The 62,787-nt window shown below is 31.7% G+C and overlaps 6 protein-coding genes and 1 pseudogene across 7 annotated transcripts; 5 read left to right on the top strand and 2 right to left on the bottom strand.

The window, feature by feature from the left end:
- Nucleotides 1-7,336: 7,336 nt before the first annotated feature.
- LOC114422498 (phosphatidyl-N-methylethanolamine N-methyltransferase) lies at nucleotides 7,337-9,427 on the top strand. Its single transcript, XM_028388884.1, has 2 exons — nucleotides 7,337-7,641; nucleotides 8,864-9,427. The coding sequence occupies exons 1-2, from the start codon at nucleotides 7,388-7,390 to the stop codon at nucleotides 9,111-9,113; spliced, it is 504 nt and encodes a 167-aa protein (XP_028244685.1). The 5' UTR covers nucleotides 7,337-7,387; the 3' UTR covers nucleotides 9,114-9,427.
- Nucleotides 9,428-9,485: 58 nt separating this feature from the next.
- LOC114422496 (photosynthetic NDH subunit of subcomplex B 1, chloroplastic-like) lies at nucleotides 9,486-12,911 on the bottom strand. The gene is made up of 6 exons (XM_028388882.1): nucleotides 12,246-12,911; nucleotides 11,260-11,450; nucleotides 10,775-11,032; nucleotides 10,405-10,510; nucleotides 9,923-10,008; nucleotides 9,486-9,759 (listed from the first exon to the last, which is right to left on the bottom strand). The coding sequence occupies exons 1-6, from the start codon at nucleotides 12,852-12,854 to the stop codon at nucleotides 9,594-9,596; spliced, it is 1,416 nt and encodes a 471-aa protein (XP_028244683.1). The 5' UTR covers nucleotides 12,855-12,911; the 3' UTR covers nucleotides 9,486-9,593.
- Nucleotides 12,912-13,085: 174 nt separating this feature from the next.
- On the top strand, nucleotides 13,086-18,651 carry LOC114422497 (probable GMP synthase [glutamine-hydrolyzing]). Its single transcript, XM_028388883.1, has 5 exons — nucleotides 13,086-14,171; nucleotides 16,670-16,727; nucleotides 16,822-16,905; nucleotides 17,141-17,282; nucleotides 17,645-18,651. The coding sequence occupies exons 1-5, from the start codon at nucleotides 13,694-13,696 to the stop codon at nucleotides 18,014-18,016; spliced, it is 1,134 nt and encodes a 377-aa protein (XP_028244684.1). The 5' UTR covers nucleotides 13,086-13,693; the 3' UTR covers nucleotides 18,017-18,651.
- A 539-nt stretch (nucleotides 18,652-19,190) lies between these two features.
- On the bottom strand, nucleotides 19,191-21,507 carry LOC114422495 (probable WRKY transcription factor 40). Of its 2 annotated transcripts, none has more exons than XM_028388880.1 (5): nucleotides 21,298-21,507; nucleotides 21,087-21,146; nucleotides 20,422-20,757; nucleotides 20,204-20,320; nucleotides 19,191-20,100 (listed from the first exon to the last, which is right to left on the bottom strand). In XM_028388880.1, the coding sequence occupies exons 1-5, from the start codon at nucleotides 21,373-21,375 to the stop codon at nucleotides 19,750-19,752; spliced, it is 942 nt and encodes a 313-aa protein (XP_028244681.1). In that variant the 5' UTR covers nucleotides 21,376-21,507; the 3' UTR covers nucleotides 19,191-19,749. The 2 variants fall into 2 exon arrangements, with proteins under 2 accessions (XP_028244681.1, XP_028244682.1); XM_028388881.1 differs by having other exon boundaries at nucleotides 21,087-21,143.
- Nucleotides 21,508-34,991: 13,484 nt separating this feature from the next.
- LOC114422494 (V-type proton ATPase subunit D-like) lies at nucleotides 34,992-36,308 on the top strand. The gene is made up of 2 exons (XM_028388878.1): nucleotides 34,992-35,121; nucleotides 35,237-36,308. Exon 2 carries the CDS (start codon nucleotides 35,272-35,274, stop codon nucleotides 36,046-36,048), a length of 777 nt encoding a protein of 258 aa, XP_028244679.1. The 5' UTR covers nucleotides 34,992-35,121; nucleotides 35,237-35,271; the 3' UTR covers nucleotides 36,049-36,308.
- Nucleotides 36,309-50,198: 13,890 nt separating this feature from the next.
- Nucleotides 50,199-52,105, top strand: LOC114422493 (CBL-interacting serine/threonine-protein kinase 5-like). The gene has a single exon (XM_028388877.1). The coding sequence runs from the start codon at nucleotides 50,581-50,583 to the stop codon at nucleotides 51,871-51,873; it is 1,293 nt and encodes a 430-aa protein (XP_028244678.1). The 5' UTR covers nucleotides 50,199-50,580; the 3' UTR covers nucleotides 51,874-52,105.
- Nucleotides 52,106-57,694: 5,589 nt separating this feature from the next.
- On the top strand, nucleotides 57,695-60,674 carry LOC114424632 (annotated as a pseudogene).
- The last annotated feature ends 2,113 nt before the right edge of the window (nucleotides 60,675-62,787 follow it).

The following is a 62,787-nucleotide window of genomic DNA, read 5'->3' as shown; positions in this document are numbered from 1 at the left end:
ATCTGATTTGGTGCTTGTTAAATAGACAAGTCTTTCGATGAGACGTCTATAATGAAGAGGATCATCAAGGAATCCAGAAGAGTCAGTGTTCCGCACTCTCCTAATTGCGATACTAATCTACAAGTGTACTGAGTCGCACAAGTAATATAAAATAGTAAGAACCGAGTATCGAATCACAGAGAACTTGTTTCATTCAGAGAGTATTCATTCAGTATGTAAACATTTGTATAAAGCCAGTAAATATAAAAAGAAGTTGTGTCTACAGTTCTAATTTAACTACAAAATTAACTATCTAAAGGTGAGAGATAAACAAATGATTAAAAATGTTGGGTCTTTCTACTGAACCTACTTGATATTATTGAGTATTTTTCTCTATTTAAGGTTGTGTTTCGTGTTCTATACCGAAAACAACTACCCAAACCAGGATCCCTTGAGTGAATGGGTCTAACTCTATCTAAACTTCATTCTAGATCACTCATCGAACTTAGTCTAAACGAGTTGCATTAAGATTACGACATAATATAAACTAAATCTCTGCACTCCGTGTCCAGACATACAGTTCTCTAGCCCGCTCTATCCAGTTCTAAGGATTTAAATCACTTTCCAATGCTAAAAATCCTAACTTTACACACAAATGGGTGATCAAGCCACAAGCATGTAAGAATTAGTTGCAGATAAAAACAATGAACACATAAAAACAACTTTAAATAGATAGTAAAGGATTTTACATCAAAGTTCAACAAAAATCCCCAACAAGAGACTTAGTCTTCCATTGCAAGTTAGCACCTTTCAGCCTAAGAACAAGTTTTTGAAGGAAAATTAAGATTACAAAGGGGTGGGAATGTCTCTTCCACCTCTAAAAACCTAATAATCACTTCTAAACACAGAATCTCTTAAAGGCTGAGGCTTTTCGTCCAAGCTCTTCTCTCTTGCTCCATTTTTCGGCTCTGTTACGTCTCTCCAGAAGAATCCTCTCTTTTTCGCCAACTTCAGTCTTTTAAGGGCTTTCTGATCCTAAAGGCTCGCTTAGCGTCACTTTCTCGCTAAGCGCGAGTTAGTGAATTTTCGCTTAGCGAGTTGGGCGCCCTGAGCGCGAGAAGAGACAAATCCTCGTTGAGCGAGCTGATGGCGTGCTGGGCACATGTATGAATGGCAGATACTCTTCCAGATTCTTCCAACTCGCTAAGCGAGTTGAGTGCCTCGCTTAGCAAATGTTACTCGTTAAGCGCATATGCCTCGCTTAGCGAGACACCAGCTGCTTCAACCTTCTTCTTCTTCATCCTTTAGCCTGAAACTGAAGTTGAACCACATTAATTCATAATATTAGGAATATCTATTGAGTGAAATTAAACTAAACATAAAAATATGTACAAACCTACAAAAAGAACTATAAATTGGGGAAAAGATATAAATTTCATGAACTTTTCAATACAAAAGTTAGTCGTAAATGACGACTAACAATCAGCATGAAGGCGAAGGGAACTATCCATTGGTGTAGAGGATGGTTTGCAGCCAAGCATGCAGTATCCTTTAAGAGATCAAGGCAGTATTTTCTTTGACATAAAGAGATACCTTTTGTGGAATGAGCAACCTCAATTCCTAGGAAATATTTAAGTTGTCCCAAGTCTTTAATATGGAAATTGGAATGAAGAATGCACTGAATATCGTCTATTTCTTGAACAGAATTTCCAGGTAGCACTATATCATCCACATAAATGATTAATGCAGTAAAATCAGACCCATGAGATTTAATAAACAGACGATGATCAGCATGAGCATGTTTGTAACCACAAGACAGTAATAATTGAGAGTTTCTCATACCATTTTCTGCTTGCTTGCTTCAGACCATAGAGCGATTTGCGTGGTTTGCAACTCTGATAGGAAGAGTAGCTAGGCAAGCCAGGTGGGATGTCCATGTATACATCTTCTGAAAGATCACTATGTAAAAAAACGTTACTGGCGTCTAATTGTTGAAGGTGCCACTAATTGATTGAGGCAAAAGCGAGAACAGTACGAACTGTGGTCATCTTAACTACCAGAGAGAAAGTCTCAAAGTAGTCTATTCCTTCAACCCAAGAATACCCTTTTGCAACGAGACAGACTTTGTATTATTCGACACTACCGTCAGGTAACCGCTTGATTTTATAGACCCACTTGCAACCAATTAGATGAACATATGGGGGAGTGGGAACAACATCCCAAGTATGATTTGACTGCAAGGCCTCAATTTCGCATTGCATTGCATCCCGCCAGCACTGATGCTTACTGGCTTCGTGGAAGCTGGTTGGTTCTTCATCAGATGAGAGAGCCATGAGGTAGTGATGATGAGATAGAGAAATTCGAGCATAAGAGAGACAAGCTTGGATAGGATATGAGCAAGTGGAAGAGAGTTGAGCTGACTTGATTGAAGGAAGTTTGTATTGATAATCGGAAAGATAGGAAGGAGGATGGGTCTCGTGAGTTGACCGGCGAGGAGAAGGAGGTTGATGGGAGATTGGTGATTCATTTGAGGAAGGAGGAGACGTGGTTGATGGTGAGTGAAGGAAAGGCTCGTTGAATGGAGGATTAGAAACATGGCTACTGAGTGAATTTGGTAAAGGTGATGAAAGGAATGTGGTCTCAAAGGGAACATAAGGTGTGTTGGCTGGTATGGAAGGTGAGGGTGGTTTATTTAGTAAGTCAGTGATGGAATTATTAGGAAGAGGAGGTGAATGTTGGTTTGGATTGATAGGAGTGGTGTGAAAAGGTAAAATTAGTTCATGAAATATGACATCTCTAGAAATGACAATCTCTTTTGCATTAACATCCAAAATCACATAATCCTTTGTGCCATTAAAAAAACCCAAGAAAGCTCATTTTTTGGAACGTGCTTCAAATTTGTGATGTGGAATGTTTGTTGAAGCAAAACATAGACAACCAAAAATCTTAAGTGAAGAAAAATTAGGTTGTTCTTTGTATAAAAGATCAAAAGGGGTTTTATTTGAAATGACGGGTGAGGGAATGGGATTTATAAGAAAAACGACATGTTTAATAGCATAACACCAAAGGTTTGTTGGAATTTTGGATTGAAACATGAGGGCTCTAGCAACATTAAGAATATATTGGTGTTGGGCTCCACTCTTCCATTTTGTTGAGGGGTATAAACAAAGCTAGTTTGGTGAATAATTCCCTTTGAAGAAAAGAAATCCTTTTGCAAAAATTCAGGACCATTGTTAAATTGAATACACTTGACTGTTGTTTCAAATTGGTTTTCAACTAGAGCAACAAAGTTTTGCACTTGAATTTTAACTTCGCTTTTAGATTTTAGCAAAACGATCCAAGTGTATCGACTATAATCATCAAGTATAGTTAAGAAATACTTATGGCCATGAATGGATGCTTTAGAAAATGGTCCCCAAATATCCATGTGAATTAATTAAAATTTTTTAGAACTTTTGCTTGTACTAAGAGAATAAGGTAATTTATTTTGTTTTGCTAAGTGACAAACATCACACATTTCATTAGAATCCTTTGAAATAAAATGGTATTGTTGATGTAAAACATTGAGACGATTTCTAGATAAATGTCCTAATCTAAAATGCCAAAGCTTTGAATCATTGATGGTGTTGGTAGTAATGTTGTTTGTGGATGGTGACCTATCTTTTCCGATTAGCAAATGGAATAGTCCTTCCTTCAATCTAGCCAAACCAATCGTCTTCAACGTGTTTAGATCCTGTATTTGACAAGAAAAACTATCAAAAATAACTCGACAAGGAAGAGAAAAAATTAATTTAGAAATGGATAATAGATTAAAGTTAAAACCAAGAACATATAAGACATCATGAATGGGGAAATTAGAAGAAAAATAAATAGTTCTTGAAATTTGGGCTTTGCATTGGGTAAATTAATAATTACTGGCTTAATTTTGGAATAAGTATGAAAATAATCTAAGGAAGATGTGATCTGTGGCTCCGGAGTCAATTATCCAGAAGATGGTGTGTGAAGTAGCAATGTTGAGTGTGTGAGTGGTGGAAATGGAAAAACCAAATGAGCTACCAAAAGAAGAGTTAGGAAAAGAGACTGGGCTAGAGTAAGAGAGATTGGCCCAAATGGGAGTCTCATCTGAATTCACACCACCAAATCCAGTGGCTTGTTGAAGAAGAGTCATCAAGTGTTGGTATTAGGTTGGTGTGATGTTGGGCCCATTCTCATGAGATGAAACCTGCTTGTCATCTCCAATGTGAGGTAGTGTGTGAGCCTCATTCCCAAGTGTGGCGACGACATCGTTGACGGCTCTACCACCAGAAGCTCCGCCACCAGAAGAAGATTTGTAGGGAAGACGAGGTTGCCCTAGGTATTTGGGAAGCCCTGGAGGGTAACAAATTTGGTATAGCAAACATCCTCTGTGTGACCAACGCGTTTGCAATGAGCACATTTCAGTGGCGAAGTGCCAGTTCGCTGAAAGCAGGAGTCCGTTGTGTGGCCAAGATGTCCACAATGATCACATTTCTTGGAAGTTTTATTCCCCCCTTGCTACTGAGGACCACAGCGAGAACCAGAAGCAGAATTGACAAAGGGGTTTCCGTCAAGCGAAGACGAAGGAAGAGCGAAATGTTGGCATTCGTGTTGAATAATCATGGAGAACACACAAGTAGCGGAAGGTAAGGGATCGAGAAGCAAAATCTAGGAGCGAGCCATGGCAAAGCATTCATCGAGGCCCTTGAGAAAATGAATGACGAAATCCCGTTGATGATACAGCTTTGCAGAGCAGGGGTAAGGAATCAAGGGGCGAAAGTTATCAAGCTCTTCGCAGAGAGACTTAAGTTTGGTATAGTAGTCAATAACAGAAAGGTTACCTTGCTGGAGGGAATAAAGTTCTTCCTGGAGCTCAATAACTCGAAGGAGCTCAATAATTATTTAAAACGTCTAAAATATAAATGTTATTACTATTCCATCTCTCTTATTATAATTGTCATTCTAGGTTATTTTGTACAAACAAAAAAAATACATAAAGGATAAATAATCAAATTTGTTCTTAAAAGTGTGATGACACTGACAAATTAGTCTTTGAAAGATAAAAAATCCAAAATTATTCATTAAATGTGTAAAAAATGTGATAAAATAGTCATGTAAACAATTTAATGATAAATTGATTCTTAAACTTCACAACTTAATGTCAAATTTGTCTTCGAAAAATATAATTTATTATCAAATTAATTTTTGTATATTACAACTTAATAACAAAATAGTCTTATAAATTTAACAATAAAATTAAGTTGTTGTACTTGTTTGTACATAGGGACTAAATTTGTATTTTTTGTTTTTCAATGATCAATTTGTCACTGTAACATACTTGCGGGAATGAATTTAACAATTTATCCATAGATAAAAAAATAATAATTTTATAAAATTAATATTATCATCATTAATTCATTTTTTTATTTTTGTAGCTCATATTATTAATATTATAATAGGTATAAGTAGAAAAAATAATTAATACTACATTAAAAAAATTAAAATGATAATAATTTTGGGATAATTTTTTTCTTGTTATAGGACGATGATCCTGAGAAGAGAGGATATGTGATTCTAAAGCTATAGCATATGAAAAATTATTGTTTAACATTATTGATTTTTTTTATTATTTTAAGGTTTACTGATTGCATTAAATCTATTTTGTTCAGTCTTACTTCAATTAATGTGCCCTGCCTTTATTCTCTTCTTTCCAAGACTTATTTGACTGCTCGTAAATATCCATTAATCATACACAGAAATATATTTGCCGAAAGCCATTGATGCACACCTCTCGAAAGCTACATTCCAAAATATAAGAGATAGGTATCTATTTCCTTTGTTTGGTCACATTAGTATAAAACGCAAGAATTGCTTACATTGTTATTAATGAAAGGTTGGGTTTACTAGCTTTTCTTGCAGCGCATGGCATCACATAGCAACTAGCAAGGTGGTCCATCACCTAAAAATTAATACAAAACAGTGCTAAATCATTACTCTAAGCATAGATCAATACGGATAAAACTGTAGTGGTCGTCTCATGTCTTGGGTATTTTTACCCATAATTATCTCTAGTGTCATTCCTTTCTTTCCCTTCCTCAAAATCAGATAATAACTAACTTAATGGTCAATATTATGTTGCGCTTTATAAGCAGATTATAAACAAAATAATAATTTTATACTGATTAAGGGTAGGTTTATTTTAATTTTATAAATAATTACGGAAAAGTATCATATTATTTCCATCGTTTCTTTAAATATTTAATTAAATGAAACCAAAAATAAGAATAAGATGAGTTTTTTTTTTTTTTTACTTATTTATGAAAATATGAAATAAAAAAATCGAAATAGGACTTAAGTTTCATGGTTTATCTAAAGATTATTTTTTTGAATTAGAATAGTTAGAACTTAGTACTTTATCACATGATTTGGTTGGAAAGATTACTTTCTCCCTGTATGTTTTTTTTATATAAATATGGGAATTATTCAAGTAAAAACTTTCCATGTTCTCCATAAAAAAAAATCTTCTTCATAAAAAATATTCTTCTAAATATATATTTTAACTATATATATATATATATATATATATATATATATATATATATATATACTTTCTTTTCTTTCACTTTTTATACAATTAAATGAGAGGAAAGAAAATTAGTTTAATTACTCATTAACAAAAGCTTCTTTTTTTTTTATCTTTATACTTAAATTCCTTTTAGCCTTTATCATATTATTTTTAATTTGTTTTAGTCCTCATGCTAAGACCTAAAAGGATTAAAATAAATGTGTAGAGATTAATGTATAAGAATTAAAAATAAATATTTTCAAGAATAATAACTAAAAATGAAAATTTGTTATAATTATAACAATCAAATAAATAATTAACAATTCTTTTTTTTAATTTTAATTATTTTTATTTTCTTTCTTGTCACACAGCTTAACAAATTATCTCATTTTTTCTTATTTTCTTTTCAACCACTTATTCTCTTTTACTCTATTCTTCAAACCAAACAAGCCACTAATATGTGTAATGTTTCATTGGCAAAGAGAAGGACTATTAAAAAAACTAAAAATTATGTTGGATCAAATTTGACAAAAATTACTCATAGAAAACAAAAACAAAACGATCTAGTACTAAAAACTAGAAAGTTAACTAACCCATCAATTCTGTCAAAAAAAAAAAACCCAACCCATTAATTAGCTATAAAATTAAAAAACGATCTTTCCTTAATAAATATTTAGATTTTAAAAAAATTATACTCTTTGGAGTTTTGGACGTAAGTAAAAAACAGAGACAGTGTGCCCGGTTGGTGAGAAGCAAGAAAAATATATATATCTGAAGCCTTTATTTTTTCTTATTATTCACCGAAAAAGAGGATCTGCAGAGTGAGTGATGGGGATTGCGGCGGCTATTGGATTGTTGTCACCGTTTCCGTTCTATTACTGCCTCTGGATTTGGCCACAGTGGTGGGTGGACTTGTGTGGCAGAGGCCGAGAGGCCCGAGATCCATCTAAGGTTATGGCTTACGTTTCTTACTTCTTGAAGCTCGTTCAGTTCATCTCCCTCTTCTATGTTTCTTCTTTCCACTGGCCTCCTCCTTTCTACTTCTGGCCCCTCATTGCCTTTGGCCAATTCCTAAATTTCAGGTCTTCTCTCTCTCTCTCTCTCTCTCTCTCAAACTCATTCCTTGCTTGTTTTCTTTTCTGGGTATGCTGGATCTTATACTTGCCTCTGTCAAGTTGGTTCCTTTACTTTCTTAAACTATTGGATGCTGAAAAGGAACACTTTTTTTTAACTGTGTTGTCTATTGAATAATATAAGGAAAGTTTTACTTTTGTGATCTTTGTTGGCTATTATTAGGAAAAAGGATTTTGTTATGTACTTTGAATTAAAGTTGGAAAAATACTTTTGGGAATTTCAATGCATGTTTACAAATTCCAAGACATCTAATGAAGAAAGAAAAAAATTGTTGTTTTGGTAGTCTGATCCCACTTTGCAGTGGCTAGTTTACTTTGTTTGGTGGTGAACTGGTGATATAAATACACGAGCTTGCGTGTTGTTGTGATTGTTGTGAGGGAAGCATTTGGAACTGATTCGGCGATGGTAAATGTTTGGTTAGTGTAGGGCATGAGGGATGTTGTGTACTTAATTGTAACCCTGTGTCTCTATATTCAATGATTGTTTGGTCGGTTACTTGAACTTAATAGTGTGAGACATCATTTATATTATTGCTGCGTCTACCGAAACTGAAATGTGCAAACCAGATCTTACTGGTGTTGTATTAAGCTACAGTCATTACGATTGCTTATGATATAAATGCCTCAAGTTTGCTAAGCTAATGGTATAATGGATTAAGCTCTTAATGTAAGAGGCGGAATAAAAATGTTTTGAAGAATATATCATGTCGTATGGAGTTGTGATGTGTATTGGGGTTGAGTGTAGCTTTCATGCAACAGGAATTAAACAGATTCTGTGGATGAGCATATCATAATTGCAGAAGGCATGTTTTCATTGCCAAACCTCACCAAGGACACTGGAAAACACAAAATTGTGTGTGATTAACTGATTATTAATTAAAATAAAAGGTTATGTTTGTGTATCCCAATAGTTGACATGACAATTTTTTGCGTATAATGGTCACATTGAGGTTAAAACCTATGACCTCACGCAATAATAGTGAGAGGAATGCCATCTTTCTGATGAAACACTTTCTGAATTTTCCAGCCTGTTTCCTCCGTCAATTTTATTTAAGAAGCTTTGAATGTGGCCAAATATTCTCATGTGCCTTGCTTTTAATTAGGGTACTATTACTTGACTGTGTTGCTTTGATGTTTGTCAATGCATAATGGTAATATTGTCAAATAACAGGGTTTATCAGCTACTTGGTGAGACTGGCACATACTATGGTGTACGCTTTGGAAAAACAATTCCCTGGGTAACTGAATTCCCTTTTGGTGTCATCACAGATCCTCAGTACGTTGGCAGCATCATGAGCATTCTTGCATGCTTTTCGTGGGTTCCTTTTCAATACATTCTCCTTTGGGTTTTAGGATATGTGTTTATGATGCATGTGGAATCAAAGGAAGATCCATCTACTCGTGCCAAGCCACTCCATTGATTGAGTGAATTTCAGTAGATTAGAAGGAATTTGGAGGATTTAGCAGCACCTGAGGTGCCAAATTCTTTGTATCTTGCTGTTTCTTTCCTTTGCTCTGGAATGAACATCTCTATTTTATATGTTCTGATTCCAGCAAATTATTTCTAATGAATTGCGAACTTATTTTTGTTTCTCATGACGTGTGTATTTCAAACATGTCAAAGCATTAGCCGATTAATTTAATGAATGCAACGTCCCACCTTTGATAAGGATTCATCTTTTTTTTTTTCTTTTCTTTTTTGTATGTGGATCAAAGAATAAGAGGATTTACCTTTTCTTTGTGTCTTCCACTGTTTTCACTTTTATTCCTGTTTTCTGATTCAGAACATGAACTGAGCCATAAATTTGTAGATATACATTTGTCTTTATTAATTAAAAAAAAGACAGTTAATATAATCACTTAACCAGAAGTTCAGAACACTTTCCCTTTTCCCTCTTCCACTATACTAAAGCTGGAGACAAATTGAATGTTTGAACTGCGTTTTTTACAGCCTCAACATCAATATCTATTAACTTTCCTGTCTTGGATGATATTATAATACATTTCTTCTCTTCAGCCCGCGGAACAAACTTGTTTCCCTTCTCTTCAGAGCAAAATAGTGCAATACTGCACGATAAGAGGAACAGTTTTATTATTGAACTGGTGATAGTATGTTGCATGATTCTTTAAAGAAACGTTTCATGCTCATCTTTAGACATTTTTTCCCCTTAAAAGCTAAATAAAGGCACCCTTAGGAAATCATTATAATTTATTTGAATGATAAAATTACCAAGGTTTCTCGCGTGCATTTGCAAGCTGAACAGCAGTTGTATTTGTAGCTATCACTCCAGCTGAGTCATTAATAAGAGCAGCTAGCTGAAGCATACAACCAAAGAATGAAATCCAATTAGTTATGCCCTTTCTCTTTCTGTTTCCCTTTTTTTTATAGCATCTTAGTTGATGACGAGGAATCTAGGAACTCACTTTTTAACTCAATCTTTTTAACATACTTTATTGTTGGTTAAAATTTTTAAAAAATAATAACATGACTCATTAAGAAATAAGATCTATCGTCATTGATGTGAAAATCGTTCATGTGGATGATTTATTAAATTATAGTCAATGATATCGTGTGTTAAAAAAAGTGTTACTAGCATTTTTCTTTGATGATTTATTCATTCAATATTTCACAGTTTAATGTTGACATTTTTTCCATCTATTTTTTCTTTATATGTTTGGTGCTTGCAAAATAACTAGAAGATACTTGAGTACCTGTCCAGGGGTGGTGATGAAGACAATAGATGCATCTTCTGAAAATATTTCCTCCACATTTTCCCTTTCTTTTTCATGCGGAATGACAAAAAGTGGCGTAACATCCCTGCACTCAAAATATTGTCCGTAACATTCATTCATACCAGGCAATGATAGAGGACAAGGAAAAAAAATGATATATAGAAGAGAACTTACTTATTGAACATTATTAAGAATGATATGATACGACTTTGCTAGATGTCATTAAGTCTTATACGTTAAGAAACAATAAGTAAAACAAGTTCAAAAGATGGTTCCACGAGGTAGACTCTTTGTGACATTAAGAATGCTTTTTAGTTCAATACGAGATTCATTGAGCAACATTGCATACCTTATAACGTCAGCAATTTCAGCCCACACTTCAATGGGTAGCAAGCTATCAGGATCACCCCTAGACTGCATGGAGGCCTTTGAATCTGATTTTATACCGTGAATGACAACATATTTTCCTTTTTTTGCACCTGCTTTTTCGTATTTTGCCTCAACAACCTCCTTCAACTTCTTTGAGATTGATACCCTAAGTGGTGGCACTGGTTGTCTTGGAACTTCTCGAAATGGTTTTCCTAGCCAGTCAACCATCTGATGGTACCTAGTCCAGCAAGATCATTGCAAAATTTTCTCAGTTACATGCCCGAAAAAGTGCATGAAAATCTACCTAAGTTTAAGATATCGCTGTAGTACTATAAGGTGGATTGGATAATTAAGGGAGAAGGGAAAAAGGAAAAGATTGCAGGTTTGATTTCTTCTGCTAACAAAAAAACCAACATTCTAACAAAAATTAAGATTTGCCGACAAAAAAAAACTAAATAAACTCACATATTATATCCTCCGTCTGAGAGATTTTGACTATCTGGGACGAATGTTTCAGATAGAAGTAATCCTGCTCCTGCGGCATTCACATTTGGGTAGATATAGCTAACTCTATCTCGGGCAGTTGTCATAAACAAAAATGCTGCATGGCCAAGGCCTGCCAATTTGGTGCTTAAGACCATGTCATAGTACCTATTCTGTAAGCACAATGCATCAGTATTTATACCCATGCCAGAGAACTTCAAATATCTGTGTAAGTAACTTATGTTAGTTCTTAAAGTTAAGCAACTTAACAATACTATTGCAAAAATGAGTTCCTATAGAAGTTGTTTATACAGCAACTACAACCAAAGTTACTTATTAAAATACACTTTTTCAAATTAAAATAGGAGTTTTTGTGTAAACATAGAGATTAAATGAGACTCACTAAGAATAAGTTAAGAATTCAAGGCTGGTTTTATCATTGGAGTGAAAAATAGTGAATGTTGTTAAATTGTATGTGGTAACAAGAGATTCACTGAAAAAGAGTCCAAACTCAAATTAAATTCTTGCATTAGAGATGCTCTTAGGAAGTAGCAAGCAAAGTGCAGGAGAATTGTTAGATTTGGTTGCAATATTGTATAGCCAAGCCTTAGCAGGTGCAAATTTCATTAGAATTCCATCAAGATAGTAGTATGTCACGTCAGGGAAGCCCCTCTAGAGTCTAAATCCTGTAAAATGTCCATAAAATTTTCACAATTGCGTGACAGAAATCAGTAATCACAGCTTCTGCTGTCAGTATGATCAAGTGATGTGTAATTTTATTTACAGAAAATAGTGTTTCAATTCACCCATAATCTAATCTTGAGATGATCCTTTTAAACTTCATTTTTTTTTTCCAATATGGATCAACCATCATTAAGGCCCCACGTTAAGCTGTCCCAAAGTTCCTTAGATTAAACATCAAAAGTTGTTTGACACAAAATATTTAGAGAATATATATGGCGGCCAACCTTTAGAACTCCAACCATATCAGTATACTCAGCAGGCTCTGGAAACTCATCATCAGGGTCATAAGCATTAGCCCACCTCACATTCTTATTCAACTCATAGGTCTGCTTCCCCCTCTCGGATGCCACCACATCAATCTGAACACCAGGGTACCTATCCTTGATCAGCTGAATAGCCGGAAAGAACAAGAGGTTCTCATAAACACCACCAGATATCACACAGCAGCATCTCCTCACATCCCCTCTCACTTTCAATGCCAAGGATGCTATCTCCACAGAATATCCAGAAGGGAACTTCAAGAATCCATAAGGGTTGTCAGGGTCATCAGGTGGCCTAGGATCCTCCTCCTGCTTCCCATCTGCAAACAAGGAACCATACTCCATCTCAGGATCCTCCCCATCATCAAAAGGGTCTAACCAAGGGTTCTTCTTTTTTGCATTGCAATTGGCCTCAACACTATTGTTTCCTCTTCTGCTGGAACAATGGAATGGATAGTCCAATAATGAACCCAACAGTGAAACATGATGACCTGAAGGAATGGAAGGTGGGTTTCTGAGGAAAGGTGAGAAAGTTTTCGGACTTGTTGGCAGTAAATAATAAGTTGCAGCCATTGAGTTTTCAAAGTTGCTTCTCTTTTGCCTTGCTTGGTGGTACTGAACTTATGATATTACAAGTTTGTTATTGGATTAGAATGAAGTTAGAAGTCGTTTGAATGTGTGGAAAAGCGTTGGATAAGTGGGTCCCATCTACTCCCTTCTTCTTCTCGCAAACGACGACACCAATGGTTGTCGTTTTAAGGTAAACAAAATAACAAAAACGGCGGCACAGGATGACTTATTGATACTGTCCCATCTCACTCCAACCACAGTGGAATTACGAGCCCGACAAAAATGTCCTGTTGTCGATAATTTCTCTTTCATTCGTGTCATTGGTGAACCACAAACTTTCTCTCTCTCTCACACACACGCTCCTTTTGATTCGCACCAACTTACCATCAGAAATTTACATTCACATCATCCCAACAAAAAAAAAAATTAAATTCTCCACACATTTTACTTTCTCCGCAACTTTCTCAGCACTCTACACTCCCATTTCTGCTTCCATGACTGAACCACACAAACGTAGCAATCTAAAGCTTCGACTTCAACCTTTTTTCAGTAAAGAGAGAGCTGAGTAGTTCTCAGTAAGAAGCAGCTGGAAAAAAAATTAAAAAAAAATTCTCACTCCTTCTAGGGTTTTGTTTTATTTTGCATTGAAATTGAAATCCCACTACTCAAAATTCAAAATCCCAAACCTTCTCTCTAGAAAAAGAAACAGTTTTTTTTTTAATTATTATTATTATTATTATTCTTTGTGGGATGGGAAGGGTTTAAATTTTGAATTTAGAATTCGGCATTGACCTGAGCTGAGAGTGAGTTTGAGAAGAAGGTTCTAGAGTGCAGGGTTTGCAATGTCGGGCCCACCCAGAGTTCGATCCATGAACATGGCCGTCACCGACGCTGACGCGCGCCCGGTGCTCGTCCCCGCCGGCAACAAGGTTCTCCCTGCCATCGACCGACGCAAGCCGGTGATGAAATCGTCGCCGGAGACGGAGAAGAAACCGGTGGCGCATTCGCCGCAATGCGTCTCCGTTACGCCGCCAGCTATTTCGCGGCGGCAGGAGCACCATCAGGCCGTGCTGAAAAGCCTGTCGTCGATGAACGCCTCCTGCTCTTCCGACGCGTCGTCGACGGATTCCTCCACTCACAGCAGCGGCGCGTCGTCGAGCGGGAAGGTAGCGCGTCGGGTTAGTGTGGCTTTAAGGAAGAAGCAGGTTGGTCCCAAGACGGAGAAGGTGAGTAGTGACAATGTGGCTGGTTCTGATGATGCTGATTTGAGTGATAGCTTGGAGGGCAAGAAAAGGTGTGCTTGGGTTACACCAAATACAGGTATCTTTGTTTGTTATTTGTTTAATTTTGTTGTTAGTTGTGACATTGATACTATTGGTTTTGAGGTCTCTGTGAATTTAGAAACAACTGAGATTGATTGGTGTTTACTGTGTCATGTTTTGAGATTGAAGAGAATGATGGTACAAAAGCTGCACTAATTGACTGCAGTATAGAAAATGAGAGATTTCAGGATAGGCAAGCAAGCACATTGTTAATGGGAAATTTTTTGGTGCTTAAGCAAGCCTCCTAGTCTTTTAGCAGTTTAGTGAGTTAAGTGAGTTAACTTGTCATTTGAGTAAGAAACAATGTAGAATTTTTGTCCCTTGTATAGCATATTAGTCACCCAGTCTGACAGTTTACACCACGAGATATAATCTTAATTTTGATAGGTTGAAAGCTTGACATAGTATTTGGTTTTGTTCCATGCCCTTACGAAATGCATTTTTAGGATGTTTAGAAACATAATACCAACTATTGTTTCAGTATCTGTTAATGAGAACGATCTCTTGATTGGTAGTGTGCATGTTCTTCTGTTCATACACCAATCAAACATTAGGAACAGGTGCTATAAAAGCATCTTCTACCATTTTGCTCTTTCTTTATATAAAGCAAATGATAATTTTAGCATTAATATGCACTAATTGGACTTCTCATGATCCCATCCTACTAAGTTTGGCTCTTACACTGGGAGATTTATTTTAAAACAAAGGAAACACGTGTTACTTGTATTGATTTCCATCAAATTTTCATACACGATTACTGCCATTATGTAGCATTACACTTTGTATCTGTAAAACTACATGTACTATACAGTTAGTAAATGGATGAATAACTTCATGTTTGCACACATTTGGCCATATCAATGATAATGTGTGACATGACTGGCCATAGTGATGAAAAGTTAAAGATTGCAATTTATGAGAATTTGAGGGTTGCAGCAATATTTATGCCTTCTTGTATAACTCTGGTTAAGGGTGCTCAACATTTTGTGCAGCTACCTTGCCAGATGAATCTCTTGTAAAGGAAGCATGGACACTTAAAAGTAGTTGCCATATCTGTGTCTTTGAACACTTCAAGGCAACTTCAGATACTTTTTTATCCTAGCTGCATTTTTACAATTTTTGTTATTTTTAAATTTTTTTTTTATACCAATACAAATGAGAATATCATGCTAAATGATTCATAACATTTTATTATGTCTAGAATAATCTATGCTCACCTTTAAAACATCAATTCTCTCTCTTGATTCAAGATGTGTTTTATATTAATGTTAATTTAATACTATTTTCATTTCTTATAACTTTGTCATTTCCTATAATTATTTAAATATGTCATATCATATCTTCATGTATGTGTCCTGTTGTGGTAGTGCTTTCTAGCTATAGGGAAATCAATCATTTGGCAGTTAGTCTAGTACTCTAGTTAACTCAGCTCATGCATGATGCTTCCAGATTGTCTCCCAAAATTCTGGCTGCCCCTTCCTTAATGCATTTTTCAGTGTCTCATCAATTACATTCAATGCTAACTATAAAGCCCAAACACTCCATTTTGGTGTTATGTATGCATGTCAGACATGTGACTGTTACGGATACATGTATCGGTGTATGACACATCTGACACACATCTCTAAGTGTCCAGTTTAAAAATCATTTTATTCAGTTCAGATCCAGGATGGACACATTCTCTTCAAAAAATAAGTGTTGTATTTGTACATATCTAGTTTTACCATGAAAAGTTCGTTTAGGAGAAAATTTTAAAATGTAAATCTTGAATATGAATTATGAGGCTAATATATAGTGAGATCAAAGTGACAATGTGAAAGGCAAGAAGAAGAGTTAATCTTTGATTATATGACCATGTATGGATGATTGAGATTGTTTTACTTAAAAACAATCTTGACCACAAAGAGCATGTTCATTTCCTACAATTTTTAGGATTTGGCATATCCCATGTCACGTTGCATGTCAGTATCAGTGTTTGTGCATTTTAGCATGTAATGGTTTTCCTTGCTCTACCTTATCCCTTTAAAGTTTTGGGATTTAGCCCCTTGTCCTTGCCACAAAGGCCAGAGGTGGTGGACATGTGTTTAAACTGTTTATTTTGTTGCACTGGAGTAGTTAGTTACTATTGCTCTTTTGTCCTGTCAATTTGGTAGAAGAAGTTGGGTAAATGTACTCTAGTGCCTGTTAGCATCTCTGATTTCCATCCATTCTTCAACTTCGGCCACTGAGGTGAATTTACACACATAAAAACTTTCTTTCTATGAAATTGCTAGGCATTATCTAGTGCTTCACAATTTCAGAGTGCATATGCTTTGGTTTTCTTAGTCAAAATTCCAGTATCTGTAACAGCCTAGAATGGGAGGATAAATAGATTTTTTTTAGAATAAGTAAATAGAATGTTAATCTTTGGGGTTTGACTTTTTAATTAGGAAAAAAAAAACGCTACATTAACATTATAATTGCAATTTTTTTTCTAACTTGTTCTCTTTTATTTAGAGCCATGTTATATTGTTTTTCATGACAAAGAATGGGGAGTTCCTGTTCACAATGACAGGTACGTGGGTTTTTGGTGAGGGCATTGTCTTCTGTTTTTGTTTTCAGCTTCTAGGTTGAAACTGTCTCAATGCTGAAATTTGGTTTTTGTGCAGGAAACTGTTTGAGTTGCTCAGCTTCTCTGGAGCCTTGGCTGAACTCACATGGCCTACTATTCTTAGCAAAAGGCAGTTGTTTCGGTACTGATATAATGTTCTGTGAAATACATTTTCTGGATTTAACTATTTTATTGGCTTATTACACACACACACACACCAGAAAAGGTTGCTCATCAAATAATTGGCTCATTATATTTCCTTTCGTGTGCTTCAATTGGCTTTTTATTGACTCAGATGATCTTTTGTGTACAGGATACACTAGAAATGTTTGGGATTTAGCTTTGGATTAACTATTTTAACGTATTCATGAACACAGGGAAGTCTTTTTGGATTTTGATCCAAGTGCTGTTTCTAGAATGAATGAGAAAAAGATAGCTGCACCTGGAAGTCCTGCCAACTCATTGCTATCAGAACTCAGGTTGCGATCCATAATTGAAAATGGACGTCAGATGTGTAAGGTAAACCACCCTGATATTTTATTTTTCTATTCTTATGTGTAAAACTTGCAACTTCAATTTAGTTTTTTTGTAATTTTTTTCTGAATCAAAAGAAGGGTCTTGCTGAAGTGAATCAACCCATACACTTACCTTTTCAAACTTTTCTGCTACCTACCTTTGAAAATATTAAGAAAAACGAAATAAACCTGCTTCCAGACCCACACACAGATGAATATTATAAAAAGAAGACTTGGGAAAAAGAAAGACAAATTCTTAATTCGACTTGTTTAAGGGGTGGTATCATCTTGATTTTTTCTTAGCTTATAACTGACAAACAGTGAAGGTATTTTGTCTTTTTCATTTTTTTCTCCATTTCAATGCAGGTAATTGAAGAGTTTGGGTCCTTTGACACATTTATTTGGAACTTTGTGAACCATAAGACTATAGTCAGCCAGTTCAGGTACCCACGTCAGGTCCCTGTCAAATCTCCAAAGGCAGAATTCATAAGTAAAGACCTTGTGAGGAGAGGATTCAGGAGTGTTGGGCCGACTGTCATCTATACTTTCATGCAAGTGGCTGGCCTAACAAATGACCATATTATCAGTTGCTTCAGATTCAAGGAGTGTACCTCCAATGCAGAAGCAATGGGCAAAGAGAGTTCCCTCAACTCCAAGGTCAAAGAGAAAGCAAACGAGGAACCAACCGAGGTGGACCTGTTGCTGGCTGCAAACAAATTGAGCTTCATCTCTAAGTAGCACTGTGATGGTTTTGGTTAAAATGATCATATGGCTAAAATCAGGTAGTTTTAACGGGAGATGAGTAGATTGTGGAGTGTACAAAATCGATACAGATGTGAATGAAATAGCCTGAAGGCAGTTGTAATTGAAAAGCAAAATGACCTTGGCAATTCTTTCAAGTTCTCGTGTATTAAAAAAGATATACTAATTAGCCATAGTTGCAACTGGCAATTCGCCTACCTTTTCCTTTATTTTGTTTTGTGGTCATGAACAGTAGTACCCTTTAGGTCTTTACCCTATGATTGGGACCAGATCATGCCCCTTGAGGTTTTTTATTCACTTTGGCACTTTGCTTTCTAAGTCTTCGCCGTCTTACCGTCAACTATGTCCGCCAATGCCTACTTGGTCAGTGGTCATCAAGATACAGTGCTGGACTTTTTTGAACTAATGTTTGAACACTTCAGGATTGTGGTACCTATTACTCTCTACCCGCTACCTAATTTCATGAAATCAAAGTTAAAATATTGTCGTGGGAAGTTCAAGACATTTAGCCTAGGCCAAGTGGATTTGTTGACAATGAGGAGCAAAAAATGAATTGTTGAAATGCTACTAGGCTATGAGTAGCCGCCAATAGTAAATTGTCTTGTTCGAAAGAAATATTCTGTTAGAGACTTTGTTGCAATCTTGATCACGGATGCAAGAGTGCTAGGAACACTCAATTTTTTCTTTTTCCATGTCTACAAAACACTGAATCTTCGAAGATTAATGTAGCTTTCACTAGGAAATCTCAAAATCACATTTGAATTCCTTTTAACCCAAAACTATTATTTTCCATATTTTAATCTCATTTGAAATCCTCAACAGGGTCATCCTAAAAATTGCGTGGTTTTTGCTTGGTCAACTGTTGTCTTACTGTTAAATTAAGATTTGTGCAACACACTGTAGATATTGTAGAGAAACTCAAAATTATGTTAGATTGACGAGGATTTGCTTTCAATAAACGACCATTCTTAATCGTATGACGTGCCTAGATTAAACATAAATTGTATTTCAATTTACCTTTCATAAAAAATGAACACAATGCGTTATAGGAATTATATGATCAATTGACACAGCTATAAACCTAAATCAATTTCATAATTTAAAATTCAATTATTACGAATCACTACTCAAAATATCAATCATTGAATCGAAAACTCTAATCATGTGGTCCCCCTTTTTTCATTCTTCCATGTTGTGAGTTGCATTCAAATTACAATACTCGACCGATGTAGAATATAATTTCTGAAATAAAATTCTAAAACTAGGACTTGGAGGCCGAGTCTGTACAATTAAACATTTGAGATATAGAGTTGGCTTGCCAAAGAGAGTAGTGAGAGAAGAAAAAGGAGAAATTAAATTGCCGTAGAGATGCACTGTATGAAAGATCTTTCAGAGAATGTGTGCTACAACCTACTATGAAATTTAATTTGAGATATCATTGATACATATATAGGCCAAGAAAAGACTTGCTAAATCTTTACCATCGTGATGAGGCAGATGGGTGAAGCAGAGAGTTTGATTTTCTTTTGTTTAATCAGCTCAACATCTATCCTTAGTGGAACTTTATTTCCACTTTAAAGGATCAAATATGTCCCAGCCTTCCATGTTGTATTTACATAGAGAGATCCCTTGCTCTAAAGAATGACCTCTATTTTATGGAATACTTAAATAAATGACACTAACTTATCAACACTTCACCAAAATTCCATTTAATTATTGTGCAACAATCTTCCTGAGATGGCAGCAACAAGTGCTGCTCTAAAATTAGGATCCGTGGTCAAAGAAGTAGCCATCTGTTCCACCAAAACCTGAGGTACTTTAGGTGAATCTCCTTTAGGTTTTGTGCTCTTGGAATCGTTGCTTCCCTTAGATTTTGTCAAGTCAAGGGTAACAAGTGTTGGAGTGGAAGTGCTGAGAGATGCTGAACAAGGCACTGAACCAAGGGTCACACTACGGCCAGAACCTGATGTTGCTTCCATTTGGGAAGAAGCCTGAGGATGATTGTGCTCCCCTTCATAAGTAGCAAGCAGAACAGAATGATCATCCACACTTCTTTGCACCTGAATAACCAAACGAAAAAGCAAAACCAACTTAGCTTGAGATCCATTTCCCTACAAACATGTGAATAACCAAACCAGTTAGCACTTGGTTATATATATTTACCTTCTTTTTGACAGGGCAGCTTGGAGCAAAAGAGCACTTGAAATATGCTCTAGGGTAAGGGTTATCTCTGGTCACCTTTTGTCCATATTTCCTCCATTGGTATCCATCTTTCACAATCTAAAACCACATACAATGAAAAATCTGTCAAACACTTACCCTATTTAAATAGTCTATGCTATGTCAAAGAACCAAAGGAGAGTACTAGTAAAGAGACTCACAAGGCTAGTATCAGATGATTCAGTCCTGACATAAACTCTTGAAATTTTTGCTTTGATGGTTTCCTCCCTTGGTTTCTTGCAAGACTCTTCATCAGTAGAACTGCTCTCTGAGTTTCCATTGTTAGTTCCCATCAAATTACTGTTGTTGTTGTTGCTGCTTTCAGACTTTCTTTTCTTTGATGTTGGGCTGACCTCCTTTTCGCCATTTTTCCTCATGTATTCCATCAAATGGCTTCTCAAAGTGTTGTAATTCTCACACACCACTGAGAGCATTTCGGCCAACTTCTTGTTTTCTGCACTCACCCGCTTCAGTTCCTCCTCCAAGTCACTAGTAGACTGAAATGCCACCAACAATACCATCCATATATTAGGACCCTTTATCTCGTATATTTTTAGCCAAAAGAATCATATACTTCTGTTTTCATTTCATGTTTTTATTTTCTTCTTTCACTTTTAATTTATAAGATTATCACTTTGTTTTCAATTTCTTTTTTATTTTCAAAGATTCGCACAGAATACAGTTATCTGTTCTGTACAAATCTTTAAAAATAAAAACAATTGAAACAACAAAAGTAAACATGCCCTTGAATTAATTGTTCTACAATCTGATAAATGATCTTGAAGAAAGTAAAAAATAAATCAATTAATTAACTAGCTCAACTAACCTCTTCTTCGACGTTAAACTTGGGCATTCCCAAAGAGAAAAGCTTGCTTTCTACCACCTTCTGAATTCAACACACGACAATCAATGATTAATAACTCCCCATATCAAACTATATACTATTCTGAATGAAAACATGTCCCATAAGAGCTTCTTCTGGGAATGCTCGCAAGAAGAATAATATAAGATTATTCGATCTTTATTTTAATACTTACAGGAACAGCTTCTTCATGAACTCTGCGAGGATTAATGCTGAGATCCAAGGAAGTGTTAATCCATGATGAACAATCCATGTCTTCCAATAAAATTCAAAGAGGTAGCAAAAGCTGTTGGTCAAATCTAAATCAACCCACTTTGTTTATGTCTTTCTAGCTTAGTAGTATGTTGCAAGGAGATAAGACCCGAAAGTTTCAGAAATTCAAAGAGAGATAAGAGCATATATATAGAGGTAGATAGCGGAGGCAGCACTAGAGGAATTCTAGTTGAGCAAGGAAACTCAGTGGAAAGAGACATGCACTTGGGAAATCAAATAATAACCCACTTGTTGCTTAATTAAAGATCTGGCATGCACGAACATTATAAATTAACCATGAAGCTGTTCCTGTTCTTTTCTTTCTTTTTTATTTAGTTGTTGTTTGTTTGTTTCTATTTTTAATACATAGTCATGAGTACTGAGTCTAGAGATAAGATGAACGTGTGGATCCGTGTGTTGTTTTTTAAATAATAATAATAGAAGAAGAAAATAGGTGGGACAGGAATATGACGACGGTGAATTTATTGATACAATATATAAAATGGATTGAAATCAATTTTCCAAGTCAAATATCACATCTTCATCAAATCAATTAATATTAGCTTGTGGGTTCAACAGGGCCCATGTGTCACCCGAACAAGATTACGATCTTGGCATATATATGTGTGTATGTATTGAAATCAATTTTTTTTTTTACAGAGAAGTGTTTAATTTGTTTAAAATCTTTGTTTGGGTAATCTCACTCCCAAAATGAGATATTTATATAAATAACTTCATTAATTTTTAATAATATGAAGATTAAAATAACTTCTGGAGTGGCAGAAGGCATGTGTCGTCTTCCTTTCTTATCTTCATTCTTTTAAATTACTTTTATAAATACACAACACAATACAAAAGTAGCAGTGGGGTGCTCTGTATGTGGTCCCTTCTTTCTTTGTTTTTACGTTAGCTATTTCAAACGTTTTCCATGTTGCATGTATTATTCAACTATTCCTATTTTCTAAGAGCAGACTTGAGTTATTTACTTTCTATCTTCTACGCGCAACACACACTTTTGCCACAATATATTTGTGGTGATATATAGACACTTTCTCATTCGGTGGTGGACCTATATTGTAGTAAGGGTGTGTAAGTGCAGTTTCACGTTCAAAAAAATCATAAGATTTTACTTTGATAGAAAATTACAAATGAAATTGCACAGGCTACGCGATTTTAATTTTTATCATGTGTACACAGTTTAATTCTTATTAATTATCCCCTATAAAAAAATTCTTATTAATTACTACTCTTTCCGGTATCTTTTTTATGTTTAAGATTATTACACACATAAATTAAGAAATATTTAATAAAACTGAAAATTATTATATTTGAACTAAAATAACCTTATTTAATATCTTAGTTTTTTATACTTGTACCACAAGTAGTGAGTATTAAATATGGTTATATTTGAGAAAATACATTAATTATACTTTAAAATTCTAAAGCATCAAATGTTTTAGAAATAAAATAAAAAATTAAAACATTAAAAGATATGAGAAAGAGATAATACTACTTCCTTTCCCTTATATAAGTAAAAATAAAATGAAATTCATTCTTATTAAAAAAAGTTAATTTATTTTATTAAATTATGTCATTGTTAATTAAAAAACAATTTATTTTCCTAATTAAATTATTCTTCATTGAAATTTGATATTAAACACAACTTTCCTATTAAATGAAAGGTATTTTAAACATAATCTCACTAAATAAATTAAAATGAGTTAAATTTTACTTAATTTGAGAACAAAAGTTTTGAATTTTTTTTGCTTATAAAAGATGGAGTAGTATCTACTCTCAGTTAATTTTGACCAACATATTAGTTATGATTTCTTAATATATAAAAAACACTATCACCTCTCCTATTTATTTTATAAATTCCTCTAAAACTATTATAAATTATTTACCCCCTATATTCTCTCTCTTCTCACACAAATGTTAACGGCTGTATTTAATTTTCACTTTTGGGTTTACTAAAAGAAAGAAAAATAAAAAATAATAATCCTCACAATTAAAGAAACCGTAAAGTTATAATATTTTCTCTTGTTTGTATTTATAAAACTCAATACAAATAATTAATTTAGTTGATAAAAATAAATTTATTATATATATATATATATTTATAATTATCATGTTATTAATCCTCTTCTTTCTCTCTCTTTCTGTGTGAACTATTCTCTCTTCTAATTAATTATTTATCAATACAGTAATTAAAAATATTTTAATATAAAAATAACTAATACAAAAGGACAATATGGATTAAGTGTTATAAAAAGATAAATATCATTTTTAATTTGGATCTTATTATAAATAGAAATGGAGTGATTGCTATTAATGTTAGTTAATTAAATCTTAATTAATATGTTGGTAAAAAAATAATTGAGAGTAAATAATTAAAGAGTTAACCTGTGTTTTGCAAGTGTAAGAGTTGTCACATAACATGTCCTATCCAGAGAATAGTAGACATGAATAACAATAGGGGGTTAACAGGAAATAATTTTCTAAAGATGTGTTAAGCAAATTAAGTCTTCGATTTTGAAAAATAAAATAAAATAAAGAAGAAAGTCATCAATTATCCTGCATTAAAAAAAGTTCATAGGATAGATCGAATAAAACAACAGTAAAATTTGAGAGACGTATAAGAAAGTTTAGAGACCCACTGATGGACCATGACCAAATTAATAATATGAAGCATTCACTTGGCCATGCCAACCAGCTAGATCTGATCTCTCTCGGTAATGTATTGAGCCAATTAGTCAATCCACTGAATTGAAGCCAGAAAACCAAACCCTAGAATTTTCTTGCGGCCACGTTCATATAGACGATCGACAGGTTTTCTCACATGTCCACGTCCATTTAATTACAGCAATCAATTATTGACAATTAGTCCTTTGAATTCAAATGTTTGTGCTTCTACCTCTCAACACATGCGCCAGAAAAAAAAGAAATGAATCGGTTCAACTTCAACCCATAAGGTGTTTTTTTATTTGTCTTTACATGAACTGGCAGAAAATATTGTTAGGTGATATCAAATTATCTCAGTTTCAATTAATTTTTTTTATGAAAAATATACTTATTTTACTTCATTCAGAATTTCAGAATAAATACAAGCTAAAATATAATCAAAAGATACGGATGCTAACATGTAATCTTAAAGCTGCTGTTAAAGTTTCAATTAATCTTCATATAATATATAATTAAGTATTATTATTTTTTATGAATTAAAAAAATTAGTTGCATGTTATATAATAAAGATAAATTCATCACAACAATAAATATATAATAGTTCAAGACTATTTAATAGCAATTTTTTTGAGTGCTCAACTGCTAGACTGGTTGACCATACACCTGACAATAATGGGTGGTGTGTGTCTTTGACTCTTTTTGTGGTTTGATTTCGATCACAAATAGGGTTTTATCTGATTGGTTTAGGGCTTTAAGCAAGGGCTTTAAGCAACTAGATGGATAGAGAGTGGGTGTGTGAGGCTTTTTTCGGTTTCAATTCAAGGGAAGAAAAAAAAGTACGAAATCAATGGGAAGGAGCAGGGAACAATCACACATTATTTGACTTCAGAACGACTTTGTAGATTCATCTGTGACTTTGTCAATCTATGTCGGCTGTGCATTCTCTCAGAATAATCAAAATGCATTACCATACGTAGCCGCGTGATAAGCAACTTTTATATATATATATATATATATATATATATATATATATATATATATATATATATATATATATATATATATATATAAATCCTCTTATTGCCTTGTACTTATAGATTATCTCGATCCCTTATATCTGGAATACTAGAACACCTTGAGATATTAAAATTAATTGAGATCTAATCCACTGGGTATTTCAGAATTTAATTTAAAAGAGGGGGTTGTCTAATTCATTAAAATTATCGAGTAATTCAATCATGTATCCGCTGATGTTGAATCTCAATATACACACCTGACACCTAAGATTAAACAAGTGAAAATAATTAAACATTTCCAAGTGGCTCGAAAATAATCAGGATACGGATCGATATCATCATAGAATTGAGAGAAATAATTCAGTTTCAAAATTTAACTAAATGTTTCCTACTTCCATAGACACTTTTTTTTAAAGTTTATTTGTCTCTTTTTAAGACTTTTTTTTCAAATTATCTTTTGTGTTAATTCTTTTAACCAATATATTTTTAATTAATTATTTTATCATAAATGCTATAAATAATCTAATCATGTCAAATAGCAAGGATATAATCTTACTAAATTGTTTTAACACATTTTTTTTTACAAAGTATCATCGAGAGTTAAATAATGTAAAGTAACGAAAATAACATAAAATGTGTAATTAATACTTCATAAAAACAGTATGCTTAATCAAATAATGTTTAACTAATCAATTTGTAAAAAGCTTAACGCACAAAAAAAAAAGTACCAACCTTGTAGATCAATCTAGCTTAACCTTGAGTCCGTGACATGTAGGGATGGAAAAATGGACCCAAATCTTTTGGGTATTCTAAAAAATATTTGTAAGCTAGGTGAGTAATTACTTGTTTATTGACTTTGGAGATTGGGATGGGTATTTATTAGTAATGTTTTGTGGGAATCAGTCAGGATATATGTATAAAGTATCCATCCATCCTGCCCTACACATATACATCATATATATTAAATATTAATATATTAAAATATGTTATTTAAATAAATTTATATTATATATATATATATATATTTTTTTTTTCTATATAAAAAAATTACGTTTTCATAATTTTATGACTAACATTGATAGTCTAACATATAGTGAATTCTAATTCAATATGCCTTATATTAAATATGTTTTATATTTTATTAGGAATATTGAACTATTATTTATTTTTATATATAAATTTATGAATTTGTTGATAATTTTTTTAAGATTAACTTTAAATTGTTAATGATATTGTGTGTTTGGTAATTTAATTAGTAGTGTAGATTTGTACTTATTTAATGACTTATATTTGTTATGTTAGATAATTATAATTGTAATGTTTATTTACGACGTAACTTTTGACAAATCAATGTTATGTTTATTTTTTTTAATACCATCTTTGATCATATATATAAGAAATAAAATATAATATTTTTTTGATCCTAATTATAAGAAACATAAGAGTATATTATTGCTAAAATTTTCTTTTTATCCCAAATTAATTATGAGGTTTATTAGTGATATACACTCATTTCTCCATGAAAATCAGTGCACTTATTGAGCTATCAATTAAACAATATATGCTCATTGGTTAAAAAAAATTATCTTTGAAAAATAATCACCTCTTAAACCATTTAATGTCATGGTGATGTGATCCTCATTATGAGCGGATCGTTTGATATAGGTTACAAAGTTTTGGATGACGTCACTTCTAGTGAAGGAAGATAAGTCAAGATAAACACTATAAAGATTACCTTGATAAGATTGGTTCAACAATAAACCCAGAGAGAAACTCTCACAAAATTTTATCAAATGCCAAAAGTTCCTTTATTGAGAACAAAATCCATACATATAGAGTATTTGAACGAAAATATAGAAATAGACATGTGCCTTTAAAACAGTTTGGGTCAAGATTATAACGAAAATAAATTATAAATAAAAAATAAAACATATTTGACATGGACCTTCAAATTAGTTTGGGCCTTCAGCAACAATTAATGTTCTTAGTAATGCGTCTATCTCAGGACCTTCATCCTTCTCCATTGTGCCTTGTTAAGTGTGTCTGCTATCATTTGATAGAGAATATTCACTAACAGTTTGGTCCTACTCCTGATCATAATTCTCTGTATTGGATAGTTTTTGGATTCTCATCACATGGGCAGTCTTAAAATAAAATTAAAATTTATGACAAATTAACTAATTTAACCACTTATATATAGAGAGAGGACCAAAGTTAATATTATGAATAGATACTTTTAATTTTATGTTTCAATTATTTGAGAGAAATTTTAATTTACTTGTAATAATTTTTCTAATTAATTTTTTTATTAATTTATTAACTTTATACATAGGTAAAATATAGATCACAGGTACAAGTATGAGTACATAAGTACTCAACAGATACAAAAATGATGATTAAAGTTATTATCCGTGTAGATACGAGATAAGATATAAGTATTTTTTTTATAAAAAAACATAAATATACAAGAACATATACTATAGAATTCTATCTAGACCCTACATGTCATCCTCAATACTAACATAACATGTTAGATTAGTGGATTTATGCAAGTTGTGAGGATTGAATGAACCAATTTAACCTAATCCATTTTATTGGATTAAATGAATTGACATGAGAAGTTCAACCAATTTTAACATCCTATCCTAAAAACATGCTACCTTAGAAAGAAGTATTTTAATTAATTGTATTTTTCAATAAATGCTATAAATAATTTAATCATGTCAAATAACAAGTGCATTATTTCTAAATAGTACTTTATAAATATTTTTTTAATAAAGAATCACACCAAAAAAAAAAGTGCATCTAAAATCTTTATGCTAACTTTGTTTTGTCATACATTGAGTTAGTTTTCCTTTTTCACATTGTCCATTACTTTAAACCAAAAACAGTGACCCAGTTGAAGAGAAAAATGGTCAAGAAAAGTGATGCCATGCATGAGATAAGCATATTCAACGCAATGTCCCACATACTATTGCTCATACTAGTCACGACATCATGTCGGCTTCTCTTTATCTGTCCATTTCTTTGGTACCTTCTATTCTTTACCTTTTGTCTAACTAAATAAGATCCGGTTAAACGCATCTTCCCTAACACTACTCTTATCTTTTTCGTCACCTAAATTTGATTATGGATAATGCCTTAAAGGAATTAAAATATAAAATATTTTTTTTAAAAAAAATATCAGTATACGTCATCTTAATTTTCATTGCAATCTTACTGGGATTTTTAATAATTTTTATTATTAGTTTTTAATCATTACTCATGAAAAATAATTAAAATTTCTTGACTCTTGACAATGTAAAAAAAATATTATATTATGATTGTGATGAATTATTTTTTAATAATCATTTTAAAATTTATATTTAAATTGATCTCTAATTAATTAATATTATAAATTTTATACAAACAGTATATGAAAATTAAACTCATACTTACGATCCATTGATTAAATCAACAAGTGAGACCAATTTTCTCAAATGTATATGTTGCTGATGTGGACTCAATAAGTAAATGCAGTCTTCAAATGCTGCACGGAAGGATATATATATATATATATATATATATATATATATATATATATATATATATATATATATATATATATATATATATATATATTAAAAATGTATTTTTTATTATTTAACAGACGTAACATATATCTGTTTTTTTAAGGTAATTAATATATCTTCATTCATATCATATTAACAATTATTTTAATTAAAGTGACATGTGTCATGCATGTTGTGTCTAAATCCATCCATATTATTAATAAGTTGTAATCTGAATTTAAAAAAATGTTTTAAATCTAAAACTAACAAAGAATATACTATCAAATACCTAAAATTCAAAGTAACCATATTTAAAAAATTAAATGACTCCAGGCGAAAAAGGAACAGTAATAGAACAAAGGTGACCCCATCGGCTATCTCAACCAAATTAAAAGTAAAATAGGTATTCCTATATGATTATAAGAAGAAAAAAATATATTTCATAGTCATTGAAAAATTAGTTAATTTTATTAAATTGTGTCATTTTTAATTAATAATAAATATTTTTTTAAAATTATTTTTCATTAAAATTTGATATCAAATATAAAAATATATATTTAACCTTATTAAATAAATAATATTTTAAAAATAATCTCATTAAATTAAACACATGCAATTGAAAATTAATTATATTTGAGATTAAAAAAATAATAATTTATTGCTTATATATGAGACAAGAAAAAATACACTTAATAGATTGTGATTTATAAGCATGTGGGCTTTCAACACACGCAGAACGTCACACGTTCTATATTCACGTGCAGTCGACACCACTTGCAAGCTTTTTTGTCTGTAATGTATAGTGTATTAGTGTGTGTGTGTGTGTTTGGAACTAATATTCGTAAAATATGTTATCCTTTAAACTCATGTCAAAACAAGAAAATGATGCAATGCAAACACAGTATTCTACAGTGAAAACTAAACAATAATAAATTAAGACTTTTCTTTTACTCCCTTATATGTTCTTATCTTTTTTTACTTTCATTAATTTATTTTATGCTTTAACTCCAACAAAATTTTTGCCCCCGCTCCTAATGGTTAATGCAGCTCACGTAACCATATGTTATTCAAGTTGGAGTCACTTTGGAAAAATGTTGAAGAAATTACGATGTTTCTGACATCAAGAATAAAAGATAACAATATGAATCTAGAGTGTATTCGTAGAAGGTTTCTTTTTTATGCAATTACTAATATGAAAAACAAGGAAATGGATATAAATTTAGGTATGAATCTAATACCCATCTAGCCTTTAGAAGAAAGATTGGAAAATTCATAGAAGTTATATCATGTTGTAGAATAAATCTTTTCACACTCACACGTAGATATAAACAAAGAATGTATATCAATAAAACTTATGTATATTTTCTTATCAAACACTTACACTTATGCACCTTTATATAGTGTTTTTATCAAAAATTTGTTATAACATCAAATCATTACAAGATATAACTCTCAACTCTATTATCAATTTTACGAATCCGTTAGGCCTAATTGCCTTAGTTAGTATGTTAGCTAGTTGAGTTTCTGTTGAACAATATGTCATTTCAAGCTTTTCATTATTCACCTACTCCCTTAGGAAATGGAATCTGGTTTCAATGTGCTTACTTCTCCCATGTGAGATTGGATTTTTAGCTAAATTGATAACTGAGAGATTTAGGGTTGGTGGAGATCGAGTTTGGAGCAGCAAATTAAGAGAGCTTAGTTCAGGAAAAACAGAGAGATTTAGGGTTTAAAGGTTAGAGAAGACATTCTCCATCATCTTCTTCCAATTTCTTTCACCAAAAATAGTTTATTTCTTGTAGTTTAGTAGCTTTGCTTATAATAGAAGACTAAGTCTCTTTGTTGGGGGGTTACTACTGAATCTCTTGATGTAATACTCTTACTATCCATTTAATTTCTCTGTGTTCATTGCTTCTATCTAGGGGTGAGAATAGGTCTGGCCGGCCTACAGGGGCCTACGACCTGGCCTACATAAAACTTGGTCTGAACTGACCTATTTAATTAAAATGGTAGACTCAAGCTTTTTTAAAAGCCTATTAAATTAAATAGACCTAGCTTAGGCTTATTAAAAAACCTTATAAGCCTGATAGGCCGACCTATATATATATATATATATATATATATATATATATATATATATATATATATATATATATATTTTGGATACCAATATATAATATTATTTTTTGGATACAATTAATTTTTTTTTGAAACTATCAGACTTTGATTACACATTACTACTTCATAATTTCTATTCCTATAATCAATGACTTTAATTACAATTTAGGTGTGAGTCATGTGCCCTTTTATATTCCTTATTATTTTGATTGACTTTTTTTTTTTTTAACTTTCCTATTACGTTCCTACTCTATAAAATATAAAATATTTATCGTGAAGAAGACTTTTAAAAAGGCTATCAGGCCAGACCAGACTTTTAAAAATGTCAGACCAAGCTAAAATAAAAGCCTTTGATAGGCTATAGGCCAGGCTCAGGCCTCAAAGATTCATCATAGGCTAGGCTCAGGCCTTTCAAAGCCTGGCCTGGCCTATTCCCACCCCTACAGTTCTATCTATGCTTGTTTTATATGCTTGTGGCTTAATCACCCATTTGTATGTGTAGTTAGACTTTTTAGTATTGGAAAATGCTTTAAAACCTTAGAACTTGATAGAGCAAGCTAGAAATCTTTCTCCTTCTCTGAGATTCCTTCCTCATAATTACTACATCATCTTTGCCTTGAAGTCCTTCTTCATAATTGTAGCATCATCTTTCTTCTTCTCTGAGATTCCTTCCTTCACAATGCCAAGAATCTCATGGAAGCCAAGAATCGCTTCCATCCTCACAACCCATTGATCATAGTTCTTGCCATCAAGAACTAGTAACACATGTATGAATCCACCAACGTTTGTTGCGGAAGCCATTGCAACACCTTCAATCGGGTCCTTGAACTTTAGAGTTCTATGATACCAATTTGTTGGAGAATAAACCATTTCACACTCACACACAGATATGAACAAAAAATATATTTCAATGAAACTTATGTATATTTTCTTATCAAGCACTTACATATATACTCTTTTATATAGTGTTTTTATCAAAAAACTGTTACAACAGAAAACAGAAACTAGTATAAAACTAACTCTCTAACCAACTAGTACTAACAATACTCTTACTTATATTTGGATTAAATTCAACATAACATGGGTAAATTGTTTGCTGAAAAGAAAAAACTCGAGGAGAGAGTAAAAAGAGTGAAAAATGTGTCAACTAGAAACAGTTAGTCAAAACAAAGAGAGTATTGAACCCGTCCGTTAAAGTTGGTCTAGGGCATTTACATTCAATTCACATGTCTTGATTAATGTCAGGGATAGGTTGACGAATGCTCTTGGAATTCAAATTCCATGCGTCTTATTGTGAGCACGTGTTCACATTATTCTTCCTTGATTTTGATTGGTTGGGCAAGTAGCATAACATTGATGTTTATGTTTATGAGCCCCCTATTTGTCACAATCCTAATTAGGGCGGCTATAGTTTTTTAATTGTCTCAATTCTCAAGTTATCTTTGTTTGATTTTGAGAAGTGAAATAAATAAAAAAACAAAATTTACTTTTTGAATTAAAATAGAATATAAAAAAATTAAATTTCACAAAATAAAATACAAATTTTTTGTAATGTATTATTTTTTTCGTACCAAACACAACCGATCATTTTATGTACTAGTATATATATAATTTACTTTTTAATAAAAAATAATGCTCAATTTTTTTATAGATAAATATTTGATTTTTAAAATTTAATTAAAACATATTAATAGTATAAATTTTTTTACAATAATTTAATTATGAATTACCACATAATTAAAAAACTATTAACATTCATAATGGTTACGTACTTTAACAATGATATTTGAAATAATTTCCAAAAAAGTTAATAATATAAAAATATTTACAGTTACATGTTATTAAAATCAAAATTAAAATTAACTCGATCTCTCTTTTTTTCATTATCAACGTTCTCATCATATTCTTTTTTCATTAATCATGCATACAGTATATTATAAAACATGGGTTTTGTATGATTTTGGATATAATTTACTTTATAAAATATTTTATAATATATTTTAAAATAAATGGAATCTTCATTAAAATGGTTGTGACTGAAATATATACTGGAGTCCATGAAAAATACATTTTGTGCGAGTGCAGTTGAAATTAATTCTAAAAAACATCTTATACGAATCAAATATGAAAGCAACGAAATATGAAAGGTGTTTCTTTAAATAAAAATAAAATAAATATTTAAATGGTACTGAAAAAATGTTCAAAAAAATTTAACCAAATATTAGGATTGATGAAAAAAGAGGGAAAGTTGATAAAAAAAAATATTGGATACATAGAAGTCAATAAATTGTAATACTCATGCATAACATCTTAAATATATGAAGCTTTAATAGTATTCAAATAATTTTTATTTTAGGTTGAAAATGTTTATTTATATAATATAGTACATTATTAATATAAAAACTAACAAAATTATGGAGTCCAAGACAAATTTGAGTCCATGCATGGCAAGAATAGTATTAGTTCTAACTTGACCAAAGTCTAGTTAATTTAGAAAGCGATTGTGAATTATGGATATTTTGTTAAATTAAGATTTTGCAAATTTTTATTGATAATAATGAAAATATATTGTTAGGAAGCTGCCACCGACCCACTAGCGTCCACCCCGGATGGTTGAGTAGTTTGCATAAAACCATAGATTTGTTGTTATTAGAATCTCAAACTTGTGCCTATGTAACCTCTGTCTAAAGGAATAATTTAAAAGAGTTTAGATGGTGAGGTTTAAAGTTCATCATGTAAATTATTTTCCTTAGTCCTACAATGATAAACGGTCATCATATACAAGCAACCGAAATATAATAAGAATTAATGAAATCTGGATTAGGGCAAAAGGATAGCGTTTCTCCAGTAAATTTGTTTCTCAATGATATATCCTTTCACGTTTACTTTTACAAAAAACATATATAAGTCTTGATTAATAATAATTATTTTTGTCAAGAATAAAACTTAAATAGTATTCAAATAATTTAACTTTAACTATAATATATTAATTATTTGTATTCAATTACTTAATTACACTTTAATTTTTGGGTTATAGTGAAAAAGGTCATCCATGAATAAATAACATGTCATGCTCATTTTTGTTATGGCAAAGACTTGTCGCTAGCAAGTAAGTCTTCGTTTACTCGTATAGTCGTATGTCTACTATCTTAATTTACTTTATTTCGATCGGACACTAGAACAATTCTGTCACGTTTTGTTCATGTGTGGATGTCCACTGCAAGTTATTTAAGTTATTTTAGTAGATATGTCTACTTTAAACAATAACTAGTGAAAGATAGAGAAAGAACTATAGCTTATAATAGGTGATACTACTACGTAATGAGTGTTGTAGAGAAATGTTAATTAAAAGTAGAGAAATGTCCGTCAATTATTACTCTATGCTATGAGTGCTGTAGAAAATGTCATTTTATTGTTATGTGCATTCCATACTTTTACCCAAATTATATATTTGTTAATTAACTAAAATGGGCCAGCTTTACTTTGTATGTGTTCACGATTCAATACACGCCATATATAATTTATCTATATACACACGGGCAAACTCAATTATAGAGGTGGATTAATCTTTATGAAAGTTACTTATAAGTGTCTTTATAGCTTCTATTGGGTCGGTAATTCTATAGTGATATTTACTGTATTTCACTCAGAATTTATAATTTTAAAGGATATTACTTTGTCACTCGCGGATGTATTAGTTAACAATTAATTGTCAAAGATTATGGGTTACACTTACTAGATTTCCTATAATTATTATGAAAATAAATATTTAACAAGCTACATATTTGAACTATTTTAATAAATTATAACTTACTACCATATATTTTTAGAAACACAAGTGAAATTAGTATCAAACATATGCATTAACTAATACGAAATTATTTTAATTTAATCACTAGTTAATTTGTATCCAACTCTCAGAAATTAAAATAAAATAAAATTTTATTGCTTATAATAATTCGAAGTTTGTAACCAACTCTAGCATGATTGTGCCTTTGTGAAAGAAAGATACTCATAGCATACACCCAAACCAGAGAGGAATAATTGTCTATGATATAGAGAGTGAGTTATTTTATTAGGAGTTATTTTTGGACAATGGGACATGTATAGTGGTTACAGGTTTTTTTGTTTTGGTCCAGCCAGGATTGGCTACACATGAACGAGCTTTATATGAAGTTTGAACTACAAATGAAAAGCCCAATATTAAGTGCATGATAAAAAAGCAAAAAAGGAAACAGCTTAAGCCAATAATTAAAAGCCCATTCCATTATTCCCAACCCAAAAAAACAAAAAAAACCATTTGATTTGATCCAACAGAGACACTCTTGATCATTCTCTCTCAGTGCTCTCGATCTCCACTGCAACTTCCTTGTCTGACAGGTAAGTCCCTCGCTACATTATTTACACCTTCAATTCAATCCATTTTAATTTAATCCTCCGTTTCAATTTTCTCCGATTAACGAACGCGAATTCGCATTGGTGTTTGATCGATCAGATCCCGTGTTCCGGTGAAAGGAAAAGGCAAGAAAGATGTCGGGGCAAACGCAGCGTCTGAACGTGGTCCCCACCGTGACGATGCTGGGAGTGGTCAAGGCGCGTCTAGTCGGCGCCACGCGCGGCCACGCGCTCCTGAAGAAGAAGAGCGACGCGCTCACGGTGCAGTTCCGCCAGATCCTGAAGAAGATCGTGTCCACGAAAGAATCTATGGGCGACATCATGAAAACGTCGTCGTTCGCGCTCACCGAGGCAAAATACGTCGCCGGCGACAACATCAAGCACGTCGTCCTCGAAAACGTGAAAGAAGCCTCCCTCCGCGTCCGGTCGCGCCAGGAGAACGTCGCCGGAGTGAAACTCCCGAAATTCGACTACACCGCCGACGCCGACGCCACGAAAAACGACCTTACGGGACTCGCACGTGGTGGGCAGCAGGTGCAGCAGTGCCGCGCCGCCTACATCAAGGCAATCGAGGTGCTCGTGGAGCTCGCGTCCCTTCAGACGTCGTTTCTGACCCTCGATGAGGCCATCAAGACCACGAATCGTAGGGTTAACGCTCTGGAGAACGTGGTGAAGCCGCGACTCGAGAACACGATTAGTTACATCAAGGGGGAGCTGGACGAGCTCGAGAGGGAGGATTTCTTCAGGCTAAAGAAGATTCAGGGGTATAAGAAGAGGGAGATTGAGAGGCAGATGCTGCTGCAGAACAACTCCAATGTCGAGACTAATCTCCCTTTGCGCAAAGGGGTTTCGTACAATTCTGCTCACAATTTGTTGTCTGTGGGTGACAAAGATGAGGATATTATTTTCTGAATGTGGTTCAATGTTGTGATGCTGCTGCTGGGTGAGACTGAGACTTCTCTGCTATTGTTTAGGTCACAGTGGAGTGTATCATGAATAAATGTTGTTACTGGTTAGTATATGTTTATTTATTTCTTTCTTCATTAAATTGGGACAATCCTCGTTTTTAAAGTATGCTTCTAATCTGAGCCTATGAATTTTTTTTTATGTTGCTGTGATTAGTTGTGTTTTCGATTCGATATATATTACATCTCAATATAGTTATGCGACTTGTGGAAAAACAGGCGTATTTTAAGTTACCTTTTGCTTGTATCAGAATAGTTATTATTCTTAATTACTGAAATAACTAATTGAAACTGAAATAACTAATGATAGTTAATTTAGCTATGCTTAATACTCCACTCAACTAGAGAGATAGATATATAGTTTCCAACTTGGACAGTGAAGGTCTGTATTTTGCAGCTGGAAAGGGTTTGGTAAGAAGATCTGCCAATTGATGTTGTGTTTTCGTGTTAAGTAGTTTAATAAAAGCTCAAGGCAACATGTTCCCAGATAAAATGACATTTGATGTCTACTTGTTTAGATCTCTCATGATGTCCAAGGTTTGATACCAAGTGAATAGACGATTGGTTGTCATGAAACCCTATTTTTCTATGGAATTATAATACCGGAGTTGGACAAAAGTTATCTGAGCCACAGCAGCTCACAAGTCACTTCAACAGATGAATGTGAGACTATTGGGTGTTTCTTGGATTTCCACGACACTAGGAGGGATTGGCATAGGAAGACAGAACCCTATGGTAGATCTTCTTGTGTGTGGGCAATTGCCCCAATTATTGGAGCAGATATAAACTCACCAAGTTTATTGACCGTGCATATGATGTCAACTTTGAAGTCATTAAGTACATTAAACGACCAATCAATCTTCTTTAGAAAGATGAATCTTCTAATAAATCACCAGCAGTACCTTTTATTGGAGGTTGGGGTCTATAGACAAAGACACTGGTTTGGTTTAGCCCCTAGGAAACCTTTATATTCCAGTAGAGAAACGGTGTGCATTGCATAGAGAAATGCCTTTGGCTAAAGTATTTTAGGTCCCCAAGAGCCTTGAGCTTGAACAGATTTTGGAGTAATGCTGAATCTCTGTCAACTTGTCTTTATTTGGGCCAGCTAGGATTGTTTATGTCTTTGAAAATTTGAGGTAAGCTAGGAAAACCACTAGTAGACCAGAACCAATAGTGAATAGGAAGTAGTCACTTTCAGAATTAGGTGAAACCATTGTTGAGCCAGGTATGGAGAACTTGTGAAACCATTGTCTCTAAGCTTGTCTAAGACCATAGTTGGGCTTCTGTAACCTGCAAATCAGCTGCCTCCCTTTAAGTGGACGTACCAATGATGTCCCAGTGATCTTGTAAAATGTTAATGTATCCACAAAGCAGTAAATGATATTAAGTTGATATGAAAAACCAATGGCAGAAATAGGATTTTTAAAACCATTTGGTAGAGTGATACATATGTTTTGGAAAGGTGTATGGGAGTGAAAATTGTATATATGACAAGAAGCACCAGAGTCTAAACCATTTATGATTATGTCCTGGAGGCTGGAAAAGAAAAGATGTTAGTAGGCAGAACAACACCAGTATTATGTGGATCTAATACGTGGTTCTCAGAATTTGGCAGAGAAGCTTGAGCTAATTGAGATTGTGGCAAAGCAAGAAGCTGCTCGTAGTGTTGAAGAGTTAACTGCAACGGGTGGTCAGATGGAAACAAACCATAACTATGATCAGAAAGGTGATTGGTTTTGCTAGTGGATCTGTATTACTTATAACCAGGGGAAATCTGTGTAATTTGCAACACTTATCCTCGATGTTTCCAAGGATGCCACAATGGGTGCAAATAGGTCTATCTTTCTTCGTGCCTTTTGGTTTTTGATCTTGGCTTTATTTGGATGAAGAAGACACAACAAATGCAAGTTGTGATTCTTGCTGACTTGTTCCAAGCTATCGTAGCTTTTCTTCTTGGATCAATGGGGCAAAGACTTTGTTAATAGTGGGAATCGGTTCTATCACGAGGCTCTGAACTCGAAATTGGGGGACTCATCCATCCAATCCTATAAAGAAGCAAAATTACATTTTCCATATCGAAATTATCTATCAAAGTTTTGACTTCGCCACTGGCTTATAAAAAGTATTAACTAAAAAGTAGCTGATAAAAAAAGTATTAAATATTAAGTAAACTATTGCGTGACGTTGAATGAAGCATTAGTTCCCTCTTCAGTTGAAAAATGCGATGACCGTTTTGCTGCTCAAATCATTCACGAATATCAGGCAAGATTGCATTGTGGAAGGAGTCAGTTAATCTGAATCAATTAGGACCTGAAATCTTGAGTTAATAGGGCAAAGACCAATTATCTGTTCATGTGCAAAGATAATATGATTTAATGGTATAGGTTTATCGTTTTTATTTTCATAATAACAAGATAACAAACATAGCTGAAAAGAGTTCTAAGTGGGCCTTATTGTTAACCAGTGTATATATTTAACCGAAAGGATTGGTGGAGGGGTGTAAGACTCTATTACGTTCATATAAATGAAAATGATCTATTTAACGAAATAATTTATCTTTGATTTTCATCATATATAAAATTTTCTTGAATCAGCAACAGTAATGTACTGCAAGTGTAATTAATCTCTGATCTAATGTAACACCCGTTGTCATTGAATTAGGACAAAAATAAACAATATATATTTTTAACTCTCATTAGCACGTGCTTCCTAATTAAGACGTTCCTTACACCATGCCATTTGATGTGTGTCACCTTACCTATATAAAAAGGCTATTAAAAATGAGATATAACTTTGAAAATCATGAGGCAGGAGAGCCTGATTTTTGTTAATTGTATTTCACTCAAGAATTTCCATGCCACATCGCTCATGTGGTATTTAAACCATTGGGCAAGTCCAAGCAGCTAATCTGTGGGATAACTAGTGTTTTCGATTAAGTCAAAAGGTGAGGTAGAGATAACCCATAAGGATAGTGATCAACTGATAATCCTGTCTTTGAAATATATAGTTAAAAAATTTGATTATCAAATATATGTAGAGGTAACGTTTTTTTTTAGACTCTATGCAGAGATAACTGATAAGGACTAACTGTGTCATAGTCCATATATTCTATTTTTCTTTCAAAAAGTCAAAACGTGCTGTCAACTTTGTTTATAGGCCACATGATGATGATATATTTATAATCTATAACATTTATAACAATAGATAAAAATGATACAAATTGTTGTAATTGTTCATTGGTTTCTATTTTTATTTTTCAATTTTATCCTCAAATATTTTTTATGTTTAAAATAAAAATAACAACAATAGTGTATAGATGGGGAAAAAATGAAAAATATGTAATGTAATTTTCACTTTCATCTAGCCAATTTTACTCCTTTCTCTTACTTCTACCAAAGGATGTTACCCAATTGTAACGGCTGACTACTTCAAACGTGAAAAATAATTACACGGCTCCTCAAAGCTCTCATTCAATTATTGTTATTGTTGCTTTTAGATTTTCTCTCTCTCGGGTCATAATTGTGTTTTTTTTTTCCCTATTATTTCAATATTGTTGCATTCTTCATTTTTCTATAATTTTAATCAAATGTATTTTCTTTAATGACAAGAATTTTGATACGTAACATATTTTTTCTGTCACGATCCTTTTTCTCTAGTCTTTCTCGTTAATTTATGTATTTATTCTTAGTTTTTTTTTCATTCCAACTCATTCTTACATATCTTTGCATATTTTATTTCATTTGTTTGTTACTAATTAATATTTTAATTAATTTAATAGACCTTTCATAGAATATGCAGCTAGAAATTACCATTGCCAACGAGCAGGCAATTTATGAAAAAATGGAGGAAAAATATTTTTTCAAAAGCCAAAATTATTATGATTTTCTTATAACCAATTAATTATTTTTATTATTAGTTGTGTTATTCGGGTTGCTTTTAAATTTTTCATTTGAAGTGTGTTATTCGTTAAACAGAATTCAAAAATTATAATTAGAAATTATTGTAATATATTAATTTTTAATGTAATAACTCGATAAAAGTATGACACGGGTGGTGCGACGTAGCCGGCAAAATTGTATATGCATTGGGTCCCCCTCTTTGTCGTCGACCAGCGAATGCCAGAAAATAACTAATTAAACATTTTATTTGTATTTTCCTCACTGCAATTCAAGTTTTCTTTTTACTAAGTCACAGAGTTCCCAGGCGTTTAAAGCGAATCTATTATTCCCATAGAATCACGTGGCATCTTTTATTTCTGACTTTGTAATATCAAATATGGAAATGGTGTTGCACATTGAACGTAAGTTCATTTGAGATCGATCGATGTGAATGCAATGTTTAAGACTTTCCCATATATAAAGGAAACGATTACAAGTTTGGTCGAAATGTACCTCCGAAAAGCTTTCCCCTTCTTTCATATATAATGTGTGGATACATATGATTTATTTCAATATCTCCGTATAACCATCATACAATATTTAAATCAGTGATGTTCAGCAATATTAATCCATCGAAGTAGAATCTTTTAAATCAATTTCTATTTTTGTGAGCCAAACCCTGATGATGATGTACTTAATTATAGGGATTTCGATGCTTAAACTCAATATATAAAAGATACAAATAGTGTACAAAACAATTAAAGAAAGAGATATCTTAGACCTTTTTAGCCTATTTAAATTTTCATCACACTAATCCCTGAAATATTGTCGCTAAATTATCTTTCAAACACTTGTTATGACATTAAATTCGTTTCTTAAAACAATAAGATGTCATTAAATTAATCTCTCAAATATATAAGTGTAGTTAATTATATTAATTTTATAAAAGACCAATAATAAAAAAATTAGTAATAAATTAAATCTTCAAGGGATTATTTTGATAACTAGTTGAATTTGACAAGAGATGAGATGAGATGTGCATAGCTAGCTATTTGTGCATGTATTGCGTATGAGGTTGATGTGGTTGTCGTTTTCTAATTGCTTTCAAATCAGAAACTGCCCAATGCCCTCAAAAGGGACGGAATCTATGGACTGCAATCGCTGAAACCATGCATTCATTTGATATTTTTTAAAATCAGTTTTTTGTTTTCAGGTTTAAAATAGAAAAAATAAGGGATAATTTAGTTTGAGAAAATGTTTTTCTTTCTTCTTACTTTTTTAGTTTTTGTTATAACAAATGAAAATAAACTAATAAAAAGTATGTTTGTTATTTAGGGATTTGGAAATAAACTTTTACAAATAGAAAATTAAATTAAAAAAATGTTTTTTCCAAATAAACAGCTGTGGTCATTCATTTAAATTCGTCAATGACAACCACTTCGGGTTTTTTTATATATGTTTTATTTTTTTTTTAGAATTTGACTTTATCACTTTAATTTTCATGTCAATGAAATATGAGATAAACATATAAAATAAGTATTTTTCAAGATTAAGAATTAATCAGGATAAAAAATAGAGATTAAATTAACTAACACTTGCAATTTTAAAACTAATTTGAGAGTTTAGTGGAAAATTTAATAAAGCAATACTCAGACATTTATTCAGTAAATCTTAGACACTCTTTTTTTGTAATACAAATTTTGTAAATGTGGAATCGTGTGATATCATTTTCATAAGTGTGTATATATGTAAAAGTTTAGATAACCTGAATATATATATATATATATATATATATATATATATATATATCCCAATATTTATTTATATTTTACAAATATATTATACATTAAAACAAAATAATTACTGGGGTATCAAATAAATTTAAAGCATGTAATTTCTTTTAGATTTGATCTACTGAATTAAAACATTTTAACAAATGATTTGTTAATGAAATTTGATGTCTATAACAAGGTTATAACATACTCCTACAAGGCTACAACAAATGAATTCCTTCTCTATAATTGTTGTAATATTTAATTTTTTTTAATTAATGTCTAATGTATAGATATTGAATTTTATTAGTTTAAGCATCACGTTGAAAAGTTTTATTAAATTCATCTAAATTTGAATGTGCATAAGATATTTTTATTAATGTCTAATGTGCATAATTTTATTAATGCATGGGATATTTTTAAAAATAAGCATATAGACTATAAGAATACAAACACACAAATGCTAAATTCATCTAAATTTGAATGTGCATAATTATTGACATAATATCATAAAACATAAAATTAGAGTTATATAATTTAATTTCAGTGAAACAAAAATTAAAGACAAACTATTTATGCAATGATTATATTCGTTCCTCACTTTATTAATTTTTTTTACAAGCACACTTTATGAATTTATTAACAATGAATTTCATCTATAAATAGCTAATTAAATTTTAGTACTTGGGAATGGGATTAAGATTATAGGAATAGGAATAGTGAAGAAACAAACGGTCAACTCTACCGGTCACTTCTTCCACTACCCATGCTTTGCATTACCTTACTTTTCCCTCAAGCTATTTCTGTCTCTTGATATTTTTTATGCACCTTATTTTGTTCGTTTTTTCGGCATATCTTATCTCAAATCTTTTTAATTAATGTTATAATTCCTATTCTTCAACCTACTTTGAAACTAATTTAGGCAAAAATATAAGTATAAAACCCATTTTCACCAAATTAGGTGATCCGTTACTGGGACTTGCTCTGCCCAAGTTGTTTATTGGATTATGATTCATGAAAATGAAATTTGTTATCTGTGCGAATGTTGAATTGTAGTTTTGTTAAAGATGGTGAGGCCAAACTGTTGAAGCACACAAAAATATAGTAAAAATTTTGACATTATAAGTTTTTTTGGGTACATATTCACATTATATGTATCAATAGTGACAATTTAAATATATTGCTATATAACTTTTGTTTAAAGAATTATAGGATTATTAATATTCTTTTAAACAATTTTTTAATCATATATGATTATTTTTTTTGCTGGAATGAATGATATATGATTAAAGATTGGCTGTATATACATCCTTTTATTCTTCAATTATTTTTCACTCTAAATTCGATAGATCAACTTATAAAGTTATATATGGATCTTTAGTATTCTTATTTGATGTGTTTGAGATAAAAGATAACTTATAATTTTACGTGTGTAATAATTTACTTTGTACTAGAACTTTTAAGTAAATGAAACCATTATTTTAATCATTTAAAGATAACTGTTTTGTTGTTTTTAATAAATTTTAAAATTAAATAAAATATGTTAGAAGGAATGCCATAAAAAAATATGTCACTAACATAAAAAATTGTTTCCACAAGTGACTCGAATATCGAGTTTGTTAATTAAAATCTGAGATTCAATCCTAACTTAAGTATAAACTGATGATTAGAAATATCACTCCTCCTAAAAAGAATAAGAGAAAGCACTTGATATGTTAGTTTTTTATTTATTTATTCCAAAGAACGTGAGAACCGTGTCTGCTCATAAAAGTGTTACATCTAATAGTTCGTTATTTTAAATATGTTGAATTTGTTCATGGTAGATTTGGTAGCTAGAAAAGAGAGTGAGGAAAGAGCGGAAGTCAATATTAATGGCTTGGTTTGAAATATTTGTCTTTTATTGATCAAAAACAAATAAAGCATGGTTTGGTTGAGGTGACTGGATGATGGATGCGTATATTATGTATAATAACACGAGAATTAGGAAAGGAAAAATCAACTAGTAATAGACTATAGTAGAGTTTTTTGCTTTGAATAAAAAAAAGACTAGAGTATATTTGTAGTAGTATTATTTATACATTCACTCATACAACATCTTATACAATAATCGTAGTAGCCAGTACTGTTGTGTCTATTTTTCTTAATTGCATCATTATTTTTTTCCCCTCTTTCTTAAGAATATAATTTCTTGTATGAGTTTGTTGGTATACAAACATCATTTCTCTCACATGAATAAATACCGATAATGAAATTAGGTGATTTTGTATATATGATTATGATTAGTATTGGCGTGGCCATGGAAAATTGAAAGCGATGGGCACACAGAAGAGGGATTTTGTATATATGATTATGAATAGACTTGGACAAGAATCCAAGCCAGACTCGATCATTGGCTTTAGCTTTATGCCTTAATATTAGCTGTAATCGACTCAAACGCACGTCAGCAGGAGTCCCACGCTTCTCTACCTTGACCTAGCTAGGTTTCAAAACCACCCTCCACTTTCATTCCATCCTTTGGATTTTTTAGCAAGATAACGGCGCCCATTAATCATTAGTATTAATGTGTGGTGGGATGTTTAACTATTTATAAATTGCGATCATCTAGCTAGGATTAACATTATTTATATTCCATTCCATATATGTTCTAGATTTAAACAAAAGATAAGAACAAAACTAATTAATTGATTCATATATATAAATTGTTTAGGACACTTCTTTTTAGCATATATGATCAACTAAATGGTAAAAGTAAACCTCCACATTATATGTGTGCTATATTATACTAATAATTTTGCATTAGATTACCGTGTTGGAAAAACTTATATTTAAAGAAAATTGAAAAGTTAATATAAATATTAAACTTAATGTTTATATTAGGTTGAATTGTAATTTTGTGTAGGTCTCCAAATTCATGATTTTGATTTTCTTGATTTTAAATTATAATATTTGGTCTACCTAATTTTTATAAATTTGTGATTTTGAATCCTCTATAGATTATTAATTAATAATTATGATTATTAGAAATATTAAATTAATTATAAATTAAATAAAAATTAATAATCATTAAAAAATTTAATAAAAGACTATTAATTCTGATAGTAGAGGTAAAAAAAGTCTTTACAAAAAAGAGGAGAAACACAATATTATATAAATTAGTATTAATTTTTTAATAATTAATATTTTGATTAATTTATAATTAATTTAATAACTTAATTAATTAGAATCATTTGTAAATAATCTATCAAGAGGATCAAAATTATTCATTTATAAGACTAGGAGAACCAATTATTACAATTAAAATTCAAGGGGATCAAAATTATGAATTTGAGAAATTAAGAGAACCAAAATCACAATTTAACTTTTATACTAATATATAGTATGATAGTTTATTGATTTCCTTCACTTAAAAAAAAGGTTTATTGATTTCATATTGTGTTGGTAGTTGCCATTACTAGAAAATATATTTTCTACATCGGTTATTAAATACTTTTAACATCGATTATTAACCGGTGATGAAACTATTGACGTTAACATATCAACGTTAACATCGGTTGTTTGAAAACCAATATTGTTTTAACAAAAAAAACAACATTGATTTCATAAAATTGATGTTGTTTTTTTTTAGTTTTTTTTAATATCTTGTTTGTTTTTTTAATTATCAACCTGTAATTATTCATATAACAACTTATCATCATTTATTTGAAAACCGATGTTGTTTTAGAAAAAAATAACATTGGTTTCTTAAAATCGATGTTATTTTTTAGGTTTTTTTTTTTAATATCCCATTTGTTGTTTGATTACCAACCTCTAATTATTCATATCACAACTTATCATTCAAAGTTGTAAAAAAACACATAAAAAAAGTCATGTACTTTAATTATAAACCAAGAGTAGTTATAAACATTTATAAACAAAATATTCTACAAATGTACTTTAATTACAAATGTACTTTAATATACCACAAAAACAATTATAAACATTTATAGATTGATAATAGTCAAGTAGTAATATACTTTAATTAAAAATAAATCCAAAATAAAACAAAGTTAGAAGTTGCATTTGAGAACTCAAATATAATTTGAGTTCCAACTTGCAAATTTTGTGATTACGCAAAATTTCTCCATCCATTTCCAATTTTTGCAGTCTTCCTATAATGAGTACAAGATACTTGACACATCCTGGAATTAACATGAAATTCATATTAGATATGTATATGATTTTAAAATTTGAAATATAGAGGAGTGCTTAATTACTTGCCAAACTATTGTAAGTCACTTTGTACTCGGTCAACAGGACTTTAAAAGTGATTGAACTTGGTGGTACGAGTCTCATTTAGGGTAAGCTTTTGGTTCAGAGGTGCTTTTGAAGATGGAGAGAAGGAAAACACTCTATCCATAATGGGTCAAGGTCACCTAATGATTTCCAGTGAGCCCATAAAACTCTATGAGTTCTATCCATCCAGCAAGTAGAGTTTGGCTCACCAAATCTTGATTATATGTGATAGAATGCATGTTGTCACTAGAGTGTAACAAATGCCAACTAGGCTCATGTCAATGACCTACTAACTTGCATCTTACAGTAAATGACCTACTAACTTCATCATAAGGTTACATTTAACAAGCAAAGTAATATAAGGAAAAGTGTTATATCATGTCATGTTTATTTGAGAATAATGTTGAAATTTCTAACCTGATCCATAGCATGAATAATGTTGAACATTTTCTTTGCTTTTTTGTTAATCTTCATCATTGTGTTAGTCATTTCTTTTCAGTTCTGTTGATCTTCATCCATCATTTCTAAACTCCATTTACAATATAAACATGACATTAAGTAGATTTTGTCAAACCATCTAAATCCAGTAACTGATCCATGTACAAACTAACTATGCATCATGCTTATCTAAGAACCAAACCATGCAAACAAACAACAATGAGGCCTACACTGTCAAAAACATCCAAAACCAAAACCATGCAAACAACCAAAACACCAATAAATATGCAAAACAAACAGAATAGACAATATTACGGAGGAGCTAGAACCATGCAACATTTCCTTTCATATTTTACCAAAACCAGAACCAAAAACATAATTTTGCCACAAAAGCCTATTTTCTAGTAGTGTGTACACGAAACTATTACCATATACATAACCCACAAGGCCACAATTATATACAAAAGAATGCACTACCATAGCTTAAAAACACAAGTATAATTTAACTTCCATGTGCATAACCGCAAACCAAGCAAAAAAAAAAAAACACTACCATAGCTTACAAACACAGGCTTCATTAGAGAATTGTAAATTCACCTCATGAGGGTTTAGTAGCATTTAGCACCATTATCAGTTTTAGAGAGTACATTTTCAGACACAAAGCAAAGGCGTTGCTCAGATAGGACTAACCTGGGGAGGAAGTCGCGACGGAACAGGCCACGAAACCAAATAGTACTTCTTTGTTGCAAGGTATCGAGAAGACAAAATGATGATGGCCTCACAGCAAAACATGGGGGATGGTAGAAGGGTAAGAGTGAGAGTAGAGTTGAAGTGCCAGAAGCACGGAAAAATAATTTAAATAGGATAATACAATGTGGTTTTTTTTTGTTCCAAAAACCGATGTTAACAAAGTCACATTAATATCGATTACAGAAAAATCGGTGTTAACCAACTCAAGTTAAAATCGATTTTCTAAAAAACTGATGTAAACCAACTCACGTTAACATCGATTTCTGGTAAAACAATGTTGACAAAGTCACCTTAACATCAATTTTTTGGAGAATCGATATTAACGAAATCACGTTATTTACGATTATACCACCCCATTTTTATTTATATCGATTTTCTATAAAATTGATGTTATTCTAACCATGTTACTTCTTTGATGATTTTACAAGATCGCAGCAAACCATAATGGCAAAAGAGGAATTGGAAGTATGATTTATTATGTTAATAGATATTTTTTTAGTATTGCTTCAAAGAAAGATATTTTTTTTAATATAAGGAGTTAATATATGTTATAAACATATCAAATACCAAAATAATGAAGTATAGTACTATAATATTACTAGTAGAACCCGTCAAAAAAACATTTCTAGTATAGATACATGATTAATTTTTTTTAAACACTTAAAACATTTTTTTAATTGATTAATAAATGATACTAGTAATTTTTTTTTATCACTCTACTTATTTAATGGAATAATATTTTTAAGGATAAAATGTAATTTCCTTCCACCTATTTTCTTAAATTTGTATTTTTAGTCCCCATTATTTAATTGAGACATTTTATCTCCTATTTTTACAAAGTTTACAATTTTAGTTTCTTATTTTTTTAATTGAGATATTTTATCTTTTGGTCATTTTTAAACATTGATTTATGTACTTGGTAAATGTTGATCGATAATTATTTGTTTATTATGCATATGACAAATATTTTTTTAAAATTATTTTATTTCTAATAAATTTAATTTATTAAAAAAATTAAAAAATATAACATCAGCAAGTCTGAAAATGATTAAAGGACTAAAATTACAAATTTTTTAAAAATAGAGAATAAAATGTCTCAATTAAAAAATATGAGGATTAAAATTAATTTTTTTTAAAGTACATAACAAAATGTTTCAATTAAAAAATAAAAACATTAAGATAAAAAATTTAAAAAAATAAAAAATATATTTTAACCTATTGTCAAAACGTCAAGTTAATAATATTTTACCTTTCAATATATCATTTACCCTACAAACTTTAACTCGAGAACCCACAAACATTATGAAAGCAAGGGACCATTATTCCAACCCAACCACGGATCTAATACTCTGTTTGGTTAAAAAAAAGGAAAGAAAAATGAATGAAATAGAGAGAATACATACAAATGAGATAGAAATATGCATTGTTTTTTTTTAGATAAGAAATATACACTGCTTAGGTGAATAGAAATTCAAATCATATATTTGTTATTTAAATATTTATTATTTAATTTTTTTCCCAAATTACATTTTGTCTCTCCTATCTTTTTTTCAAAATACACATGTTTTTGAAAAATTTCTCAATATACATCATTTTCATGCTCCATTGGGAAATCAAATTTGGTCACCCCGACTTTTAAACAGATTTTTTTTAAAAAACTAATTTGTAGGTTTAAATTTTTATTTTAATTTAAATTATTAAAATAATACAAATATTATATTAATAAAATATTAAAATATCATTTTCATGCTGTTATTTTTTTATTTTCTCGTTAATTTTCAATAAAAATATTATTTAATAATATTAAATTTTTTAATTTTTTAATAAAAAATATTATTTTAATAATATTAAAAGTTTTAATCTTTTTACTAAAGCAAATATATTATTAGACAAAATTCAAATTTTAAAAAAATACTCACCCACAAAATATCTTATATAAATTATATAATACAAAGATAAGTAATTATATTTAATAATATTATTTTCTTATTAAAAATTATTTTACTAAAAATGTATTTTTAAAATCAATTAAAAATATATTTATATAATATAATATTTGTATTATTTTAATAATTTAAATAAAAATAAAAATTTAAACATACAAATTAATAAAAAAAAAGGCTCATACTGAAGTCGGGGTTCCCAATGCAGCATGAAAATGGTGTATGTTGAGAAATTTTCCAAAAACATATATAATTTGAAAAAAGATAGGAGAGAAAAGGTGGTTTGGAAAAAAAATAGTCTAATATCATATATTTGAAATAAGGATTAAAAATATTAAAAATCTTCTTCATTTATTTGTTATGTAATATATATATATATATATAGAAAATTTTACCGTTTAATAGCTACATTTTTACCACGTAGAATAAATAAAAACCAGCAAATAATTTAGTTATATGTAAAGCTCGTATAGTATAAAAGTTTTTCACACTCATATTTAATATGTATGGTTATTTCAGAAGCAGGAGGCGCCACCTATCTTGCTCTTTGTATGGCACCGAATTGGATTACTTTTTCCTCTCATAAAAAATGTTGGATTACTTTTTTAATAAATAAAATGCCATCCTATCTACAGGTCGATTTATTTGAGAATAGTACTAGTAACACTAAATATTAAGAGTTCAAATGTAGGATGACTCATATCAACTTGGCGCCACCCGAGTAACAAATTAAAATAAAATAAATTTAATTAATTAATTAAATAAGACACAATCATAGGAAAAAAATTAATGAAGAGATAAATTATCCTTAAAACAATTAAGATATGAATATAATTACTTTTGCTGACTACTTTGTTCAATTTTTACATATTACTTAATAAATTAAATATAAATAAAACTAATAGTATATTTGAACTCACTAGAAACTTGGGAACCAATTGGCTTATATCCCCACGTCAGCTATACCTGTAACCCTAGTTGATCCAATATCTCCATTTTTGGCTTGTTCAGATATTTCCACTCCTATTATTATTATTCACTACTAGTAGTAGTATATTGTTATTGTTCTTTTTGGCTTCAACACAACAGTAACCACATCTCTCCTTCTCACCTTCCCTTCTTCACTTTCTTAAACCCCCCTCTCCTCTTCGACAACCCATTCATTTTTTAGCTTCCTCATCCAGAACTGAGGTGAGACACACCCTTCTCTCTTCCAAATTCCGCTGCTACTTTTTCCTTCTTCGTCATCATACATGCATGATGAAGATTTTCAACCCCTCTGAATGCTTTCTTCGGAACGTGGTATGTCCATCGGACACCATCTTCCTGAAAAGCATAAATCTTTCTCATCGTCTCCATCCTCTCCTGGCCCAATTAGCTACACCACAATTCACTTAATTTACTGTACCACTATACTTGTTCTCCGATGGATCCAGAAAACCAACTCACCTCTAACCCGAGAAGCATAATCTTGAACAAGTACGAGATGGGGCGGGTCCTGGGCCAAGGAAACTTCGCCAAAGTCTACCACGGCCGAAACCTCAACACCAACGAGAGCGTCGCCATCAAAGTCATCAAGAAAGAGAAGCTCAAAAAGGAACGACTCGTCAAGCAGATCAAGCGCGAGGTGTCGGTGATGAAACTCGTCCGCCACCCCCACATCGTTGAACTCAAGGAAGTCATGGCCACCAAAGGAAAAATCTTCCTCGTCATGGAATACGTCAATGGCGGTGAACTCTTCGCCAAAGTCAACAATGGAAAACTCACCGAAGATCTCGCCAGAAAGTACTTCCAACAACTCATCAGCGCCGTCGATTTCTGTCACAGCCGCGGCGTCACCCACCGCGACCTCAAGCCGGAGAATCTCCTCCTAGACCAAAACGAAGACCTTAAAGTCTCCGACTTCGGACTCTCCGCTCTGCCGGAGCAGCGCCGCGCCGACGGCATGCTCTTAACCCCGTGTGGGACCCCTGCTTACGTGGCACCCGAGGTCTTAAAGAAAAAAGGTTACGACGGTTCAAAGGCTGATATATGGTCCTGTGGGGTTATCCTCTTCGCTTTGCTCTGTGGCTATTTACCCTTCCAAGGTGAGAATGTTATGAGAATTTACCGAAAGGCTTTCAGAGCTGAATATGAATTTCCAGAATGGATTTCAACTCAGGCCAAGAATCTTATTTCGAAACTCCTCGTTGCTGATCCTGGGAAGAGGTATTCTATTCCTGATATAATGAAGGATCCTTGGTTTCAAGTTGGGTTCATGAGACCAATTGCGTTTTCTATTAAGGAGTCTAACGTTGTTGAAGACAACGAGGGGAAACCTGCGAGGCCGTTTTACAATGCGTTTGAGATAATCTCGTCCTTGTCGCACGGGTTTGATCTTAGGAGTTTGTTTGAGACGAGGAAGCGGTCGCCATCGATGTTTATATCTAAATTCTCGGCTTCGGCGGTGTTGGCCAAGGTGGAGGCGGTGGCGAAGAAACTGAACTTTAGGGTGACGGGGAAGAAGGAGTTTGTGGTGAGGATGCAAGGGGCGGAGGAGGGGAGGAAGGGGAAGCTGGCAATGACGGTGGAGGTTTTCGAGGTGGCGCCGGAGGTGGCGGTGGTCGAGTTTTCTAAGTCTGCCGGAGATACGTTGGAGTATGTTAGGTTCTGTGATGAGCAAGTGAGGCCTTCTCTCAAAGACATTGTTTGGAGCTGGCAGGGTGATACCAACAGTTAATAGTCATTTGATTTCTGTGTCTCTTTTTATGGGACTAGTACTTTCTATGATCATGGTCGTGGTTTAGTTTAGTTTGCCTTTTAGTTGTTGAATTTGATTTCATACGTACTATGTAAATTTGGAGTGTGGATCGAGTTTGTGACGGTGTTTGATTTGAGGATACTAGTAGCAAAAATAACCCCGCAAATTGTGGAAAAGTGAATAATACATTGTTGTTCACTTTTCGTTAAGAGTTTCTTGGCTGGCTCCAATTAAGTTGCCAAAACAGACGAATATGATTGATGTTCACGAAAACGAAAAAATGATTGGTGGAGATGATGATCATAGTTCGTGCTAACTGGGTCCCTTGTGAATTAGAAGTGTGATGGGTATTTCGGAGGGTAGGGGGAAGACTGTTGCCAATTAATTTTTAAAGAGAATTGGATTGGACTATGGAGCATAAGTAAGGTTAAGTGATGTTGGACTTGAATCATAAAAGCTTTTCAATTTGAGTCGAAAATGTGGTCATAAGATGAGATTTTATCCCAAAAATCACCGCCTTAAGTGGTTGCCATTGGATTCTCGCTAAGGTTTAGAATTTGATGTTTGACTTTAAAAAGAATTTTCAATTAAAAATATTATTTTATCTAAAATGGGCTAATTTGATAAAAAAAAAAAAAGAAGTTGAATCACAATAAAATTTTAAATAAAAATATTTATTTTTTAAAAAATAATTATTAATTATACTAAAAACAAATACTTATATTCTAATTACCGAATTTCAGTTCAATTAAGTTGGTGTTTGGACTGCCCTTATACATGAAGAACCGTACCACCCTATTGGACACAAACCACACGATGTAGCTCTGGCGCTAACATGGAGCTGTGATGGGATACCAACCAAACACAAGGTACATTGATGGACATAAAAATCATTTTGTTATCATGGCTTATCATCTAACTTAGACATATTAATTATTATACTTAACAATTTAAAGCCAACATATCAAATTTAATTTGAAAAACATATATTTTATAAATTGAATACTATGTGTATGTATATAAATAAATGAATTATGAAATAACTATTGTAGTTTGATTGTTAAATTTTTATTCAAGTCCGTTTATCTAATAATACGTTTATTTTATAGTTAGAATAAATTGTTTAAATAAATTACATTGAAATTTTATAAACTTGATATTTAATAGTTTACAAATATATATATATATATATATATATATATATATATATATATATATATATATATATATATACACACACACACATATTTATAATTTAAGTATCTGTAATTTATTAGTGTATTTATTTAAATATTTTTATTTTGTATATAGTCATTTCATATATAAATCATTTATTACAATTTTTTTTAAAAAATACATAATTTATGAATACTTTATTTGTTAACATAAAAGTATTTGTTAAATACTAAATTAATAAATAAAAATTTTTAAAAAATAAAAAATGTAAAATAAATTTCAAGCCATTAATAAATTAATTAATGAGTCAAGTTTTAAGTTTTGGATATTTTAAATTAAATTCATATTTGAAATTTGACTTAAGTATGTTAAATTGAAATAATTGTTTTACATATCAAACTTAAAGATTAATTACTTTAGTAGAATCATGGACAGGACACCCCTATTATGTATCCCTAATTAGGGGTTTTGTTGAAATTTTTGTGGGCACCATTTTTTTCAAATACGTTGATTGAGGATTTGAAGGGGTGAATTATGACCTTGGGTTCATAATCATAATCCATTTACATCAAAGGGCATGGACCAAAAAGGTCGGAAAAGGGTAAATTGCAAGACAGGCAGGCAAGGCTTGGATTTTCTACGGTTTAATCATTGTTATAGTATTTTGGTTGTGCCCTTTTTGCAGTTCTGTCCCCTGCTGTACAAGTTTTAACCAAAAACAAACAAAAATAATCCAATGGCTAAACTGCCGTTGCTGTCTATGTTATCCATCTTCCGTGGTGCCAGTTGAACACCTCCAAATGATATTGAATTTATTTATTTTTCTTCTTTTTTTTCCATCTTTTTAAGAAAAGTATTTAATAGGCATTCAATATTTTATTTAATATTTTTTTTTAAAGTATGTTATTTAACATCTAGAAAAAGTAAAAATATAAAAATATAATAAATTTATGATGTGATAAAAAAAATAATGAAATGAATAAAATTATGATCGACTAATATATCGTTATTTTTTATTTAATAAAATGGACATTGGGAAGTAGCAGTGGAGAATATATTAAGATGTATCCCTTTTGATCAAAGCCTTGAGCAGGAATGGTGTTTGTACCCTGTAAACAAAAACACACTACCAAGTACCATGGTGGTTGTAGATATCATGATTTATGGGACCTCCACAACATAGAACGTACCATCAGCTGACTCGGATCATACTCAGTTTTGTCAAAATGAGGCTCCAAATACCCATTTCAACAGCTCGTTCATATCTTTCTCAAGCTCAACTTGTCAAATTGCCTATAAATAAACATAAAAAGATATTATGATGCATTTTTTCCACGACACTAGCCTCTCACCTAAATACTTAACTAATCCCTACGTGAGTGAACTATATTATCGATAAACTTAATTCATATCACATGATTAGGTGAATGTAATATGCTTAAGCTGAGAAAGTTATCTAAAATTGAAGATAACCATGTTGTTTACTCAACTAATTTAATTTTCTCTCCCCAGCTTGATGTTTGACACATTATATATTTTTTTCTGAATGGTTTGACACATTATATTATGCCTTCCTTTGTATAAAATTCATCGACCAAGAAATATTTTCGATAATGAATTCGATTATAAAAAAAAGTTGGGTTATATTAATGTTTGAATTAGATTATTACAACGAGTGGAAAAAGGGTATAATGAAATAGTTTGTGTTGCTTAAAAAATATAACGAATCATAAGACATAAGTCTTATCTTGAGGTTTCTCTCAAATTAAAGGCAAACACATATATTATAATACTATATGATTGTAGTAACTACTAAGTCAAATGAATGAATTTCTTTGGCCAAGAGAAATACAAAGAAAAGAGCACCCGATTCGGAAATTCGATTAGTGTGACAATCCCACACGCCAATCAGTTATAGATTATAATACTATATGAATGTAATAATTATTCGATCGAATAAATGAATTTCTTTAATTTGGGGAAGAGAAATACAAATAAAAGAACAACCAATTTGGAAATCCAATCAGTGATCCCCACACGCCAATCATATTGCTTGATGGTTGATTCTGGGCTTGCCAATGCCTAGTCCTTTCAAGCTAATCGTGATCATTACGTATTGCTTGCCATGGACGCTTTCAGAGTTGAAGATTAAAACCGAACACATACAAATCCATTATGTGAGGATTAAAATGTGAATTTTACAATTAATTTCTTGCGACATATATAAATAGTTTTTCTTTTTTAACAGAGGGAACCTAAGCCCAACTAACAATTAACGATGAGAAAGAAATTGAGCTAGCAATGCATGTGCTAACAAGCCTAAAGAAATAATATGAAGAGCAAAATTAAAATACGAAAATATTGACTTGGCCATAACATCTGTCGGTCGATTGGCTTCACAATAAATATGACTCCATTAATTGCAGAAACTACATTCTTATCTCTAAAAGCTGTTATATATTCTGGACTAAAAAGTAGCACGTAAACACCCTTGTCTAATTAAGTATATTGGCCTGAAGGAAATCTGATTCACAATAGTGTTATAAAAACCGGTTGGCAAGCAATATGAATTCCATGGAGGATTCCTAGACTTCAATATGAAGAACCGAATACTCCTCCAATAACCAAAAGTAGGCCAAACCTAACTAATACTTCTACTTTTTAAATTTTAATATAATATATTCAGCAATATAAATAAAATAACATGATATGCATTTCATAACATTAAAATAAAAGTTAAACGTTACTTATAAGTATGTATTAAACCAATACAAAACTTTTTGTAAAAGATATTAATATTATACGTATTAGGATTAAAATCTCATATACTAAAACTAACTATTATATTTTCTTTCTTTTATTACTTTAAAATACAAAAGGTTTAAATATAGTTTGTTAGTAGTATCACATCGTGTGCTTTAGCACTATTCTTAAGGGAGGCATTAGACACGTATTAGTAGTATATTATAAGTGTGCTATACACTTCTTTTTTTTTGGAACCAAGTGTTATACACAGTATTTTTTTCTTAATGGCATGTGTCTAATACACAGTAATACACTTAATTATAGTACTCTGCAGCTATCTCAGATTCAAAGGTTTAGTTCATTACTTTGACAACTGAGCGAGTCCCGTATATGTTGGTAATGAAAGTGCACTTCTCATATAAAGAAAACGACGACAAAGATAAACATGCATGTGATGAGTATATTTTCGATGCCGAATGATCTATCACAGAATTTTTTTAACTAATTTTACAGGTTTAAGACCAGTTCTATAGAATAGGACTATTTTATGGTCTATTATATCAATAAGTCGTGATTTTTATCGGTGAATATTTTTATACAGTAGGTTGACCTGCGGTGTTAACTTACGTGATAAAAACGTGCTATGATATAATAATAGTATCCCGATAGGAATATCATCATGATTGATTAATACCTGTAAAATATTTTGATTTTTTTTGTTAACATGTTTTGATTGATTCGTACTGTAATTTTGTCCGTAAGATTTTTTTAACAAGCCCGTGAGAATTGTTTATTAATTATTTTTCTTATTATTATTAATTGATTTTACCTTGATATTTATAAACCGTAATGAATAAATCTGTCCAAAAAAAAATTCTGTCAAATATTCCATGAGATAAAACACTCATTGATTACTTAATCTAGGAAATTCATCACGTTAATTTGACAAAATCTAGAAAGTTAAAAAATACTAGTAAAAAGTAATGATATACGATATTTTTAAAAAGAGTTAATATGCAATATTAATTATTAACTGATATAAAAAATCACATTTAATTAATATAATAAGTAATATATTACAGTATAACTTAATGAATTTCATGTAGTGTTTTATACGTATCTAAGACAAACTCATTGCCGTATTCGATATGTAAGGCGTATTTGCTTCATATGTAGCATGTTGTATTATTACGATCTGATACACGCGCCGTGCTGGAAACAAAACAAATTGATTAAATCAGTGTGATGTGAAATTTAAAGGTGTAAAGTAGGAACAACCTAGAATCATCATATATCATGTATAAAAAATATTAACAAATTGATACTTTTTCAAACTAATGGAAATGTATTCTTCTTAGTTTCCTGCTCTCAATTTCATTCTTAACTGGATATATATTGCTGATCTTTGTAGGGATGATGAAATGGTAGGTGGACTTGTGGTACAACAAAAATTTGCCCCATAGCTAGCAAGGCTTGGCGGGATCTTCTGCATCTCTTGTGTGATTGGTAATTAACTTGAAGGACTTCTCCAGATAACCGAGTATTCTTCCCTTTGTTTCCATTTCTAATTATAATATCATTTTAATTTTAACTAATTCATGTTAGAAAAATAATTATCATAATAAATTTATCAATTATTTATATTATAATTTTTAAATTATTTTTTTCTCTATCCATTTACTTGTTTTTTTTATTAATGTTTGAAAAGAAATTAATTAAATAAAAGTATATAGAAAAAATAATTATTTTTTTATTAGTCTTAAAAAACAAATAAAATTTAAAAAAAAAGAAAGAGGAAAAAGGAAAAAGGAAACGGAAAGTTTCCGTCTCTCCGAATCCAGCAGTGGGCAGTTCCTCCAACTCCCTCCGTCACCGCCGCCTCCCTCCTCCTCTCCTCTGTGTCTTCTCTTCCCTCCATCGCCGACTCCTTCTATTTCCTCCTCTCCGCGCCGTCGTCGCCGTCTTCTCTTCCATAATCCCATAGCAGCCGCAGGTAAGGTAAGTTAGGAAAAATAAAAGTGATTAAGATGGAAAGTGTTTTTGTTTGTTGTGATACTTCCGTGTTCTTTAATTTTTCTTCCATTTTTCAAGTGTGAACAGTGAACTCATAGAGTCATAGTGGACACTTTTTCTTTTTCTTCCCCACTAAGAGCACGTTTATTGATGAAGAAAAAGTCATATTTTATTCCCTTTTTTTTTTGCTTTTCTAATATGGAAAAAAGCTTAGAGGAAAAGACTTTTGATTGCTTAAGTTAATAATTTCTTTTTGGTCTTTTGTGTTGCACTACATACATGGTTGCAAAAGAGTTTTCTAATATATCAATTGCAAACACTAAAATTTTCTTTGCTACAATTTTGTAACTATTTTATCTTTATTTCAGATATGAGGAGATTTTTGGTTGATAGAGAAAATATTGAGAATGTGAATGTTGTGCAACCGGAAGCTGAATTAGAACCACCACTTAATAATGTGGTTAATGAGTTTAATCCAAATGAGATTGTGCGTGATCCAGGTCGTAGGAAACAAATTAATGAGTATGCTCCGGATAGTCAAGACCAAGTGAGGAGGGCATATATATTGAAGGGTCCAATGCAACCAGATTTGTCAAACTTTCCTCGTACTCAATTTGGAAGTGTTAAAAGAGCATTTAGTAAATCATGGTATAAGAATTATACATGGTTAGAATACAGTGAGATAAAGGATGCAGCTTATTGTTTTTATTGTTTTCTATTTAAGCAACCCGGGAGGGCCGAGCACTTTGGTTTTGAAGTCTTCACTAAAAGCGGATATAGAGATTGGAAGCATGCATCTCAAGGCTTGAAAGGTCATGTTGGTAGTCATAATAGTTTGCACAACTCATGTGTCAAGCACTACAATGATTATAATAATCAAAGACAAAGTGTGACAAGTAAGTTTGCTAAAGCAACCAAGGAATCAGAAGAATTGTATAAGATTCGTTTGACTTGTTCTTTAGATTGTTCAAGATATCTCATAGCACAAGGCATGGCTTTCCGTGGCCATGATGAATCCTCTACTTCGCTAAATAAGGGCAATTTTAGAGAGATGGTAGATTGGGTAAAATCTCAGAATGAACAAGTGAGGGATGCTTTTGACCGTGGTGGAAAAAATTGCAAAATGACTTGCGGTGACATTCAAAAGGAGCTTGCAACGTGTTGTGCACATGAAGTTACCAAGGTGATTATGGAAGAGCTTGGTGATAGACAATTCTCCGTGCTTATTGACGAGTCACGTGATATATCCGTCAAAGAGCAAATGGCGGTGATGTTGAGGTTAGTAGTTGTATTTTCCAATTTCCAATTTTTATTACCTATTACTCTCTATGCCGCCAAGTAAACTGGTTGAATTTGTTTTAGGTTTTTGAATGACAAAGGGAATGTTGTGGAACGATTTATTGCTCTACATCATGTCACAGATACTTCATCTAAGTCATTAAAGGATGCTCTTTATGGTATTCTTGATAAGTACACATTATCTATTTCAAGGATACGAGGGCAAGGATATGATGGAGCTTCAAATATGAGAGGTGAATTTAATGGTTTGCAAAGAAAAATTCTAGATGAAAATCCTTATGCTTTCTATGTCCATTGTTATGCTCACCGTTTGCAATTGGTTGTTGTGTCTGTTACTAGTAGTTGCTCATCTATTCATGATTTCTTTGAGTACATCACCTTGATTGTGAATACAACAAGTGCATCTTGTAAGAGGAGGGATGCTTTGACAGAGGCACAACACAAAGATATTTTAAATAAACTTGAGAGTGGTGAGATATCTAGAGGAAGGGGCTTACACCAATCATCTAGTCTCACTAGACCCGGGGATACTAGATGGGGTTCACATCATACTACATTGCTTCGTTTGGATCAAATGTGGTCCTCCGTGTTAAAGGTGCTTAGTATGGTTGATGAAGATGGACGTGGACCATCTCAAGCAACAGGTTTGATAGAAAAAATGGAGAGCTTTAAATTTGCTTTTATTTTGAGGTTAATGTTAAAGTTGTTTGGTATCACAAACGAGCTTTCAAATGTATTGCAAAGAAAAGATCTTAATATTGTGAATGCCATGGAATTAGTTGATGTTGTCAAAGCTCGGTTGGGCACAATGAGAGAGAGTGGCTGAAATAATTTTTTTGCCGATGTCCAAGGATTTTGTGTAGCTAAAAGTATTCCGGTACCAAATATGGATGACGAAATACCGGTTCGGGTCGTTCAAGAGCAGAAGGGAGGACTATCACTAATCTTCATCATTACCGTGCAAAGATTTTTTATGTTGCTATTGATAAAATATGTGTGGAGATGGATCACCGTTTTAGTGAAGGAAGTAACATTATACTTGATTGCTTCTCATGTCTTGACCCCAAGAACTCTTTCTCCAAGTTTGATGTTGATAAGCTTGCTCGTCTTGCTGATATTTATCATGCAGACTTTTCTGATGATGACCGAGGAACAATTAGGGATCAACTTGAAACTTATGTGCTTCAAGTGAGAAGAAATGCTTCTTTTTCCACTTGTGAAGATGTTCAAAGTTTGGCTATGAAGATGGTTCAAACTGAGAAACATTTGGTATTTCCATTGGTTTATAAACTTATTGAGCTAGCTTTGATATTGCCGGTGTCGACAGCATCCGTTGAAAGAGCTTTTTCAGCAATGAAGATTATCAAGTTTAAATTGCGCAATAAGATCAACGATGTGTGGTTCAATGACTTGATGGTATGTTACACCGAGCGGGAGATATTCAAGTCGCTTGATGATATTGATATTATTCGAACATTTACCGCAAAGAAGTCTCGGAAAGGACACTTGCCTCGTAATTTTATTTAACCCGCTATTGTAAGATTATGTTTATCTTTTTTATTTTAAACTATATTTTTGTTGACAAAATGACGAGTCTCTTTTATTTTGATTGATTACTATTTACATATTATATACAATGTGAATTTGCTATCTTTAAATTTTTGCCCAGACTTTATAATTTTTCTGGCTCCGCCACTGCTTGCCCTTATCATGATATTGCTTCCTGACATAGTGACATGCCATTCAACTCAAAGGGAAAATTGGAAATGGTCATTTTGTTTCTTAAATTAGGACAGTTTTCTTAGTATATAACAGTATACAAAATTTGGCTTCAAACATGCATTTGTTAAAGGATTTTCTTATCCACATAATCTTAATTGTTAAAATGTAGAGGAAAGATTTGAATCTATAACTTCTTTCGTTACTTTTTTTTTTCCTTTTACCCTCAGCCAGGGCCCTTCACCCTCCTACCTGCATTTATTACTGTTTTAAGTTATAAATAATATTAGGGAAATTAAAAGAGTATTTTAGTCATTTTAAATTTTCACTCACTTACAAATTGCTTTATCAAATAGAAAATAGACTCACATATTTAGTGAACATAAATTTAATTTAATAAGAATTAGTATATAAAAAGCAAAGTATCATATAGTATGTAATATGTTGTTAACATCTTTCTCCTGTACATTGACAAAGTATTAGGTAATATGTAATAAGTTCTTACTACATGCATATGACAACTCCAGAATGATAGTAGATTAGTAGTTTTAATTAAAATTTACCAATAATAACATAGTTTGCCAAAATATTTTATATTGTTGTTCAATTATAAAATCTTATGTATAATAATTTTTTTTTTATAATAATTATTTTAAAATTCATGTATAATATAACTTCTAAATTAATTAAAAAATATAAAAAATCTTAGGATGCAAATGTACTTATGTCCTTCAATTTTGGGGCAAAATTAGTTTTAGTCCTATATATACTTTAAAAGTGATAATTTTAGTCATAATATTTTTAATAATTGATAAATTCGATTTCTCTTTATGGAACTTAAAATATTAGGATGAGAGACGAAATCGATCACTTATAAGAAAATATGAAGATTAAAATAATCATTTTCAAAGTATGAGAACAGAAACCAATTTTAACAAAAGAAAAATTAACCAAAAACTGAATAATGTAAATCATCCAACTATGAGAATTAAATTAATAGAAATCTGTGGAACACTGTTGATCAGAAGAACACTGAAACCATCCTATAATAATGCTATTATTACCACAAAGCTAGTTCATCACTTGGATTTGGGCTCGCTAAATTTGCATGCCAGGATTGCTTAGGCCACCTGATGGACCTGCCAGCTACCGCATTGCATTGTAGTTATAGGAAAAAAAAAAAACCATTTTCATTTGCTTTTGTTGAGAAGGGCCATAGAGCCCAAAGATTAGATTAAACAAGATGCAGCCTCGTTAATTAACGTTTTAATATGACTTATTTTTCAATTTAAGGTATGATTAACTTCTTTTTTTCAAGAGGTGAGTTAAATTATTTAATTGATATAGATTTTTTAGAAATTTAATGTGTGTGTGTGTGTGTTTAGACTTATATATAAGTTAATGAGGTCAAGCTTTTAAATATATAATATTAAAAATTACACTAAAAATTTACTTAAGAAAATTGACTTGTAATGTAAGTTTTTTAAATTACTTAAAATTTGATATTATTAATTGATTGGACTTTCGAAGCAATTTTGATTTAATTTATTTTGTAAACAAGCATAATCGAATTTAAGTCTAACGTGAATTAATTCTTAAAAAAGCCAACAAATAATCTATCCCTTTAGGTTTTTCAGTTTTTTTATTTTCCATTTTTCCGATATATGAAACATGAAGCTTTTCAAAGCACGTGCAGCAGGGTAGTTCACCTAAGCCAATTTGGTATAAAAACTAATAATATCTTATTCGCTTAGTCTACTAATAAATTCTTTGAATGGGTATTGTGTCTACCTGAAATAATATGAACTGATATTAGATGTTAAATTTAATAAATTTATATATTTCCTTTAAAAAATATATCATATATTTAATATTAAAAGTTATCAATAGACTAATAATTATATTGAAATTAGCTTTTATGAAGTAAATGCAGAATACACA

The sequence above is a fragment of the Glycine soja genome, chromosome 8, assembly GCF_004193775.1.
Source record: "Glycine soja cultivar W05 chromosome 8, ASM419377v2, whole genome shotgun sequence".
NCBI classification, from domain to species: domain Eukaryota; kingdom Viridiplantae; phylum Streptophyta; class Magnoliopsida; order Fabales; family Fabaceae; genus Glycine; species Glycine soja.
The sequence above is the reverse complement of the archived record's forward strand: the minus strand, read 5'-3'. Positions and strand labels throughout refer to the sequence as shown.

Coding starts and splice junctions, on each gene's coding strand:
- LOC114422498 (XM_028388884.1), top strand. CDS start 7,388: ATGGGGATTGCGGCGGCTATTGGATTGTTGTCACCGTTTCCGTTCTAT. Junction 7,642..8,863: donor GGCCAATTCCTAAATTTCAG/GTCTTCTCTCTC, acceptor GTCAAATAACAG/GGTTTATCAGCTACTTGGTG.
- LOC114422496 (XM_028388882.1), bottom strand. CDS start 12,854: ATGGCTGCAACTTATTATTTACTGCCAACAAGTCCGAAAACTTTCTCA. Junction 10,511..10,774: donor GAAATTGCTGACGTTATAAG/GTATGCAATGTT, acceptor TTTTGAGTGCAG/GGATGTTACGCCACTTTTTG. Junction 10,009..10,404: donor TCATCACCACCCCTGGACAG/GTACTCAAGTAT, acceptor TGTATGCTTCAG/CTAGCTGCTCTTATTAATGA.
- LOC114422497 (XM_028388883.1), top strand. CDS start 13,694: ATGTCGGGCCCACCCAGAGTTCGATCCATGAACATGGCCGTCACCGAC. Junction 14,172..16,669: donor TTGGGTTACACCAAATACAG/GTATCTTTGTTT, acceptor TCTTTTATTTAG/AGCCATGTTATATTGTTTTT. Junction 16,728..16,821: donor GTTCCTGTTCACAATGACAG/GTACGTGGGTTT, acceptor GTTTTTGTGCAG/GAAACTGTTTGAGTTGCTCA.
- LOC114422495 (XM_028388880.1), bottom strand. CDS start 21,375: ATGGATTGTTCATCATGGATTAACACTTCCTTGGATCTCAGCATTAAT. Junction 20,321..20,421: donor AATCATCTGATACTAGCCTT/GTGAGTCTCTTT, acceptor ATGTGGTTTTAG/ATTGTGAAAGATGGATACCA. Junction 20,101..20,203: donor GCTGCCCTGTCAAAAAGAAG/GTAAATATATAT, acceptor TTGGTTATTCAG/GTGCAAAGAAGTGTGGATGA.
- LOC114422494 (XM_028388878.1), top strand. CDS start 35,272: ATGTCGGGGCAAACGCAGCGTCTGAACGTGGTCCCCACCGTGACGATG.
- LOC114422493 (XM_028388877.1), top strand. CDS start 50,581: ATGGATCCAGAAAACCAACTCACCTCTAACCCGAGAAGCATAATCTTG.